Below are 72,089 nucleotides of genomic sequence, written 5' to 3'. Positions count from 1 at the left end.
CCCACTCTTTTCAGGCACAAATTGCATTCAAATGTTGCTGTTTTTTGTGCAAATGCTATTGTAATGAATGCTGCCTGAAATAAATGGAAAAAAAAAAAAAGAATTATCCAAATGGCCGGCATTTTCTTTACCATAATGTGTAAAACTAAACTAGATCTCAAGGCTAATCCAATGTCAGGCAATCTGATCCCTTAGTAATTACTTAATGGGGATTAATCATTCCTGGTAGGGGTCAGTCCATGTATGGTTTTAATAATTTATTGCACACCATCTGGCTACTTTTCATTTGAACTATACATGGCAGCAATCAACGAGTTTTGTATTAAAAAAATGTGTGAATGATTTTAATTTACATGAGCACATCTCACCCAAAATGAAACTGTGTTGCGTGAAGGATCAGCCTGTTAATTTGATGGCTTTTGAAAGTCTGGAATTTAAAATCAGAATATTAACTTCATAAAAGAAACTCAATTTTAGTGATTATGAATCAGGCGTATTCATATTGGTGTATTCATATTCACATCTTATTTCAGATTAGTGCCTGTTATTGCACAGAGGTACTCTTCTTTTCTTACCCGGTTCCTCTCAAGAGACATTTTTCTGAATTTATTCAATATACCATTTTAAGTATAATTTATTTCCACTTCTGTCTCACATCACAAAATCAAATTAAATTGCTTAAGTCTGAGGGAAGTATATGTGGTGTGTGTGTGCAAATGTGTGGTATGGAGTCAAAGAAAACCATATATTACACACTGGATGTATTTTCAGCTTTCTCCGTGTGCAGTGCACTGAATAAATGGACCAGACAAATACACTGTGGGATGTTTCAGTATGAATACACCTGTAAGGTCTGCATCCTGTGCCTTTCACTACAGGGCCCCTGCAGGGTCTGGAAAGTAGGAAAACTCCAGAAACATAAAACTATATCTTGTACTTTGGATAATGGTCAGCAGCTGAACAACAACATTTTTCAAGACCTAATGCAAGATGTTATTAGGTTGTATATTTGCAGCTTTGGAAAGTGACAAAACTGGAGTGAAAAATCTAGGCAATCTTAAGTGTTGATCAATATTACGTTTTAACTATCATTAATTGCATTTTTGCAGTAAATTGATCTGTTAGGGCTTTATTTTATGGGTCTTTTATTTCCTCATAAAGGATACAACTTGGTGATAGCAAGAAAAAGAGAAAGTTCATAGACGTAGAAGTCTTAGTTAGAGATTTGTTAGGTGTGTTGACTTCAAATTGTTGAGGAAGTTTTATCAAATTGGTCAGTGTTGTATTTTACCTATAATTGTTGCTAAATCACATAGGTCCTTCAACACAACTTCCTCTGCAAAAGCTTTTAAAAATTATTAGAATATTACAAAGGTGATTGTGTACGCAGCATATGGCACCATGTATTTACGTTTGTTGTGAGGCAGCGACCTATCGTGGCTGTAGTTATGGCGGGGGGTATACTAGAAAGTAAGGGTACGTAGTTATAAGAGCCCCAACATGCATGTAGTGTAGATGGAAACAACCACTCTTGGAACAGCATTTTTCTGCTTTGATAGGATTTCTTCTCCTTTTCCTGACAGTAGTCACCCCGGTCAAACTCTAAACCTGATGGTCTGCAAGGCGGATTGTCCTTTTTCAAAGGTAACGTTAGCAATCTGTACAAAGTGTAGCTCCACATTGTGCTGGCACAATTTGGAAATGCGCAAAAATTAGCCACTATTTTTTATAAAAAATCCTTTAGGTAACACAAAGCTATGCTTCACAACAAACTCCCCAGCACTCCTCCCACTTGAGTACCACAACAATAATTAAAATGCGGATGGGTTGTGCAAGCTTGCCCCGTGTATTTTGTACTTTCTCTCATAGTATTCACTCTGGTATGTATCTGTATGAGGGCACACCTCGTGCCAAATCCTGCTTAATATACTACGTTATTGAATATTGTTTGGATGGAGGCAGTACTATCTAAGATCCACAAAGTGGGATGTATTGAGATATCAAAAAAGCTTAAACCCTCAGGAGGTATGAGTTTCTTGCCCTGCCCTACTTGTTTCATGGTCGTTATGTCCTTGGGCAAGACACTTCACCCACCTTTCCTCGTGTGAATGTGTATGAATGTTGTATGTTTGAGGAGGTGGTCGGAGGGGCTGTAGGTGCTGAATAGCAACCACGCTTGTATCAGTCTGCCCAAGGGCAGCTGTGACTACTATCCTAGTTTACCACCACCATTTATGTCTGTGAGAATGATTGGAACCTGGACTCTGTAAAGCGCAAAGTACTGAGAAAAGGCCCTTTTATAAATCCAATCCATTATTATTCAAACAGGAAGTTGTACCATGCTGTACCCATGTATAATACAGTGGCAGAATATAAGCTCTGCCAAGCATCATTTCAAATCTACTTCCTCAATGTGTCTTTTTCAAATGAATCGACTGGGGCAGCAAGGCTTTAACGCCACACAAAAGTGGCGATGGCCTCTAAGTACTTGTTAAGAATTATTGCAACTCATGCAGCTCTATCTCTGTCAGATCTAAAAATAGTATCTCCTGACAAATTGAGGTTGCCCTTATCAGAAAATTGAGATTTCACAGCTTTGAGGGTGAGATGTGAAGTGACACATCAAAGGGCTTTTGGACTGGGTTGAGTGGGGCGGGGGGCTGATGGCAAAAGAGGAAGAACATCTCACTAAGAAAAGGGAGAGCAGATGAACATCGAGCACGGATGCACTGCTCACCGTCAGTTGGTGACAAGTGATGATAGAAGAAATGAGAAACTGTCAAGAGGGTGGGGCAAGAGTGGGAAAGATTCATCTTAGAGCATAAATTACAGTACATTAATGTTACCAGATGGAAGGCAAGTCAGATATTTTATCCGCTACCACTGGAGTTATAAACTATAAATGAGCCTGATTATCTGTTTGTATAAGTTCCTTGTATAACTTGGAATTAAGATATTTTCCTTAGAGCTATGGCTAACAATACTTATTATCCAGTACATTTTGTCTGAGAGTTTTGTGATGCATGCATAGAACAATGTTTCCACAAAAGTCTTTTGTAATATGCATAATACCTATTATCTTCTGTTCCATTTGACTTAGACAGATAAGACCTGGAATTCTATACCTGTGTCAACAAAGGTCCAGCGTATCTCTGCTATGCTCTATTCACAGTGGCCAGTGGCTATAGCCTCTCTCCCCTGATAGTGGAACAATCTTCAGTCTTCATCTCTCTCCAGCTCCATTTGCCAATCTACCAACTGTATTAAAAAAAACACTGCCATAGCAAAATATCAACCAAGGAAGCAGTTGTCAGTAGCCTTGAGCATACGAGATGTGAGTTTGTACCAGCATGTACAGCACACATATCTGAACAGTTTGAGTTCCACAGAATAAAGATCAAACTGTTCCATATCTCTTATGTGTTGCACTGAATTATGTATGAAGTTAAGTCCAACTGTACCGTCACTGATAACATGCATGCACAGAGATACCACAAGGCATGTGTCATCCAGCTAATACTTTTGAATTTGTTGAGTGAGCTAACTACAACGTTGAAATTAGATCCCTTTGGATGGTTAACTCCTAATGACAAATGAGAACACACAGCTAAAGGCAAGACAAGCTTTCTGTGTGTTCTTATAACTGCACATGGGTTTGCAATCAAAGGCTTCACGTGCTGAATTCTCCGGCAACACTACCCCCCTATACCTGACCCTAACCGTAACCTCTAGCCCTAACAAAATGCTGAATTAAATCAGCGAAGGCATAGGCTTATGCGACCAGGGAACATAGGACCCTTTTGGGGAAAAAAGGGTTACAAGATAGGCTAACATAGGCTAGTTCCTGCTCGTCAAGCTGATCCAACGTGGAGAACTGACTGGACCATGTGATTGTGTTACTTTTAAACTAGACTGCTTATAAACTTGAGCGGGGAACATAGGACTAATATAGGCTAATATAGGCTAGTTCCTGCTCCTCATGCTGATCCAACGTGGAGAACTGACTGGACCATGTGATTGTGTTACTTTTAAACTAGACTGCTTATAAACTTGGGCAGGGAACATAGGACTAACATAGGCTAATATAGGCTAGTTCCTGCTCCTCATGCTGATCCAACGTGGAGAACTGACTGGACCATGTGATTGTGTTACTTTTAAACTAGACTGCTTATAAACTTGGGCAGGGAACATAGGACTAACATAGGCTAATATAGGCTAGTTCCTGCTCCTCATGCTGATCCAACGTGGAGAACTGACTGGACCATGTGATTGTGTTACTTTTAAACTAGACTGCTTATAAACTTAAAACATGGATGTAAATTTGAGCAATATTATTCTTCTGTGTGAGAGAGAAGAGTGTTAGAAGAGTTCAAATCCTCTGAACTTTCACTTTTAGTTGGACTTTGAATTGAACTTTTTTGAATATAAGGATACATCGGTGTATAATGATCTTTTCTTTCATCCAAACCGCAGTGCTGTCACAGCTATATTTCCCCTGTCGGAAGTCTTTGTAAGACGCATGCATGCATGCACAAAGCCAAACAGAAATCCTGTTATACATATACATGACCAAGTCTGCTTTCTCCAGGACCCATCAAGGTGGGGAAATGTCTCCAACCCTGTGTCCCAATTACCCAAACCATGTTTCTTGTTTGCAATAGAGAAATCACTTTGTGCAAAAAGCAGATTGTTTTACCTAAGTGCATGTAAACAGTAACTGTTTGTAGACCTTGCTCCAAAGCCTCTCATACATCTCAAGCTAATAATGTGTTGGAGTATATTGTTGCTATGCAGTCAACTCTGTGATGTAATCGTAAAATATTGACAGTGTTTTTTTTAGAATCCACACCTTGAAGAATTTAGAATTATGCTTGAGGTAAAAGTGGGTCCCAGTCATTTATTACTGGTATTCCCAATAACACTGAGTACAGATCAAACATGAGAGCTCCAAACATCAGATGGGCTTGCACACATACACACAAACGCATACACTTTTGTGTCATTACCATTGCTCTCAGGCACGACTGCTGTAACATTGGGATCGGCTGCAATTCAGACATTAAAATGCATAGAGTCACTGAATGAACAGCATCATTGGCGGGGTAGATAATGTGGTGTAGAGTCATTGATGCTCAGTGCAATCAAAGATAAATGGACTCAAGCCAGACAGGCAGGCAGCTAATGCTGATCAGAATCTGCTTAGACCTTGTTGAAATGGACAGATTAATAATTGCAGGATAAAATGGTCTGGCACTACTCTATAAAAGAACTGAATATTTAAACAGAGGTAGCAAAATATTCTTTGTCTGCCCTTCTGCGCAACTCCAAACTAGTGTCAGCCTCATAGCTGGCTTCATTAGCAGCTGCCGAAAAGCAACATTAGCACTGCCCCTTCCCTTTTGACACTAATAAATATTCACCACATCTGGATTAACAGTTCTTTCCCTGCCCTTATCATTATCTTACAGTATTTTATATCATTTTCCGAAGCCTCAAAGAGGGTCATGCTGTCTAGTTCCCATGAATGGCCATTTTACGGCCACCTCGCATTAATAGAAACAGTGGTGTTGCCGTAAACTCACAGCCATATTCATCATTGTTATGATTCTGTGACAGGGTCGTCTCCCTTCCCTGAGATGCAGGGCTTGTAAAGACTGCCTTGCTGCCAGCAGGCCTCCTTTTATGGAGCCTGTAATTGGCTGATTGGTGGTGAGGAGAATGTGCCGCTGTCTTGTGAATGGATGACCAATAAGACGCAAGTGTGGTCCCTAGGGCAGGCAGGTACCTACCTATTAAGGGCTCTTTTCCAGTTCGACACCTCATTGTCATTGTTATACACATCAAACTTTTACACACTATTATTTTTTTTCCCTCTGAGTCCCTTAGCCTCTGCCATAGACTAGTAAACTATAACTTCTAAATTCTCAGTTGTTCTAAGAAAGTACATCCTGGCCCAGTTTTCTCTGCTGTGGGGTGTTTGATTGCACAACTTGGCTATATCGCTTTCATTGTGAATGGTTAGACAATGGTCCTCGGAATTGCCTGTGTACTTTTTAAAAACAATACTGTTGAACAGTGGTAATTAAATTTCAGACTGTCTCTGCAGTGGATAATTCACCTCACCATTCATTGTGTCCATACACATCACCTCGTTCCACACAGACTGTACTTGGCAGCGGGTGTTTGGCACCCTGAAGTACAATAGCTCCAAGACCCTTAAACGGAATTGTATGTAATATTTACAAAGGTTGGTATTTTCAATCATTCTTTATACACCGCACAAGCTTTTCCCTCCATTACCATGCAGAATGCAGTGCAGAGGTAGAGGGTAAGGAGGGTAAATACTCTGTCTTCATGTCAAGATTATCTATGCACCTTTTAGGCAGCGCTGGAAGCTGCTTTTGTTTAATAAAGGGCTGATTAATGAACAGAGCAACAGAGGGAGATAGGAGGATAGAGACTGAGAGAAAGAAAGAGAAACTTGCTAGAGCCTGAGCCAAATCAAGCCCCTGCACACACATGGATATACAGTATGTAAAGTCCTTGTCTGCTTTTTCAATTCAAGCCTGTTTTTTCCAATACGTTTTTTTTTCTGACAGGAGCACGAACAGCTCAACATTGCATCATTCAGCCACGCCTAAAGGTTTTTTTTTTTTTCTCTTTCTTCTAAAAAGCATCAAAGGAACCTGGAGGATTGAGGAAGGCTTTTTAATCAGAGGAACATGTGAATGGAGCTCGGTATGGGTCCAGTCATCTGGATCCATCCAACATGTTTTATACCCATCAGATCAAAGTGGAGTATTCACTGCAAGACAAAAAGCCTGTCTTAGACACTCCTAAGTTTTCTTCAAGTTCACTAATTAATAACACACTAACTGTCCATATCTGTGAGTTCTGAAGAGCATGTGAGAATCACTGCACTCAAAGAATAACTTTAACTGTGACTTTTCACCCACTGTCTTCAAAGCTTGTCTGAGTTGGCCTAAAGGCTGGGAGCCATATTAACTGAATTTCCTAATCAGATTTTTGTATTCATTTTCTGTGGTTTATATCCCCAAATCCTCTATCTTATGCAACTGTAATAAATTAAGCATGTTCGTGTTACTGTACCAATACACTACTATACGCATGATTATGTACACATGCAGGAAGCTGGTGGATTCGGCTAAATCTTGATTTAATAAGACCCTAAAAAAATGACAGATAGCTGTGCCCGGTTTACATCCTGGTTTACTTTGCAGTTAAACAGCCAATAATTTCATACACTGTATTCTGCTGCCTGCTAATTACCCTGTAATTATGAAAATATGGGTTTTGTGATTAAAATGCTTACCAACATATCAGGTTGGTGCTGATGGTACTGTGAGTCCAGGCCATTACCATTGTTTCCCACAGCTAATGATGCATGTCCAGCAGACAAAACAAGGCAGTACAAAGAATATACATCTTCTTACATCTGTGATATAAAAGAGGTTGTATGGCATGCCCCTCACCAGAGGAAAGACTGTGTGTGTGTGTATGTGTCCGTGTGTGTCCAGGTTAGAAGGAAGGGGGACCTATAAGTTAAACAATTAAAGGTTGCCCATGTGGAGGCAGCGTATAGAGACTGATAGGTCGGGGCAAATTAGACAGCCTTATCACAGACTGTGTGTGTGTGTGAGATGGAGAAAGTGAGAGAAAGTAGTGCTTTACTGGTTGTCCTGGCAACCTCTTCCTTCCCTCACCCGAAAGCCTGAAATCAATTATTCATTACATTGTGTTATTGCATATAATCCGACTGCCGTCTGCCCTTTGCATATACACTACAGTATAAACGCATGGCTAGATTGTTCATGAGTAAAACCTGAGTTTCTATGGGAACTCATTAGATCTTCAGTGATCAATCTCACCAGACCATCATGCTAATTAGTAAGGCTTTATGGGACTGTTAAATTGGCTCTGACAGCTTATTCGAAGAGTCATGAAAAATGTATGAATGGTATATACAAATGTGAGATTAATGATTTATATATTTGATGTGTGCATGTTTTTTTTTTTTACATTTCCCATGTGTTGCGTGCGGTGTGTGAGTAGCACATACATGAGGAATGAAAGAGTGGGAGCAAGTACAAAGATTTTGAAACTGAGACTCAGTACAGGACTTTGTAGTGTTTTTGAAGGCAGTCATGATCCTTATGATACGTATGTCCTTATCCTGGTTATATATGCCTTATCCTGGAGTACATGCATCCTCTCTAACTTGCTTGACTTTTGCAGTGCACATAATCGTGCGTTTGTGAAGATGCCTTCTCACCATGAACAATTAACATAACATTTAAGAGCAAACAAATAGCAATTTGATTCCTCAGAGAGTGGATCGCGCTCTATCTTTCGCTCAAACAGTTTGCGACCCTGCAGTTACATGACTGTCTTTGCTCCCCTGAAGAGTAATTAATTTATTTACAAAATATGCCATCAACTATCATGTTTTTTACGGTCCGTGTTCTTCAGCTGTACAGCTGAGATAAAGGGATAAGAACCAGAGTTTATCTTGCTCTCAAGTCAGCCGGCATAAAGATCCATTGACTGTTGGACAGCTATTATTCATCAGGGCTCTTACGTTCTTAAATTCACTCAATGCGGCCTCTTAGTCTTTGTAGTCCAGTAGATTACAAAACCTTTTATACCTGGCTTGAGTTGATGCAGTCACTTGTAAAGTGCTTAGTGATTGCATAACCTTGATGATGAGACAGTCGTGGTTTTTAAATGAAGTAGGTGTAAACAAGATATTTCGTACTAAAGACAAGGACCCCAAGTAATTATTACTATCAAATGAAGCACTAGGTCTGGAAATGTGACTGTTTTTTAAAACACATTACATAAGGTCTATTTGGTAGCTCCTCTGGTACATTTGATCTAATTTTATTAATTGCAAGATCAAGAATTTTGCCCATTATGGAAATATCCATTTATATATATATATATATATATATATATATATATATATATATATATATATATATATATATATATATATATATATATAAAAATTTCTGCTGTGAAGTTGGGCATTTTAACATAGGGATCTATAGGGATTGACTCCCTTTTGGAGCCAGCCTCAAGGGGCCACTCAAACTGTGTTTTTTTTCGGCACTTCCACATTAGCTTTCATTTTCCAGCCTGGAGGTTACAACTTGACTCAACTTTGTGGTCTAATGTTTGAAACAATCTAAGATAGATAGTCTAACGACCCATATTGTAATTAACAGTAAGAAAAGTTTTAAAGTGGTGATGGCCGGTGGCTCAGTGGTTAGAGCAGGCCCCCTATATACAGACGCTAAAAGTCCTCGATGCAGTGGCCCCAGGTTACTGTGGCCCTTTGCTGTGTGTCCTCCCGCCCCCGATTTTCCCGTCAACCTCCAGCTGTTCTATCCGAATAAAGGGATGAAAAAGACCCAAAAAAGGACAGTTGTAAAGTGGAGTAATAGATGTAGTTAAAAGTCCCAGTGATGTTGTAAATCAGCACTCATGGAATGTCATAATATTAAGAATTGGCTATTTAAAGAAATCAATCTAATTGATTACATGCTTTATGATTAATTAATCTAAATTAATGGCATATTTTTAGCCGTTAGCTGTCCGCAGTCTGTTTTTTGTGCACATCTTGATACCATTTGCAAAATTTGCGTGAAAATATCGGACGAATTATATGGCTCACTGTGCGTTGAATTGTACTAACAAACTCTTCAAGAAGTCTGCGCTCCAGATTGATCAGTGAGTGATATTCTAGTATTTTATTTATGTTAGCATTATTATATCTCAGCAGTTAACTTATTATATTTGAGATAATAATCTTGCTCAGTGCTGTTAATAATAGCCAGTAACGCTGCATAAATATCAGTCCTCTGCACCTTACTTTCAGGGTCAAACCATAAATATGCACACAGTTTTCAAAAGCCATGTGGGTAATAATTGTCTTTGGGGCCCTTTAGATTCAATCAAAGAAAAGTTTGTGCTTCCAGCTTTGGGGCAACAGTTTTGGGAAGAAATGTTTAACACTCACCTAATAGGTGTTAAGTGTTTTGTGTCCACATACTTATGACCAGCCACCTACCAGGACTGGGCATTATTATACTGTTAACATGCTTTATATAGATGTGTACATATTATTTCATCAAATGAGCACATGCATGTTTTTTCCCTCAAAAAAAGTTTCCAAAGCTCTTTATGATTATTTGACTGATTCCTTAAATTATTATCTAATTGTGTTAACCCTACTGAGGAAATTTTCATCAGCACAAAAGGAAGCATACATATTTAAAAACTCATTGAAAATGCAAATAACAAATGAATGCTAAATACCTTTACTATTGGTACATCACAAAGAAACAATGTAGCAATGAACGATGCATTTGGCACTTGGGTTAAGTTAAGAAATCATAGAATGGAAAGTCTACTGCCTGTGCTGTAATACCTGGCCAGCAATCAGCGTAATGCACCAGACAGTGTGTTCTTCACAATTTAGCCCTTGGGACATTCAGTCTGAACTTAAAGTAAAGTCAGGTTCTTTGACCCTGTGATCTTATGCGGGTGAACAGGACCAGAGGGAAATCTGAGAGCGACTCTACTTGCTGAGCTAAAGCACAGAGGAGGGTCGAGGGAAGGTCACATACACCTTCGAGAGCCGACAAGACAATGCCCTGTCCATGTTTGACTTGAGTAAACAACAGCAGATGAACATAAACAAGATGGATGTCAATATGTTTCCGACTCCCCAGGAGGGGCAGGTCTGCAGGCCAACCTAAACTAAAGAAACCCAAACAGACCGTTTTATCAGCTGCTTCTCTGAGGTCTCTCATTTGATTTGTTCACCCACGCCTCCCCGCCACTGCCTTACCCCGAGCCTCCTCCTGTTCACTTGCTGGGTTTGCTTCCCACTGTGCCGTCAGGATGTCGCTCATAGAAAGAGACAGAGTAATTCCTGGGCGACTGGTGTGAAAATAGGGAGTTTAACCAGAGGGGGTTGCAGAAAATGGCTTGTTCTGTCCTGTCTCGTTTGCTCTGGCTGAGGCGGGCACTCGGCCACACTTGGCCTCTCTGGCCTGACCGATCACATAAATACACACACAAAGAGCTTGCCATTGCTTGGGAGGAGGCCTTCTGCCTGTTGTCATTCTCTGGTAGAGTCAATTGCTACCCATGGATGGTCACACATCACGATGCAGCCTAATGTGGGGGATTGTTTGTGTATCACAGAGCCAGAAAGAAAACAGTCCAGTGCACATTTGAGAGATAGCTCCAGCAGGAGGTGTCCAACATAAACCTGAAGAAGGCTAAACATTATGGGGAAAATGATATTGGGACACACTAAAACTTATTAAAGACACCATTAAACTGATACTTTAACTTCCTGGAGAACTACATTTTATCATTGGCTAGCTCAATAGCACTTTAGCTTTTGCAAATGATCCTTGCCTGCACATTTTCAGCCCGTCTCTCTTTTTTGTAGCGTCTTTAGGACTTACCTAGAAACATATGAAACCATATCACAAATTATATACAATTATTAGAAATATATACACTACAGGTAACAAATGTAGGGCTATGGGCGCTGGCTCAACTTTGACTTTAATGCTAAGTTTCATACTAGTTTAACACGGCTGCAGGCTGATACGTCAGGTTTGTAAAAAGGGAAAGTGAATGCGAGAATGAGGGAGATGATATGCTCCACAAGACCTTTGGCTAGGAGGGACTGACAGGTGAGGGGAAGCCAGAGAGTTTAGAGTCTGCAAAGTTAGTTAACTGGCAGACGGAGAAGATGGCACAGATATGAAGGTTGGAAGCCTGAGGGTGAACAGTGTCAAAAGGGGGAAGCACAAACCTACTGAGCACCAGGGGCCATTAGACACTCAGATCTAATCAGAGCATCTGTCTTGCAAGTCTATAAAACTTTATGCAAGCATTTCTAATTTCAGTGATGCATTCATTATTACAAGAACCAAAGAAGGTACACTCTGTAGAGGAAAGATAAAATATCTGCCCATGGAGATGGATGCATGAGGGAGACTGCTCTGATGTTGATATTGAACAACTACATTGAACATTGACATTTCTGAGCTTTCAATGCTCTTTACACTATACTATAGATATTTCTACTTTATAGGACAATATACAGTGGAGATCAAAATCAGAGAACAAAGAATTCACTCTTGATTTATTCTGAAATACTGGTATTTTTTATTGTTCATAGTTTAAAAGCACACCATCTGAAGCTATACCACTGCAATCATGTTTTTTAACCATGGCACTAGAGCATGTTTTAAGGATATTTGCCGTTTGTGTAACGTGAATTTACAGATAAAAGGCACAATTTCAGGTGCCCGGTCCATATTCCAACAGAAGGATCCAAGAGATAAAAGCATTAGCGAGTGGCTTGCTGACACCCTGACCTGTAGATAGCAGGTCAACAGTAGATGCCAAAAACATTCTCACATCCTCCTGAACCTGAAGATAAATTTGAGATGCACGCAGCTTTTACTAGTCATAAATCTGTCACGAACATTTTGTTTTGTTTCGGCTTCTATTCAAATTCTGAAAGAATTATGTTGAGTTGATACCACTTGGTACACAGATTTGAGCCTACATTCATTAATCCCACCAAAGTACCACATGAAGACACTCAGACCTTGAGGAAACTGCTTAGAAACCCTGTTAGTGTCACTATACATATGAAAGGCGTACGTCTCTTTTGAATACCCTAGGTATCTAGTTTGTGGTTGTAAAGTGTCAGGAGGCAGTGCTGTAAAGTTTTAAAAAAAATAATTTAATTACAATGAAATGGTTGCTATGGTTACTTACGTCATCGCACATGAATTACGTAAGAGTCTCAGCTTTTTAGTCATATCCAAATTATACAAATCTAAGACTGTTTAAGGACCCCAGTGTGCAGAAATATTCAAATACACTATTTTAGAATAGGTGAAAATAACACATTTATATTGCATGTTTATGCCCCATACTGCATAGCATTATCATAAAGTGAGCATGTCTGTAAAGGGTAATCGTATTTCAGGGGTGGACACACCCCTGGCTCAGCTGAAATAATCTGTTGTATAATTCAATGCAAATGTATCCACAGGAAATCGGTTGGGAGAATTATATACCTACAACAAGATGGCATAACATTATATGAATTATGAACATTATGCTTAAGATGACAGTAGCCGATCACAAGCTGGGTGAGGCACATCACAAGATGAAAGGTCCCAGTATGTGGGATTGCTGCACCTCAGTTAGCTAAAATCCACACCAGGTAATTGTAGCAGCATGAGTGTGAATGTAATTCAATTAGTTCAGTCTGGTGCAATTTCCTCTCTTTTATGGCTTACCGCCTCTCTCTCTCTCTCTCTCTCTCTCTCTCTCTCTCTCTCTCTCTCTCTCTCTCTCTGTCTCTCTCTGCCTCTCTCTCTCTGTCTCTCTCTCTCTGTCTCACTCACACAAATGCTCATTCCAAACTTATCTCCACACTCCAATGAGCACACACTAATTCACTTAAGGCTGACAAATCTTACAGCCATATGCTGTGCAAACAGTCAGCTCAGCTCAGCTCTTCTGACCACTGCTGTGTCATTTCCCCACGAGTTCATCAGTTCACCACTCCAAGGGGACCAAACCTCCCCCGTGCATTATGCATGTCCTCATAGACCTAATTGAAACTGAAAATGTTATGTTCCACTCTGGCGCTCTCCTAATAGGCTGGCTCTCAGTAACCAGGCTTGTGAGGCAATTACAAACCAGAGCCATGAGTCTATAGATGAATCTTAAAGTAGGGGCTGGTCACAGTATGTGAGTGACTGGGTGTGTTTATACCGGGCGTCCCGGCCAGCTGAGCTGGAGAGGGGTGAAGCCTAACTGACTAACTAATTATAGCTGTATTTTTTGGCTTTGCCTTTATGTTTCACACTGTTCTGTTTGGATGAGGGAACAGAGCCCTGGCAGATCAAACGTGATGCTCCGCTTCGTTGGCTTCGCTTTAAGCCCTCCAATCAGAAACAACTGGGCGCCAAGTGAGAGCAGCCAAGGTGGCATCCTTATCCAACAGTTTAAGGGGATGAAATTTGGTCAGCTCATGCTGACAGTTTCGACTATGGGAGAGGTTTCCCTAAAACACTGATTAATATAATAGCTCTTTCTGGAAATCAAAAGCACGAGTTCGGCTCCAGTTGAGCTGCAGTATAATAAATGTGCAGTCAGTCCAATTATAATGCTGAAATCATGTCTGCATTTAATAAGCAAACTACAAGTATCCCAACACTGCTGTCTTGTTCCCAGTTATTCTTTAATGTCTTTATTCGAAGACCTTTCTGAAGTCAAACTGTAGCTTAGTAAAAGTTTTAAGCTCTCTTTTTATTTTTTTTATTATCCACACAACTACTTCTGTCAATTCTCGTGTGTACATAGGAGACATGGTTGGACACTGCTTTGTACTAACTAGTTATTCCAAAACACAGAGTCTAGTGTTAATGCTGGGTCCACCTGTCCAAATTTGGTAACAATCTAATTTCAACAGTGGTACACAGCTGCCCTTTATTGACTAAAGGACCCATGCAAACCACTAGATAAGAACAGTAGTGAAGAAGTCAGAAAGCTGACTAAGGTTAAATGAAGGGGTGGCATTTGAACTCTGGACTAAAACAAACCTACTGTAAAAATGGACTTACCTTGAGCTTCTGACTTACTATAGCATACTTTCCTCCATCCCTGTGACCTGGAATAGTTCTTTTTTGTATAGGTGAACATCTATTACTGTCTCCTGTAGCCAGGAACAAGAGAGCAGAGTTTGGCCTTCCCCCGCAGGAGCGTGAAGCTCCACAGAGGATTAATTAGAAAAGAAAGAAAAGGTGGGTGACGAAGAGCACAGGGTATGGGTCTGTATTCCGCTTCATAGCTGTTAGCGCAGCTGAAAGTGGTGCACAAGTTCAAACCAACATTTTACAAGTTCACAAAGTTCATACCTACTTCCTTTCTTTGCCAAAGGATCATTTCAGTGTTGACAGCAGCGCAGATGCTCATGTTCATAAGTCGAGAAGCCACAAAGACGTGGCATAATGTGGATTTTTAAAATGACTTGTGAATCTCATTAACGTAGCAGTGAGGTATACACACACAATAAACTGTGCCTTAGTATCTCTCCTCTGTTTGAAAGGAATGTGGCTGTGAAAAGTTAGAGGAAAGATGACATTTGTGAGCAGGCGATGGAGAGCAACCTTGTGATCTTGAGTTTGAATTTAGAAAGTGAAAGCTATTTTAGCTGCATCGCTACATTAGCACTGATGACCTCTAGATATTACTTTTTGTCTAGGGGTTTTCCAGAACCTTCTCAATGATTGGAAGCTCCCACACACTCAGTACTGCATTTGTCCTATATTATAAAAATGAGGCTTAGCTAACTAGCAATAGTCTGTCTTTGTCTCTCTCTCTACATCTGTCCATCTTTTCTCTCTTCTTTTCTCCCGCCCCAACTGCTCAAGACAGATGGCCGTCCTCCATAGAGGTCTGTCCGACGTTCCTGCCTGTTAAAGGGAAGGTTTTCGTGGCCACCGTACTCAATGAAGGGATTGTTGGGTCTATGTAAATCATAAATACGTCATAGAGTGTGATCTATATCTACTCTGTAAAGTTTCCTGAGATTACTTTTGTTATGATTTGGCACTATAAATAAAATTGAATTGAACTGAATTAGCTGCCCTTTTTAATGGGTCAAGTTCTGCAGTTGGTATAAGAACAAGATGTCAAAACTAATAGCAATGTGTAGTTATGTGATATTAGTACTTGATACAATAAATTGTGATTTAAATCATGACACATAGAAGACTAAGTCACAGGGTGACAAAGAGCTTAAATAAATTGCACATGGGGCTAAGCGACAGCTAACTTTGTCACCCCCCATCTGGTTAACTGCCTGTATCAAAGTGATATTGCAAATTGTTTTTTAGTTCACACAGATATTGCTCCAATTGAATTACCAGTAGACCTTGCAATTAGCAAGCAAACATTCAAACCCCAGAGGAACACTAATGTAGGAGCACTATCACTGCAGTAAAATCTTTGTTTTGATGTGTGTAGGCTACTTATATGGTCAAAATTGTAATGACTAAACACTTAATAAACACTAAATAATTAATGTTTTTGCAAGTTAATAATGTAGTCTTAAATGTAAAGTAAATGGGTGCTGTGAGTACTGATTTAATAGAGAATTAATTGACTGTTTGTTATTTTCAGATGGCAAATAATATTGTACTAATTCATAATGAGGCAATGTGAGAGCATCGACATAAGGGTAACTTAATCGGCAAGGTCATTTGGAAAGTAGGATTTGGCACACCACCTCTCAAGAGAACCTATTATTAACAAAGTATGGCAATTTGACCTTAAAGTGGATTTCCTCCTTTCATTAGAATAATTAATGCCTAAATCTAGCGATGAGTGCAACTTATTGTCAGCTGCCTAAAACAGCACTGTGGATAATCTTCCCCATACTTTTCTTCTTTAATGTTTCCATTAACATATAAGGCTTAATGGGAATGGCTGCAAATTGCACTGCTGATTAATAGAAAAGACACAAAGCGGCACATTTACTGAGAACAGTGCCTAGAGGTTAAAATTAACAATCTGTGTTTCTAGAGATATCCAGTGTTATTAAGATCTTTCTATCAATCTACCTCTATATCCATCCATACATTTGCTTTTTTTTAATGTTGTTAACGGCTCTCCGATTTCTGTCCAAATTATGCACATTAAGTACTGTTGACTGTTTGGATGTGAGCAAAATAATAGAGAGTCTTACAATAGACAGCATTGTTAAGAATATCATTACTTGATTGCGGAAGGATGCACCCTGAAGGAGCTGGATAAGAAGTGTCAAACCGAAGGCTGCATAGTGCTTGGAACCAAAAATGCATCAAAAAGAAAAGACACAAGCCTACCATCCTACCACACCAAGTACTGTAACTGCTAAGCTAATCTCCCCTCCTCCTTAGTATACTCCTCTACTTCCTCCTTATCTTCTGCTACAATTACCCACACAAATCTGGATATATTTCTGCAGAGAGAATCCAGGGGAGAAATTAAGATGATAAAGGGTGGATGGATAGAAACAGGAAGACTGGTGGTTAAGAGAAGGGGTAATGGTAAAGGAGTACTGAAAGTATAAAATATTGCATGCACATACACTCATGCATGCTTGCACTCATGCACGCCACCACACCGGGAGCTAATAAAAAGGCAGTCTATTCACAGCTAGCCCAAGCAGCCTATAGGAATGAAAACTAGACAGAGAGGGAGAGAGGGACAGAAAAAGAGAACAAGAGGTTCTGGATATTGGATTGGGGCAAAAGAGGACAACTCTGACAAGATGTGCAGAGGGTGCTGATATGTAAAATTGTATTTCCTTCCTCCTCCTGCAGCTCTCTCTGTCAGAACTGGACTCGTCTGTGAGGAGGGGAAGGAGGGGAGACCAGTGAGGGAGACATTAGCCCTCCAGCGCTCACCAGAAGCCACTGACACTCATCAGTCTAAGAGCCCTCCAGCTATGGCATGGCATCAGCTTAGCTATGACCTTGATTGATTGGTGCCAAAGACCTCGCATACTTTCCAAACAAGCCCTAATGAGTTTTAATGAATGGCTTTTAATAGATATGTTCTAACTGGCGTGAATATTGCCATACTGGGTCGTTTTTTCAATTAATTTATTGGTTTAAGACTTGATAAAGTGGTATTAAGTCATCTGTGACCTCTATAGAACCAGGAGAAATTGCTACAAGAACTCTAGAGTGTATCACTCACTTTGGTTTCACGTCAGTCTTACTACTCTCATCCTCAGAACTTTGGTGGCCTGTAAGATAGATGAACTGCCATGGGACATTGCGCAGATCAAGGTCATTGTTTTTTGTAATAAACGTTTCTTCCCTGTCTTTTCTTCGGGGCTTTGCCTACCTTTTGAGTTTGGGCACTTCAAACAATAAGTGGTCAATCCGTCCAATACTTTGGTCCGGACAGAAATATCTCAACAATTGTTGATGGATATTGTCCAGAGAAGATGACGCCTACTTTCTTTTATGACTGACATTTTTGATTTCTTGTGGGTTGAAGGGATTGCTATCTTCTTTTGAGCGCCTTCATTAGGTCAAAATTAAAAAAAATTCAATAATGGTTTCAGGCTGTTCTCATTCACTGTTTGCACATATATAACAAGGACAAGCAGCTATCATTTGTATGTAATCCCCAGCTTAAATTTTTGCAAGGAGGCGGGTTGGGTTGAACCTTCTTTTGGGGGATTGGAATCGGATACAGCCGTGTTATTGCCAAATAACTGCATGGTGAATGTGATAACCATGGTAACCACGGATATCACTTGTATTATGACTATATAAGTCTTATTTAAACTTTTCTAGCGGCCTCTTTGGCGGTGAGATGTAATATAATAATATATGTATATAATAGCAAGATAGGAACTTCTTCCTGTACCCCAAATGATTGGGGATCCAGGACACTTACTCACCTTACGTGATAGTTTGGCCTTGCATGCTGTTCAAGGTTTTTCCTTGTCTTGGGACCACCACACCGCTGCAGTCTAGTATCAGCTTTTGCCAAGGAGACCAGAGAGCTGTTAAAAAACAACAACAAAATAACAAGTATAGCCAAGAGAGTTCTGAATGTCAGAATTTTTTGCCACTGCTATCATCCTGTACTGCACACCTGAAGATATTACTGTCATTTTGTGAAACGGGGCAGTGAAAACCCTCCGTGTTTCACCTTTTAAATGTCACAGGGTCGGGTTCAGCACTGACAATCATAGGTCCACTTGGCTCAAATATGAAGTGTTGATCGGAAGCAGCTCCTTGTGATGCCAGTGCTTTTGACGTAGTGATATTTAGTGACATTTGAATTCTACAGGTTCCTCTTCTCTGATATGTATTTGATTCCTTCAGGCACTGCAACATAATGTTGCTACGTATATTGCTTGATATGATGGTTGCCCACAGTTAGTAATTAACATTGGTGTGGCAACTAAGCTCACCTATTCATGCATGTCATGAAATATATATCTCTGTTATTCAGCAGAGCTGCCAAAGACAGAGCTGATGAGAGAATGCATGATGAAAAAGGTTATTTTTCATTTTTCATCTGACTGACAGGTAGAGTGAAAAACAAGAACTGGCCCCTGTGACAAATTGGTTCTACGGTATGATTCATATCTTTTCTGGTACTGATCATAGCAGCTATGTCCTGACATCCAGAAGTGTCCATCATATTGTACATTCTGGTCAGATTTGTGGGGATAAAGCATGTTTCCCCCCCACATTACTGCTGGAGAATACTACATCCTGTGAAATCCTGGATCTTTATAATATTTTTCAGTGAAATGTTACCCTATGGTTGAGTGAACAAAATGTCAAAGGGGCTTAGCTGTAAGCCAACAACGCAGCTCTTTATATGATTCTGTGAACCAAGTTATATATCTTCACCACAAGCATGTCAATAGATCATAGCTGCTGTCAGCCACAGCTATGATTTATCGACTGTTACTGGTTGTAGCGCTATTACTTATTCTCCTACATCTATTACCACTATATAGAAGGTATAAAAGAAAACTTTAAAATAATTAAAAACATATGGGGACAAAATATTCAGCAATGAAGTCTGCGTTACAATCCAAGCACTCATCATCCAATTAGACAGAAAGCAGCAGATGGCCGTGTGGCAAGGACAGCTGGTTTTGAGGTTTTGACTGTTTGTCCATCCATCAGTGTGTCAATCATGTGCCGCTCTTCCCGAAGCTCTCACAAGTTTGAGGCTGAGACTGTCAGAACTGTCAGGAATATGTCATGAGCAACCAGCACCCAGATGGGGAGTGAGGCTGTGGGTATGTGATGAAGCAAGAGCTCCACCCAGTGTTAGAAGATGTTGTGCAAACCAGCGTTTAGTGCTTCTGGCCCAAAGGCTTCCTTAAAACTTTTAGATGGATGATCACAGTGTGATGTTTTACACTCTGTTCTCAATCTTTCCACCAGACTGCACACAGCAAATCCGTTGGTGCAGTAAAGATCTGGATGTTTACTAAATGAACCCAGTATGTTGGAATGGACTTCACTCTTAAATAAGGACTCACAGTCCACTTTCTTACTATATCGTGACTAAAATGATTTTTTTTATTGGAGTACTGTGAAATATAGTCTGTGCTTTAGTATTTAACCTAAATTTTGACATATGATGGAAATCAGTTTGGATTTGGGTTTATGATGAGGTAAATGAAGATTAAAGGAAAATGTCTGAATTACCATCTGGTTAACAATAATTCTGTGAATCCAAGATTCACAGCAGATGACTTTGCTTTCAATAATTGTAAATGCATCAAGGAACACCAACATACAATGTAATCTAAACATCTTTATTATTATATAGTTAGTTTTACATTCACTTGGTAGATATTCATTAAAAAAAAACAAATCTTCCCCCACACCCCCCTGAATTAATTGACCCAGCCATTATTGGGCAAATGACACTTTGATAGTATAATCCAACAACACCTATCCATCCCTTTAAAATACAGGCAATTTAGAGATTTGGACAGTGCCATTTTGATATTTATGTTTTTTTGCATTGTCTAAACCAGAAACTTGCTGCAGCCTGCTCATTATAAGTCCAACTCATTGTCCAGTGAAATCAACACAAGCCATTATGGAGGACGGAAAAAAGAAACACACTGAACTTCCAGGTCTTATCAGCTCAACACAGTGGGAGTTCTGTTTTGCAGCTAGACCACTGCATACATATGCTTATCTGAGCCTCACAAACACATAAATATACACTCACTATCCACCGCACCCCCAACACACACTCGCTGTTTGTTTCAAAATCAGGCTCCTAACTGCAGCAGCCTCATATGATTTGCCAACGAGGGAGAAAAAACAGAGCTTGTGGGGAGATGGGTTTGGTCTGTGAAGCGTTAGGAATCAATGCATCCGGGCTGCCTTTGAACACTCACTGTGTTAGATCCTGCAATTTAGAAGTGACGATGAAGACAGGATAAACAGGTTAACTGAAACACTAAGCGAAGGCATCGATAGACAGGAAATTGAATAACCTAAGTTCAGTGCTGTTTATGGCAAAATATTTAGTAAAAGATTTCTCATTGACAAAGGTGAGATTAAAGAAAAAAGTATTTTTTGTAGAGCAGGTGACTGTGCTCTGCTGTTAGTGTGTTTTTGGAAAGGGTTGCTTGCAGAGCTAAACTCTAAATACATTTGTTCAAATCAGGGTCAACCAGGGCATTTCATAGCTTACTTGACAAAGTGTCTATCAGCCCGCCTTCAACCCAAAATCCAATTCAAAATAGTTTCTTAAAAGATTTTTGGTGACACACAGGAATATGTGTCCACGAGCCTTTAGATGTCCTTCACCATGCTGAGCTCCATTTGTCCCCCCACAGCTCCCACTCTGTTCCAGCTATCAAAAGGCTGTCTACTATCTTTACCCATGAATTTACAGACGGAAGGGAACGGGGAAATGGAAGATCTGTACCTTTGATCATCACTTCACTCCCAGTACAGACTGGAGAAGATTACAGAGGAAAAAAGAAAATGGGTTAGCCCGGCTCCTCAAATGAGAATGAGTTCCATCTCTGTCTGCTGTAAATTAATAGGAATACGACTGCAGGTCAGCGATGATTAAGAGCGTAATGAGTCCAGAGAGTAGGATGAGGATGAGGGCGTAAGATCCTATGATCTTGGCGCGGTATTTTGCAGTCGTGTTGTGTTAATCTTATTTTTTTCTTTGTCTGGACTTTTTGTTAAAATGTATCAAGCGGTATTGTGTACGTTTATTTCAATATCGGAAACAATGGAGGAAGAACAACAGCTGCTAATAATAACTCAACTAATAGTGTTATCACTTTGATTTATGATGGCACAGCTTATCGTGTGATCTGGTGTCATTAGCGTTATTAGCTTTGAGTTAAATACCTCAGTAACATCGATTTACAGTAGCAGCACACGAATGAAAACACAGGTATGCTTGTGCCTGGATGAAAGGGATGACCTTTTCATTACTGGTTCGCGACATGGACAGATAATAACACCCTTTACATTACTCAAAATAATAGAACAAAATGTTAGTAACACTACATAACAATCTTACTTTGACAGTTAAAAGGTCAACTTGTGTGTTTCTGTATCTGCTCCCTCCAGCCGAAGCCACTGAACATCACACACTGTAAATCTGACATTAAACTAGAAATGCCTAATATATGAATATGAATAGTATTTTTCTTGCCAGTGACCTTGATGTTGAGAATTTAAGTCATGGAGACAGTCTGACAGTTGAGCTGAGGCACAGCTTTCTGTTGACACCCCACTGGTGAGTCATAATTCGCCGTTGGATATTTCAAATTACAGACTTCAATAATTCTCATCTTGGGGACTGATTGCCTTGCTTATTTTTTTCCATAGGTATTATGAATTTACTGCCAAGCCACCCAGAATACTCCAAACTGCCGTTAAAGTTATGAACTTATTTATGACAGTCACAAAGACAAAATGTTGAGAGTTGAGATCATTTGAACAGATGAGCTACTTTGGAAAATTGAAATTTGGGTAAATGTAATTTAGAGCTGAGTGATATTTGTGGACGTGTCCAACTTATATAACTCGGTTTTTTTTTGCAGCCTGAAGAAGGTGCAGTAAGTATTTTGTAAAATTATAGTTTTTATGAACTATTATTTCCTTCACATAACATGCATCGCTCACATTGTTTTGGACTCCTCTGGCTAATGGTGCTAGATGCTGAACAGGCATACAGTATGTACACCGTGTGTGTGGGGAAACATGGTGGTGTGTACACACGCTGAGACACAAACTCATACATATTCCTCTGCTTGACTTCCACCCCTTCTTCATATTTGCAGGAATGAGGGTGTTTTGTATAAAGGAAGAGGGGGAGACAGTATTTATTATAACCTACTGGAGCCCCAGGGGCTCACCACCTCATATTTCATCTTAATGTATCTTCACTCACAGCCTCTTATTTTTTCCTGTCTCGCCACAGCCAGGAAAACTTCAGAGAAGAGAAACAACAATGGCAAAGCAGGTGACTCGGTGTTCACAGTCAGTCTCACCTTGGCCTTATCTGGGGCTTCCATATCTCAACAGATTAAACTGCCTGAATTAGAATGTGTTCTCGCTGGACACAGCAAGACGTCCCCGGGGAGCCGGATAGAAACGATGGGATTTTTCTGGAGCGGGGAGTGTGGCAATAGGCCATGTTGGGCAGGCCATTATATGCCCTGCCATGCCGGTTGGGTGGGCCCCACTGTGCCGCTCTGCATCTATGGTTTCTGCTCCATGATGAGGCCTATAGAGCCCTTCCTGACAGAGTTTCTCACAGGACCGTACAAGAACCTCACCACCGAGCAGGTGAGGTACTGAGCTATGAAATGAGATATGTGACCGCTGTGGAGCGGTGAAAGCCTTAGTATATTAGATTTGCTCAATGTTTGTTTAAATATACATCACGTGAAAAAATGTAAATGAATGTAAACAAATGTATGAATATAAAGTATGGATCACAACAATGGGTGTCCAAGTATACTCAGAAATACAGTTGCTTTAATGCAGTATGTTTCAAATGACAGAAATACTATTTAAAAAATGTAAATAGTAAATATACAAAATACAAGAATATGCCATTATCCATGTCATTAAGAAATAGTGATACTATCTTAATTACTTCAGGGTCATTCAGATGGCTATGAAACAAATGTCTCCATTAGCAGCCCCTAGTTGCTGCAGTGTTCATTCCCTGCCACAACAGAAACAAATCACAAACTGGCGGATGGCTATTCTTGAACAATAAAAGTAAATATTCTGCTTCTTCGTTCTGAGACATTCGTTTGGCTGTGTCATCTTGATAAAAAGCTTTATAACGGCGCTCCCTCTCCTCATTCACTTTCTAGCTCTTTCTCTCGCTCATGACACTCATCCAGCTTTTGTCCAAAACTCTGCCAGTTCGTAACTGAAATAACCAGCAGACTTTTCTACGTCCTAATGTTAACTGTTAAAACAGATGACTGTTCTTTTGTTCTAAAACCAGCATCTACCGACTTGACAAGTCCCAGGCAACACAATCAGCTGGCTTTAGTTAAGCAAAGATTGGCCAGTTCACACTGCTGCAATGTTTACCTGTAATGTTCCAAAGCAGTTTTGCCTCATCGCAAAAACTTGCGTCTGAATTACAGGTGCCCGGTCCATATTCCAACAGAAGGATCTAAGAAAAAAGTGTTAGCAAGCGGCTTGCTCGATAACTGCGCTGATCTCATCCAAGGAAGCCGCCATGGTGTTTACACTGAACAGTAGCTTCTCGTGGTGTCACACTTCAACCTGCCTCAAAACCAACGCTGATTGTTTCGGTCGCTGGTCAAAGTTCTCGAAATTTTCTCAGCCGTACGTTACCAATGGAGCTCGCAGGATGGTCTCGAGAGGCTACTTTTAGCTACTCGTTTGGTCTACCCCGGCTGTATAAATCCATGTTTTCGAGAATGGCATTGCTACACTGCCGTTTTAAGGCATAAATGTGCAGGCATGGCGCTGACTGCTTATTTTGCTCGTAAATCGTGTAGCATATAAAAACACAACATAGACAAGTTAAACACTTGACTTTCATTGGATGCGGTCTTTAACATTTAACTTAGAAAGGGCATTCTTATTGTAATATGTATTACTTCTTTTCGTTATTTACCAACATGTTATTTTCTCTCCATACATGAAAGAAATATGCACAGCTGTCCTGTTTACATGAGTGAATTCAAAGCTTCTGGTGCAGACAGAACAGGAAAGCCTCCGAAGTATCACACCTCACATGGTGACATTAAGAAAAAACTAAATGGGGTCCTTCACACCTCTGCAATGACAATCACTTTGTGAAGGCAGAATGGGAGCCATTTTGTTCACACAAATTATAGCAGGTACACTCAAGGTGTACTCATTTCATGCTCAACCATGTATGATGCAAATTACCATTTCAACTTGTGGTCCTGAGTGGCTTTTGAGATTTCATTTGAAGTTGTAGAAAGTGCAGTCTTTTCAGAAAAGGCTACTACCTACCTGATATATTCCTGTTTTGACTTAATTAGCCTGAGGTCTTCGAGTCCATTTTGAGCAATAATTAAATAAATCATTAAAATTTCCCAGGTATGGTGGACCGATAAAAATCTACTATATACAGCACAGAGCATAATATTTCAAAATGGGGTATGGTTGTGAAAATCTCAAAAAATGTAACATTAAAAGTTGAATATGGAGAAAGAATACCACCATCTAATGTCTCAAGACCGTAAGTCGCAACAACAATTTAACAAAACAACAACAAAAACAAATTATTCCAGCAGAGTGTGTCAAGCGATCAGCCTGCACCATGTCAAGTGATGAATCATACAGGATAATGACTGATTTCGACTAATCAATACAAACAGTATTTAGCATTAGCCATTCTTCAACTGGAAGTCTTTCTTTGAGTGCTGTGTAATCGATTAACTAGCTCTTAACTCAAAATGATTCCTTGTTTCTGTAGCAACAACAGAAAACCCTGGCAACCAGCAACACCCAACGCTATTGGCTGCTACAATGGAAACAGAACGTGACAGAAAGTCATTGTCAAACCTGTCAAAAAACATTTTAATTGTAAATTCAGACAAAATATATATTTTTATGGAAAAGCAACACTTTCATTTATATATAGCTTTTAATAAAGATTCTAAATATTCAACCTCTAAACCGAATCTAGAGAACAGAGCACATCAAGTAATAGTACACATTTGGATCACCAACAACTGGCTGCTGTCACCCACATACATTGTTTTGTTATTAGAGATATTATTTGCAGGTTGAAATCATTTCACTGCCACAAAATCCCATCCTTGAAAATTATTTTGGATAACGCCAGAGTGGAAAAGACAAAACAACGTAAAATGGGAACAGAAACAGGAGAAATTTTGGCTTTCAAGCAAGAGCCATTGCCTTTATTTGCATAATATTAAAAATGTATCAACTTGTCACATCATGAGCCTCAGTCGTTCTGCTTCCTGTTCCTACATGCTCAAGTAATTTTTCATTGACAATGACTAGAGATGGAACAGCTGGTGCTCTGCTGTCATCGTGAGATATTTTTGCAGTCAGCAGTTAGAAATCATTTTCTAAAAAATAATTAGGTCTTTTCTCTGCCTTCCTCCATATCCAGGTGACAAGACAGGTGTATCCTGTGTGGACTTACTCCAGCCTGATTCTCCTCATCCCAGTCCTCCTGGTGACAGACTACCTCAGGTACAAGCCTGTAATCATCCTCCAGGGACTCAGCTATGTCACAGCATTTCTGCTGGTACTAGTTGGCTCGGGGGTCCACTCGGCTCAGTTGGCCCTCTTCAGCTACAGCATTGCTATGGCAGCAGATGTGGCCTATTTCTCCTACATTTACAGTGTGGTACAGCCCAGCTACTATCAGAGAGTGACCAGTTATGTCAAAGGGGCTGTACTGTTAGGTTATGCTGTGGGCGCTCTGCTGGGTCAGCTGCTTGTGTCTTTGTTTGGGGTGTCCTTGTATTGCTTAGCTTTTGTAACTCTCATCTCTGTCTCCATAGCACTAATAACCTCCTTTTTCCTGCCCATGCCTAAGACTAGTTTATTCTTTAAGGAAACACATTCTGCACAACAGGAAAGCTCGGGTGAAGATAGACAAGACTCTGAAAGCCAGGACTTCATGTGGGCGAAGAGCGTGACTGCTGCCAAGCATACTTGGAGAATGTTTAGAAGGCTTGCATTGGACTGTAAGAAATGTTATTCCTCTGTGGCTATGCTCTTCTTCTGCATATGGTCAGCTACAGGGAGATGCGGCTTTTATCAGGTTACAGGGTACGTCCAGATCCTCTGGTTGTACATGCAGCCCCACAACTTCACAGCCTACAATGGAGGTGTTGACGGCATCAGTACATTGTCAGGTAACTAACGCACCGTTAAGCATCTACATCATCAAAATTCATCTTACATGGTAATGCATCAGTAATAATAATGATCCAGTAACACAATAATTAACAATAACAGACTCTTGTGGTTGCTTGGCAACCTGATTGTGATGACAAGACTGAAGGAAGTTACTGCTCCTTAACAAGAAATAGCTCTCAGTAACATAATGCTTTGCCTCTTCGTGCTGTGCTTATTGAACAAATGAGAGATAATCTGTTAATTATTAAGCTGTAGAGGTGCTTGTAGTTGGATTGTGTTTGTCCAAACATTTTCATTAAAGCCATACACATTCCGCTGCATAAAATAATTGAATAGACATACAGAAAGAAAACACAATCCCTTTGTATTATCAGTATTTCACAACGCCTAAAGTAAGGCCGACAATAGAAACAGCATTAATTAGACTATTTAATTGCCTGCTCTCATCCCCAGATGGGTATAGCAGCTGCTGCCATCCAGCCAGTATACTTTTATTGATTACAGTACTGATACATTCCTGTATTCCCCTGAAGCCAAAGGCAATTACTCTGTGTAAACCATATCCAGCTGTATGCCTTTCACTTGTAAATGGTTCTGCCCAACATGCAGTCAAGCTGTAGGGCCCTATGTCTGATATTTCCCCAAAGATCCTGTTGTATTCTCCTCTGTTTCTCCGTGCTCAAAAAACCTCCCTGAGGAAAAAACCTGGTGGAAACTGATACGGAAAATATGAATATGGATTACTAGCATGATAATATATGGCAGAAAAACACAACATAATTTACTATTTTCATATTCAGCTTATTAATAACTATATGTCCCTGAGGTTGAAAACAGCATTGTAGCTCATCGGGATAAAGATAAAACAAATTGTGTATGCAGAACAATGAGCTATGTTCAGTTAGATTGTTTTGCACAGAATGATTTTCAAGGAGGAGTTATAGGGCACAGCTATCGCCACCATCTATTTATCTATGGTCTCAAGTAGTGATTACATATCATTTACACTTCAAACATATATTTGAATCAGTGGATAATGTATTCAGAGCATTGTTTCAGTCTGGACATTGCCGTCTCCAGGTCAGGTATATCCAATGTTTTGTATTTAATTTTGCATCAAACTTCGTGCAGAATATATTTCTGTTTGGATCCAGGCCACACACTCAGAGCATGCAAATTCCAAATGTACTCCCCCACATACAACACACATACAGTACGATGTTATGTATTCAGCATTAAAAGCAAAACACAGCGTGAGGTCACATATTTTTCCTCATCTATGCCACACACTTTACAAAATGGTTCATAAGCAGTGTGACCTAGCTTCATGCAGCTTGCATTTGAGCATTCAAGAATGCAATCACAGACAAACTGATGATGTCACAGTGAAACTAAAGATGTTATTACAATTTGGCCTTGAAGACTATACATTTTTAACAGAATGCCTATATTACAAACTGGCATGGAGTTTGAAAAATATGGGCATTTAGCCAAAGTCTTTTGAAAGACGGTTTTATCCAGATGGCATCCCTAGTTTTGCAAAAACTCTCACAAGACTCATTGGCGGATGACCTATCCTAACCTTAACCATTTAAGGTCAATGACCTCAACGATCTTGCGAGATATCTAAATGTCAGGATATCCTCCTCATCAGTTTGAACCAATCTTCTTTTAACCATACTAGCAGGCTTTAACGTGACTCACCAGATGGTTTGTTACACAGAACCATCTGAGGAGCAGTCTCCAAGCAGCAGCAGCAGCAACAGTTTAAAAAGGCAAGCACTTCCAAAACATACCTGGCAGACGATTGGTTGAACCATCTGTCTATCCAAATCTTTGCCAAAGTCAGTCAGCGGAAGAGTAAAAAACATATTTTCCACTGGGGAAAATCCCTTAGTGGCGTTGTTTGCTCTACTTTCAATGGAGAAAAACTCTCCAGTTCTGAAATAAATTGAATAATCGGATTATTGAAGTTCCCCTCATATACATGAAAGGGGGTTGAATGGGAAAATGACGGAAGTAACTCAAACTCCAGTCCAGTAGGTGGCGCTCCGCCAATATACAGCTGATCGGAATGCAGCTTTTTTGTCTGATTTCCCTCTGGGAAAATGACAAGCAGGGGGAAAATGGACCACTTTTTAGCAGAATTACAACAGTAAGGGGTCTTCTTGGTAGTGATGTTACTTGCCGTGGCGAAGTCCTCCCTCGGTTTAAAGGTAACGCTCTATTTTTCACGTTGTTTTCGACGCAGTTGCTTCCTGGTTTTCAGGGAGGGGGAGTTACAAACCTGATTAAGTTGTGCTTACATGCTATTGCAGCATCTATGCCAACCCCAATTGTTTTTTGAACAAACAATCGCCTCTCCATGTGGTTGTCAATCCTTGCAACCCCCCCCCCCCCACACACACACACACACACACACACACACACCCACCCACCCACCCCTCAACTGCCAGTAGCCCGGCGAGATGGTTTTTTTAATGTGACCCAATGATTCTCCCGTTATCTGGTGATATTGCATTACGGCTACCGTGCAAGGTAACGCATGCTGGGCATGTCGGTCAGTCTGTGCCCTTCTTTGGCCCAATTAATACAGCTATTTCTGGGTTGCTATGAAATTTGATACTGATATTAACTTTTACCCAGTGGTGAATCCTAATGACATCGGTGAATCTCGAACTCTTTAAATTTCTCTCGCTGTCGCATATAAAATGGGTTGGAGTATAAAATGAAAACAAACGCTTATCAAATTAAACTGAGAGTACCAGTTTGGTATATACCATGAATCCATGCTGCTTGAACATACTGTAAAGCCAAGCTGCATTATCGATCCCTCTCCATGAAGCGGTACAGTTGACTCCTGCTGACCCTACTATAAGCCTCCATTTGACACTACGGGGGAAACTGGTCTAATTGTTCAGTCTTTATTTGACCCCCTCTGCTAATCAGAGCCAGGGGAATAAATTAAATACATCTTAAATACACACAGGCCCATGTTGGACTATTGCCACTGATTGACCTGAAATGGACAAGGACTCTGAGGAAATGTACACATTTAAATGAGTGAAGCAATTATACTCAGCTTCTCTATATTCTAGTGGATAAAGAGCTCTGGGTGAATAGATCAATGTCTCTGGGGACTCAGGGTTTCCCCTATTTACACTCACCTCACTGAACTGTACTCAGGTTTATTTTTTTCTGTTTAAAATTCAGTAATTACCACAACAGTTTGACATGGTAGTGGTAGATACAAGTATAGAACATGCAAAGAATATCTAGCAAGCAAATTCAAGTAAGGAGATGGAGAGTGACAGGACTAAATCAGAGAGAAATTCAAAGGATAAAAACTGAAAGAAAAAACAGGGGACACAACGTGAGTCTCAGTGAACTCCTTCACATGTGGTGGAGAGACGTGTGATGTATAAGGGCTGCACTGTGCCACCCTGTGGCTAAAATGCGAAACACCACTATCCAAAATGATTGTTACCTGCTGCTCAGTTAATCTAGTTTAATGTTGGACATGAGTATCAGAGAGGAATTATATCTATAATATGGTTCCTGCGTTAAGATTGGCAACGTTTTGTGTAGAGATAGAGAGACTATGTGATTGATTGAAGAAAAAGTTGCTGATTATATTGGTATGAGTGATGATTATATTGGTATGAGTGATGACCTGTGAAACATTTTTTCAGTGATGAAGTGATTCATTTTACAGTAAAAGCTCTTCTTTTTATCATTTAAAAAAAATAAAGCTTGATATGTGCTACATATAACATAACCTTAAAATATATTAAGGTATATAACGATCGTATGAGGGGCATTTGTCGGTCTTCCTGGGCTAGTTTTACAAATATATGTTAGACTGGTCTTTAGTTTTGGGCCTTATAGTAGGTTTGATGTTAGATTATTCTGGACATTGTACGTCTAAAAAGTTCGTCATAATGCCCCAGGCTGTGGACTACCCATGTTATTCTGATAAAGTTAGCTGACTAGCTGATATATCTAAGCCAAAGTCAAACCTGTCATTGTGAAACCAGCTACCTAAATCACTTCATATAGTCTATGTGTCTAACACCACAGCTCTTTCTCATTGTCTCATTGTTTCCTCTGTTGCTGGTCCATGTTGAACCATTTATCCATAGTGTTACGGCACCTTTTCTGTATTTTCCAGTACATTCAAGTTCGAACCATTTGACAAAGTAATGCACTGACTCAGGGTTCTCTTTTAGGAGCTGCAGCCACTGTTGCTGTAGGGCACATGTCTCTGGAGTGGTCTGTGTGGGGGGAATTGGTCCTGGGAGTTTTCACGTTCCTGATTGCTGGGGCTATATTCCTCATGGATCTGACTCACAACATCTGGATCAGCTACACATGCTACTTCGTCTTCAAAACAGTTTACATGCAGCTCAGCACCATCTGCACGTAAGAGTACATCACAGATGTGTCAGCAGCACAACACTCCACAAATAATTTGTATCAGTTTGAACAAATGCATGAATCTACTGTGCAGCAGAATCAAAATATATGAAGCCACAAGATTTGTTTTTTTTTAAAAGAGTCTAGATGTGCATGGGGAGTCATTATGGACGTTCAGTTGTGTGTTGAGTGGAGAATATTCAAAACCCCAAAACACCTCCTAACCATATTTAAAGTTGTTGTAGCACAGTTATGGCACAATTGCTTTACTGGCCCATTGTGCAGGCTTATATTTGCACTTTCTCTGGTAATGTGGGCCCCAACCGTGCTTCGTGTCAAGTTTTCCACCCTGAGCACGAAATAAATAAATTACATCCACCACTTACACCACAAGTTAAAAATGAATTATTCGTGTTGTTTTCAACCTGAGTCATTTCACGGAATTGTTATTGTTGGGACTCGTGTGTCTATCTTGCCCATGCTGCCAGGGACTAAATGGAGAATCTACAGTCAAATAATTTTATCTAGTGCCTCGTTTGCAATTGGTCTTTCCACCATATTTTTCAAAACTGAAATCTCAACAATTATTGTTATCACGGTTCTCGAAGGATGGATCCTGCTACCTTTATAGTGAATCCCTCTTTAACTTTTTGATAGATTGCCTTGAAATTTGATACAAATATCCATATTGGCAGAGGATAAAGGCCTTTGGTGATCCACTGACTTTTTGCCTTGTACCAACAAAAGGTCAGAATTTTTACTCATCCAGTGATATCTCAACATCTAATAGATTGATTGGTATCAAATCTTAACACTGGTGGCCGCAGATGATGATTAACTAATGTTCTTATGACTGCTGTGATCCCCTGACTTTAGCTGTAGTGCCTCCCTGAAGTTGAAATTTGAGATTTTGAGTGAAATGTCTATTTTGGATAGATTGACAGGAAATAAAGCAGGGGTCATCGGGTTAATAAGGTAAAATATTTGATTCATATTATATTTTCGTCTCGACCTGCAAAACTTTTAAAATTCTCATCAGCCTCAGCTGTACTTTGTTATGTTTAATGCTAATGAATGAATATCTCCAATAGGAACAAACTTATGCGCGTGTCATACAATGGCCTCCCAACGGCCAACCCCTCAGATCTAAAAAACAAAGCCATAACAACCCATTTTTCATACATCTTCCATCTGGCATTGATTCAGATCCTGCAGGTCCTCCATCATCTTAATATACGTAATAATTTAATTAATCTTCGTGTGTTAGCACTTTCATTAACATCTCATGCATGTTTATTTCAGTTTTCAGATAGCCAAGACACTGAACAGGGAGCGCTTTGCACTGGTATTCGGCGTGAACAGTTTTGTGGGCACAGTCTTCCAGAGCGTCCTAACTGCCATTGTTATCAATACCAAGTCCCTACAGCTCACCATCACCTCACAGGTACTGCACCATACTCACATATAACACACTGAGTTAAGGAGATGATTTGAGCTTATAAAAAGGTCCATGTTTCTAGAAGATTGAGCAATACCAACTAAAATAAGTTAGAAATGGGAGAAAATAACTACAGAGAAGAAACTGCATTAAATAAATCATAAAATAGACTACAAAGAGTGCAGATAAAGGACAAAAGTGTTCTGTTTGAGGGGTATTTAATAGACATACAGAATGAGAAAGACCACCAAAGACAAAAGGAAATGATTAGAAAAATAAATTCATTCATTTTATGAGTCATCACCACCAGTGCAAATAATCCTCTCATTTCTTTTCAGTTCCTTATCTACGCCTCATATTTTGTGGCCATTTCCCTGCTGTTGACGGTAAGAGGTGTGTATACTGTGCTCCACGTGAATCGTCCCGCTGGAGACGACCAGGCAGAGAGAGCCAACAACCTGCCAGAGGCCTGACGACTGTGAAAACCCTCAAAAGTTAATTTGTTCTAGCAGCAGCAATGGAAGCAAACCATTTGGAGATGCTTACATACTGTACATGTACATCAATATTAAATCCATTAAAAACTGACAGGCTGAGATATTCATCAGTGTGTCATCAGCATGATTTAATTTACTGGTTGTACAGACGTGCCGTGACTGAAATATTTAAAGTGTCATCCCTAAATGTGGCCACTAGAGTGCACTACCTACACAATATAGAACAAGAATAACAGCAGCTCAGAGCTGGGTTTCATCTGAACACAGAAATCCTATAAGTGCCAAGTAAAATGGTAAAATAGTATTGCAGAATAAGTTAGCTTTTGGACATTGAAAGCTCTAAACTATGGAGTTTTTCCAGTCCTGATGCTGACATGCATCTATAGTGTGCAATATCTTTATGCATATATGTATGCTATACCTTCACCCTGAGGGTAAAGGTGTGTATTGATGCCTTAGAGAGTGCAGTGGATCTGCTATGATCTTGAGATTTGGTTCTATGAAGCAAATTCAACAGAGTTCACACTCAAACTGGTAAACTAACATGTTCCAGGGCATCCTGAACGATGTTATATATATATAGATATAGATATATATCTATATATATATCTATATATAGCTGTGGAAGAGTGGGTCGTCCTCTGTTCGAGAGATTGGTGGTTCGATCCCCATCTCCCCCCGGTCCACGTGTCCTTGGGCAAGACACTGAACCCCAAATTGCTCCCCGTGCTGTGCATGGGTGTGTAAATGTGGTGTGAATGGTTAGATTAGATGGTATGTAGATGTCCACTGCCATCAGTGTGAATGTCTGTGTGAATGGGTGAATGTGACAAACACTGTGAAGCGCCTTGAATAGTCAGATGACTAGAAAGGCGCTATATAAGTACAAGTCCATTTACCATTTACCATATATATATATATATATATATATATATATATATATATATATATAAAACCAGACAAATGACAGAGCTTAGCCCTGACGGTTTAGTTTAAAGTATAAATAAAGAGTTCATGATATTATATAATTATTATGACCTCTTTGGTGTAAATATGGAAATATTATACATATAAATAATATATTTCTCGAATAGGATTATTTTGCTGGTTGTATAGATATCGCTATACTTTCAAACAAGCTGTTTTGAACCGTCAGGCACCGTTAAAGATTTAAAAAAAGTTATTTTCTTACGTTTTTCTTATCATTCATAGTAAACAATGAACTTATCCTAATGGACGTTAGCAGTTATTAATCATTCTATCAAAGTTGCCATGCACAAAATATTGATACATGCCATTACTAAGTATAACGGTGTGGCTGTAGTCCAGTTTCCAACCACATAATAAAAGTAAATAATGCTTCAGTTGTGAATAACGACTCTTCATAATTTTAGCTGTAATTCCTGAAGGAAGTGAAACTAGTCTAATGTACCTATGTTTCTGATTAGACTATATATACATTTCCTAACTTGTGTATCCTTTCGCTGGACACACACACACACACACACACACACTCCTGATTGTCATTTGAGTAGATCACAGCATGGTCATTTACATGTGACAAACGTATTCAGTCCTAGGCGCAGGGGGGGCGGACACTTTCTCAACTTAGACTGCGAGTTTACAGCAATGCCTGGCAGTAAACTGAGCTGACTGAAACTTCCAGTTGACTGGGATTTACACAACAATTACACACACATACACATCCAGTGAAAATCCCACTTTTTATGCAGTGCAGCTGAAAATCGCCCGGGCAACAATTAGGGGTTCAGTGTCTTATCCAAGGACAATTCGACATGCAGACCTCTGAGCCACAGCTAATGGGTGGCAGTAGGTCTGTATTGTATTAGCGCCCATTGAAAAGCCTTTTAGAGCCACATCATCTGCAAATGCTTTCATTGTACAATTGTCCTAATGGCTCAGTCATCATTATACAATGTGAACAGCAAAGATGAGAGAAGAGAACCTCCGCGGATGTATACTGTTGCCTCTCAGTAAGGAAGTTGTATTCCCATCTTAAACTGATACTGATCAGGCTCGTATGATAAATTATGTAAGCTCTGTTATAAATGCTGCACAGCCTTGACAGCACAGGCAGCCTGCTCCCATTATATTCAGTGAGTATTATTAGAACACTTTCTTTTCTCGCTGTATGTCATCCTTACAGCCTCTCAGATGGCTGTTGATGTTTTTAATCAACAATAATCTAGGGGTAAAACTGGCGCTAACAACCGGTTTTTACCTGGTATCAACATGCGTTCTGAGTGATCAGATTACAAGTGGACGGATCTCAGTCTGTCTGTCCATACCTGGCAGCTGCATGCGTCTCCACGTGCGTCTTTGGTGACCACTTGTGATCTGATTCCACTTCCCTGCTCTGTATTTAATGATGTACACGTTTCTTTACATACAGAGCGGGGAGCAATAGGGAGCAGATCTTGACTTATTAGTTGCAATAGGGAGCATATCTTGTTGTAACATGCTGTTGGCAGGTAATAAACTAATTTGTGTTTTAGGCTTATAAGTGCTTAGTGCAAAAAGGTGTGATTAAAGCTTCTGTAGATACTGATGTATTTCTGTAACCACTGTTATTTAATATATGGATGGGAATGCTTGCATACATGTTTGTTTTCACAAAGTAAGACTAAAGCAGGAGGTCTAAACATGTGCTGTAATCCATTGACCTTGTTAAAATCCGTTCCGTGCTGTGATTCTCAGCGGGTGGTGCGTAAACATGATGCTCCACAGTATGTTTATGATATGAGCTTATAAAATTATAATAAATAAATGTAAAAAAGTCCATATTCATTCATAAACACCATACAGCAGTGAGGACAGACAGAAAATGTAAATGATGTGGTCAAATGATGCATGTGTAGTCATGTCTGACCTAGTATTCATAATTATAGCAGTAAAATAATTAAGGCTCCAAGATGGATAATGGGGCAGTGATTAGCTGGAATGAGCTGGCATATTGCAAGCATCGCCCACACTAATTGATCATATCTTGATGATGACATGCCTCTTGGTTTTGTCTGACGTTGTCATTAAGAATCTTATTAGATGTATAGTGAACAGCTTCTTTGCCACTCAAAACAAGGGCCGGGAAATTAAAAATATCGAATTGAAATATTACCAGGTGTGTTAAGGTAATTTCAGCTTAATGGTTTTATGTAGTCAATAAATACGGCGGTCAACTTCATTTTCCCTGCTTGTGTTATTGCAGGTCATCTGTGCATTAAATGAAAGTGAAGCAGTAATCACATATCAGTATCTATTTTGTTTCTTCAATGTGAAATAACTTATAGTGCCCGTACTAACCTGAGCAAATTGCAGGTAACACGTTCAGGGGAGACTGGCGTCTTCGTGGTGCCTTGCGGTGAGGCTGTGGGATTTATTTTCAGTAATGCTATAGTGGCACGGCTCTACGGCAATATCGGTCAGTCGGTCAGTCGGTCTGTCTGTCTCAGTCTGTCCACTACTTTACTCAAAACTTAAACCACTGGATGTATTGCTATGAAAAATTGTACATACAGTACATTTGAATAATTGCAATCACTTTGATCCCTTTTTTTTCATGTACCGCTGCCATTATGTCTTCTTAGGATTTCGTTTCTGTCTTTACTTTTTCTTGTCACTAATTCCAAGTGTCAAACAATATCAATGAATCAATTCATTAGTAAGGGGGTGAACTGGCCCTTTAACACTTCTCATATGAACAGGGGAAAGACGGACATTTTGACGTAGTGGGAAAAGCTACTATGTGTAACTCTGAGCAAGCACACTACAAGACCTTGAACCTGAAACAGCGAAAGGAAATTCATCCATCATTAATTTCATTATTTACACTTGTGCTATTCCTGCTGATGTCTTCTGTGAAAAAGTCCTATTGGGATAATGTGTCTCCCTGTGAGATTCAATTCCTGGAACTGATTCAAAGTCGAGTTAACAGGAATTTACAAAAAAAAAAAACTGCCGGTACTGTCAGACAGGGAGTAGGATGAGAATTGATAAACAATGACGATTAAGAACTTCGAGGAATCAGTTCATGCTTCTTCAAGAACTTCGAGGAATGGTTATTCATGTGAATTCAGGTTTTCACCTAAACCTTCAAAAGGATGTGTATCACATATTCAGTCTTTACGTTATTGCCCACACACTACACAGAGAAAATAAAATGGGTTCATAATCATCCACCTGCTATCACACTATCAGCTGTTTAGCAAATAAATGGCAGCTTCACACCTTATTGCAGTTCGCTTAGGTCAAACATACCCTCTAAAGAAATCAACCTGCAGTTCACATGGGATGGGTTTATTGAAGGCAGAAGTTCAAAAGATAGACGCAATTAATTACCATTATGGTCTATCTTTATAATAATCTTAATGACCTTGCACATGTTAAAATCCACCTATGAACCACACAGGGTATACACAATGTGATTATGGTTTTTATATCTGGTATAACTGAAACATGATGCATTTTTTTCCCACATAACTATGTGTGCATGAGTCATCAGAGCTTTACAGTGTATTTCCTCTTTTAGTCACACGTCTAACAACAGTATATCAAGGTTTGGGGAAAAGGCATAGTCAACGAAAACAACAAAAAAATCAAGCAACACAGAGATGCCTTTATATAAAAAATAATGCATAAGAGCAAGCTTTTACTAAACTTACACTTGAGGTGACTTCATTGTAACTCTTTGAGTGATAGCCAGCATCAAACATTCCCTCTCATTTAGTGAGCTTTGCTTTTTTACTTTTTCAAATGTTTACAACACTCACGCCCCTCCCCCTCTACCACTTAGCTCCTCCTCTCTCTCCAATGAAGTGATCGTCAGTGCGCGTACACCAGATTCCTGTGAATGCGCCCTTTTTTTCCCTCATCAATAAACAGCATGGAGTACACGCTATATGGAGATCGGCTGGCTAACTTACTCATAGATAGCAACTGCTAATGCCATTTAGCTTATGCCTAGCTTGAGGTGTGTGCCTGTGATATTGTAACATGCGCAAGCCGGGAGGGAGGATGACGAGCGTGTGCACAAACTGTGCCTGCGGGTCAGCTCTCACACATTGTAACTCTTTAAATGATAGCCAGCATCAAACATTCCCTCTCATTAAGTGAGCTTTGCTTTATGGCTTTCACCTAAATTATGAATTATACAACTATCTTTCATCTTTGGAAGCACTGTTTCCGTTCTGTAACCGTGTGATAACAGGTTTGTGTGGGAGGTACAACAGAAAATTCTACAAACTGATTTCTCCCACACGACTACAACTAAGACCCAATTATACAGCCAACATTTTTGCAGCCCTGATGCCTCTTCTTCACACTTGTTAGATACCAGTAGGAATATTTCACTTTATTTAGTCATTTAAAATAACAGACTTAAACAATTATGCTGTTAATTTCCCAACTAGTAATTTGTAAAACTCCCACGGAGGTCTGTCACAGTTTATTCAGCGCTGCTTCTGCAAAGGGTCATTCCAGAAGTTCAGGCAACTTCCCACTCTGTGTATTTACAGTTGCATATACGGTTAGTGATGACAGTTGGGGCATTTCCCTTAATAGAGTCCTTATTGTAACTCTACAGGTGTTAGATTTTACTGTTGAGGCCCTTTGCAAATTACTCCCACTGAGCAGTGAAGAAAAAACTGTCGTCCAACATATCTGTCTTTGATCGATCAGTTAAGGATATGGCACATAAAAATCACATTTAATGTCACACATAGATTCCACAAAATGTCTAGCAGCAGTTTGGAAGTACTATGGATAAAAACCACAGTAGAAATGCAGCCCATTCAATTCATAATGGGCTGCATTTCTACTGTGCTTTCTATACAAAGTACTTCACAATCTCACACATTGATGTAGAAAGCTTCCACGCAACGTCATACTGTCGCTCAAGGACATTTCGACATGTGGAAAGGAGGAGCTGGTACTGCCGTACCTGTGATTGGAGGACAATCTGCTGATTTTTTCTTTTTTTTACCTCCTTCACAGAACTTGGAATAGGTTCAGTGGGGCCTTTGCCACTCTGCCTTTATCATCGTCACTTACCAATCTCTGCTGTGTTAAGGGTGGCGTGATGAGGTAACCTCTCCACGTATACTGCATTAAATTGATTTCAAGAAAAATGGTCGACTAAAATGGAGAAACAAATGATTAATATACTGACAGCCTGCTGTTGCTGTAGGGGGTAGCCCAGCAGTCCTCTCACCTCTTGATCAAACAGTGATCAAACACTGTGTGGGCACGTTCACTGGCATTACTCAAGTAATGATTGATGCATCACATTGACACGTGGGTCTTCCATCTTCTAAATATATATTGTCACATGACACATAATGCCCTTAATCCAGGTTGCTGGAGTTGTACAGCCTTCCATGAAAGGCCAAATTGGGGAGGTAGCTTGTCAATATCACATGGAACAGGAACGTGGGTTGACATTCATCGGTATGTGAAAACCGAAGGAGGAATAGAGCTGTGAAACTGTTGTTTCTGCTAAACATATGATCCATCTGGGCTAGACCTCCATCCAAACTAATAACTAATATGGCAGGATTTGAAACACTTCTCTTTCACCACTTTCACATTGCAGGATCACATGCGCCGAATGTCAGGTCCCTTCTGCTATCTCCACTATCTGTTTTGCAACGACTACATGGTTCAGTTCAGTTATGTCTGGCCCTCTGTTGATGCCATCCTTTAATTTGGAGCTGCACAGATCTTTCCACACAATTGCCACCACAGCTGCACCATCAGATCTTGAAACATTGCAAAATTTCAAAATGTATCTATCTATCTATCTATCCATCTATCCATCCATCCATCCATCCATCCCAGCAAATAGCAGAACTTTTGTGTCAAGAGCAGTAGTTCAGCTGTGCTGCAACTAAAATGTGTCCCCCTGCACCTAAAAACCCAAATGAAAGCATGCAGCTACACTGAATAAACACCGGCCTGTGACTGTTTTTGTAAAGACTATAAGCCTGACTGTACCAAACGTGATATTTTAAAGTAAATCACATTCAAAGCAACCTTGAACAGAGGGGATACATTTAATAGCAGACTGAAAATTGCAGATAATACTGTCTGAAAAAAAAAATCTGTCCCCTATAAATTCTAGTAGGAAAAAAAACTTCTCAATATTAACTTTATTAGTTATAATCTGAAATATGTGCAAATCCTTTTGACAACTTTTTTTTTTGTCAAAAGGGACTAATGACAAATCTAGCAACTTTTTCGGTGTTATTGGAGACTTTTCCAAATCCAGACTGCAAAAAAATCATACATGAGCTTGGCTGCCACTGATCCCGCCCTGGCTTACAGAGAGGGCTGTGAATAAGAGCAATTCCCTCCCACATAACAGTCTTTTCATTAACTTTGATATTCTAACATGTAACAATACAGGACCAAATATATTTATATAATGTGGGTCCAGAAAAAGCATTAAAGTTATTTTAAAGCTGCGGTCAGCAAGTCTGTCAGATCGAGTTGAGTCAAATTTCAAATGTTTACAACTCTCACCCCCACCCCCCCCCCCCCACCCCCGAGCTCCTCCTCTCTGTCCAATGAAATGTTTGTCAGTGCGCGCACACCAGATTCCTATGAACGCACCCTTTTTTTCCCTCATCAATAAACAGCATGGATATACACACTACATGGAGATCAGCTGGCTAACTTACTCATAGATAGCAGTTGCTAATGTCATTTAGCGTATGCCTAGCTTGAGGTGTGTGCCTGTGATATTGTAACATACGCAAGATGGGAGGGAGGATGTGCAGCGTGTGCACAAACTGTGCCTGAGGGTCAGCTCTCTCACACAGCCCTGAGATGAGTGGACAGGATGATACCGTCACTTTGGACTTTTGCAAAACAAACAACAGACTCTATGCGCACATAGAGGTGTGTTTTTTTTTCTGAAACAGGATGATTTATGTTGTTCTATGAAATAATATGATCAAACAAATGTTGCCGACTGCACATTTAAGAAGTGATGGCCTATTTCAATGGCAAAATAAAAAAAAACAACAACCAAGAATTGGTTGATTCTGGATTTGGCCAGTTCTCTAGTTCAGTCAGATATACTTGTTGACCTGTAGACCTGTTAGCGCTCCAGCTTTAAAGCTATGTAGGCTTTATCAAATTTGACTGGCTGTGTCTCAGAGGTAGAGTGGGTCGTCTATCCATTTGAGAGATCTGCGGTTCGTTCCCCGGCTCTTCCGGTCCGTGGAACTTTCCTTGGGCAAAACACAGAACCCTGAATATCTCCTTGTGCTGCGCGTGCTGTGTGGATGTGGTGTGAATGGTTGGATTAGATTAGGTGGTATGTAGCTGTCCACTGCCATCAGTGTGAATATCTGTGTGAATGTGACAAGTAGTGTAGAAGCGACTTGAGTGGTCAGAAGACTAGAAAGGCGCTATATAAGTACAAGTCCATTTACCATTTACAATGTGAGTGAAGGTGAGAAAGATTAATGTAGAAACCAAGAAATTGAATCTGATGGCATAAGATAATCACAGAGGCAGACACAACAACAGTGACTAACAGGGTAAATATATTTAGACCTGCGACAACCATTTTAGAACTTGAAGGTGTTCCCGTAGTATTATTACCCCTGAGCCTATTTGAGCAGTTCTGTAAGCCTCCTCCTTGTGTAAGTCATAATGGCTTTGTTGTGTCAGCCATAATAATAAAGATGAGGGGGACATTGATGCAGGGGTTCAACACCAAAATTAGAATCCTATTAACCTACCAGACCGTACTCTGTGTGACGGTGGAAATGTCGTTAAAAAAGCCATAATTAGCAAAAAAGAAATTAAAAAAAGAAGAAGAAGTCGGTTTCATTTTGGATGAATGACAGTTTTTATATATTTGACATCTCAGGGATTGCAGATGGATAAAGTATATGGAACAGTAATATCACATTGATTTGAATTAATGTGTACTTTCCTTGTTAGATGAATGATGATCATTTTTAACTTGTACAAGAGCACTGAGGATGAGGGGAGAGTCCTTAAAGCCTGTAGTTAATTTTCTCAATCCATATTTGAAGCTGATACGATCCATTAAGAAAAGACTCCTCTTGCATGCTGCCAGTTCAGTGTGTGTATTGCCTTGTGTAAGATGTAATATATACAGATATCTACAAATACAGATTCCTAATTGAACAAATTGGATATATGTTCAGTCAAATTATGTCCGTTGCTGAGTTTCATTACAAATAGTATTCACAGTGATGGTAGTCTTGCCAATCCTTCCAAAGAAGGAGAGGTAACATCAAGTTACACCTAAGTAGTAAGTGAGTAGGTTTTGGAGGGGTTGATCAACCTGAAGCAAGGAATTTTAAGATGTTCCTTCTGAGGAGTCTAGGCTTCAGGTATTTTAGAAATGTGTAAAATGCCAATCAAAGTTAGGAGATGAAGTGAGGATGTGTGAAATGTTTTGCTTCCGGTAGATTTCTGATTAGTCATTCGGAGAGACTGAGAGAGACAAGCACGCTGTCTGACTGGGAAACCTGCGCTCAAAGCAGCTGCAGCGTCATGAAGGTCAATCATCTTTGGTCAACTATGTGGGCGAACATTTTTCATTATTCTCCCTTTGAGGCCTGCTTCCTCCTGTTTGAAAAGGGCTTTGAATTACGCATAGTTCGAGTTTCACTGCTGGATGAGTGAATGAGAGTGAGCACAATTCCTCAGCTACCAAGGATCATGATGAAGACCTTTGCTTCTTGTACATTGTTAATGCCATAATGGGTGATTCAGGAGGTTTGTCATAATAATTGCCAGGTGGGACTGCAAGAGAGGACTGTAGAGACCCCCCAGCTTTGTTAGTCCTTACCGGAAGTACACCGAAGTGCACTGAGGTTACAACCATTTTCTTAATTTTCCTAATGTTGAAATCAGGTATTAACTACTAGCTAATGCCTGAATGTCATCCATTCACAAGATCTTTGCTTGGCGGTTAGGTCCTGTAAAGCTAATTTCTTGATACGGAGTGTAATCGCCTCTCTTGAATCCTGTCAAAAAGTGACTGCAAGGGGTCCAACACTTCAAAATTGTTCCATATTCGATATAAGCGTTCAACACTTTACGCTCAAGGACAGGTCGTTAAAAAACTGAACTAGCGAATGAAACATTCCTAAGCTGAAACAAAAAAGTTTAAACTCGGCCAATTCACCTACATACTGCAAGCAGGGATTAAAGCAAAACACAATCTTCTGACTGATTTTGTTTTAGGGCCAAGTTGTAAGATCCACATTCCCACAAAAAAGGTTCCTCACTAGTACAGTTTGCTGCAAAAAATTAATTAAAGTCATAGCGAGGGGGGGTTTGTGTAGTATTATTCTTTTTCTCTGACCAAATATCAATGAACAAACACTAAAGATCTGAAATCAACTAAACCCTTTTTGTGTTTTACTATCCACACAGTACTACGTTACGTAGTGCAAGCATTAGGTTTCTGGATGGGTCTTGTCGTCCCTTAAACTGTCATTCAGTAGAACGTTTCAACATTATTCAATACTTAAGTATTCGCTTTTCTCTGTCTTTTCTTAAACAATATAGTACTAACAATAATATAACTAATAATAGTAAGGTGATTAAACCTCCACAGAAAGGGGATAGATGTCTATATTTCTTTAAATATCTAACAGCCAGAAGTGAATGAAGGAGTCAGACAGAGTGGCGCTCACTGGAAAACACAAGCACTTTCTTTTGACTGGTTAAAAAGTGAGATTGTTGACCCGCTACTGTGTATTCAAACTCAAAATGAACACTTTTTGAGTAGTCCTAATGTTCTGTGTGTTTATGGCCAGGCAAATCAGCCTATGTATTATTATTTTTTCACAAAGTGGAGGCGCATCAGTCGGCCTCCGCTGTCTACTTCTCCCATCCAAGTGAAGAAGCTGTACTTAGAAAAGTGGGGCTTTGATCGAAGCTGACATTAGCTTACATCAATGTACATTTGAAAATAAATCAGACAATACATAGACAGTTTAGCGATGTGCCCTTGAGGATGGTCTTGAATAGGCTACAACAACAACAACAAGATGCTAATAACACAACATGCAAGCTAGCTGCAGGCTAGCAGCCAGATGGAGTCATATGACAGCTGGTCATCATATCGGGACCAATTTTATGAACACAAGAACACCAAATCCAATCGTTTCTAAAAGTCTATCCACACGTTAACTTGAAAGCTCCAGAATAGATTGAATAAATTGGAAAATACATTATTGCTCACCCATCCATCCGTTGGAAACCGTAGTCTGCTGTACTGCATCAAGTCCATGCTAAACTTTCAAAGCCGTAAAGATCCAAACTTTTCAACACTCCTTCTTCTGATGGTCTCTAAACTGTGCAAGTTATGTGGCATAATTGACCCACTGTTGTTAAACGATGACCAAATTAGCAGAAAAGATTGTTGATGGAAACAAAACAAACAGCCTCTTCATTGTCACATGTGGCAAGCAGGCACTTGCTGAGCCGCAGTGTTAACAAGCTTTCCATTAATAAAGTTGGTCTATTGATTAATATACAATGTAGCGTTCCTTATGGTGGTGTGTCATACATTCAGTGTTATTCTTGCTACGCCTCAGACAAAAAAAACTCAAGAATATTTCAAATATAAATATGTCCCACAGGAAACTTTTAGGCCAATAGAGGGAAATCTGAGCGACTGAGAACTTCAATCCCTGTGTATGTAGCAGTTACCTGGATGTAAGTCCAGTTCTATGACTACATGTAGAGCAGAGCATTTTCAATATAAAGTAGCATGCTTTATCTTCATTGCTCTAACTGTAAAATCCCCCCCACTTAAAACCCTTTAAGTGTATGTGCATATCTGAAACTAAGGAGGGAGACAGAAGGATAAAGATTTAGAGCATGTGTGTGTGTGTAGGCAGTGCTTTACCATGGGTGTGTGTGTGTGATTTTATGTAACACTTTGTCTATTCAGTGGCAGGAATTATCTGTCCTCTGCCAAGCCGCCTCCTCCACACTCTCAACTCCTTGCAGATCTTATCTTCCTCTTCAGATTGCAATAAGATAAATGTTCTGCACTCTCTTATCTTCGTTCTATGAGCTCTTCCATATGTTTGTGGGTAGTGTGCTTTGTGTGCATGCATTATTTACTAAATGACATCATCAACACTGATGATTCAGATTCAGATCAACTTTATTGTCCCATACCTGAAAATGAGACACCTTCAGACACCAATTCACATTAAATAACAGAAACAAAAGACAACAACATAGTCATAATAAAACAAATCTAATCTCAAATAAAGAGATACAATCAATAAAACAGTCAACAGTAGATTAAAATAGTAACATTTAGATTAAATGATAGTGCAGAAGTGCATGTAATGAGAGATGTTTTGAGATAAACCGATTGCTTGCTGTTGCATACATTTTATTATTCTGTATTTCCACGGTACCTTCTGTGTGCTAGTTTGCAAGTGAATGCTTTAGATGCTGATGTTGCGTAACATCTCTATGCACAGACAAATCCATGGTAGTGAATCATTTTTGCTTTTTGCTTCTAGAGAACAAAATACATAATATTGAGCTATAAAGTTTTGCCTTTTTTTAGTCTTCACCCCAATCATTCTTCCTTTTGTCCATTTATTTTGCATGTTCTAACAATGATTTACGTAATCTAATACATGTGTCATTACACTCAGACTGAATAGTGAAGTTAATATCTCAAAACACTGGAAAATTACCATAAAGTTCTGAGAGCCATGTTTTCATTTTCGAACAGTACGCTTTGCCCACAAATTTTTTCAAATAACACATTTGCTTGTCTTTTGTGGAAACAAAATAAAACGTGCTTCGTCGAGGTTTGGAGGTAGAATCTCTTCCCAGAATTCAATCCTTCGACAGCCTTATTCCACATTTCTACGTCCACCCCCAGCTCCACTCCTGAGCTACACATTTCCATCTCTTCAACCACAACATCACTGAAATGCGCTGCTCCTCTTCACAGATGTGCTTGGGTTGTCCTTGGAGATTTCCCTGTGCAAACAAAGCTCTCTTCCCCCTCCATCACTCTCTGATTCCACCCCCTCTGCCTCTCCCTCCGTCTCAGCTGCTCTCTCCCCCCACAATTTCACACCAATGAGCATGCCGCGTGTAGCTCCCACTCGCTGGCATCAGAAACACTAGATATCTTCGGTTCCGAGCTGTACAGATTTATACAATTACACACCAGCACTGGCTAGACGGAGGCTGCATTCTGCCAAAACACACGTTGGGGCTAGGCAGTCATAAATAAGAAGGGGAGAAAGAGTCCAGCGTCTCTCGCGCACAGCAGACTCAAGGTAAAGGAACCATATCAATTTATTGGATGACAGTGTTATGTAATTCTGCTATGGACACAGAGGTCTAGGTATTATGTAGGTCTTTGTCTTTCTGAATGGCTCACAGGGCTGATTAGTATGTGAGTATGTTGAATGGAGGCTTATTGTTACATCAGTGAAACACTGCTGATGAAGTGATTTGACATCTATGTGGCTCATATATATAAACATAAACAGTAATCAAACTATTGCGGGAGAGCATAAAAGCTGCATACAGAAGTGTTCTCCTATTAACCAGCTTAATTTATGGGTGTTTATGGACACTGTGCATCTACAAATTTCTACCCAAGTGGTTGCTTATTCACGCATGCATGTTTTCAGTACCATGTGAGCACTATTGGAAATCAGTTCACACCCTCCCACCTTCCTGCCTTGAGGCTGAAAGCTTGGAGGGCTTTTCAGTGCAGTAAATGTCACTCATCATCAGAGCATTCAAAGATGAAATAGGGCTTTGAAGCCCACACAAGAGCCACCTCAAGTCAAAGTGCATGCCAATCTCAGAACCTGTTAACAGCCAATGTTTCGGGGGATGCAGTGCAGCCGGTGGAGATCCGTAAGATAGTTTGGCTAAATCAGACGATAACCGATGGGTTCAGAGATTGCATTTTGGCCTTTCCGCCTCTTTTGCCCTCCACAGTGACTGTTTACCTGCCTGGAGCCAATGCATGTTCAAACCTGGTCAATACTGCTTGGACTACAAACAGAAACCATAATGATACAGATACCAAAATCTTGTTCAGTTACAGATTCTGCATTCATGCGCAGATATCTTTTCATAGAGAGTAGATGTATCCAAACTTTTCCATGATATTTATATGCTTCACTTTTGAACCCCTTCTACTGCTACTTAGCCTACCATTGTATGTCATTGGAGCCTGTTGTCATTCCCAGGAGGTCAAATACTGCCTTTTTTTCACAGCCCTCTGCATTTGGCAAATGCACCGGGCTTTCAACTGTTAACCAGTCCCTGGTGATATAAGACACTCAGAGCAAGTGCTCCAGGATTAAGAGCACCAAACTCTGTGTATGGAGGCAGGTTGGGGTGGTGGATTAGTCAAACAAACACTGGACTTTCACCCAGGAGGCTGCTGTCATGTCCCGTGTGTCCCGTGTAGTTACGATACAAACACCCTTATTTTAACCTGACTCATAACCTTTTCCTAACCCTTACCAAGTGCTTTCGTTTCCTAAACCCTATCCACAGCTCACAATGTAAACAACATGTTGATGATGTGCAGGGCTACCCAGTGCGGTCATGGTGCTTCATGCCCTACCCAGGGAATTGAACAGTGATGCCAAAGGGTCCTGACAAAACGGCAGTATGTGAGAGTTGGGATCAGAGCTGGTTTGTCATTGATCAGGACTTTTACTAAAAGGGTCAAACATTATTTGATGCCTAGGCATGGACATTTGTGCTCACGCTGGTCAAACAAACTAGACTTTAGCCGCGATTCGTGCTCAGGCACGCAATGAATGGATAGTGTGAGTAGGCCCTAGGACACATGTGCTCAGTCTGAAGCACTGAGCAGTTAAAGCTGAAAGGAACAAAGCCAGCAAAGTATATTATATCATAACTATGTTATTATATTATACAGTATATGTAGCACCTTTGACACCAGTGACAAATATGCATGCTTAGATTAAAAACTGTATCGCAGCCGCATCTCATCACATCACCACATGATGGTGAGGTGACTGGTTGGGTTTGCTAATCCACTGCCACTCAAACATCTGCATGTATATTTCTTCTCCAGCCTATACGTGTGCACAAGTGACATTTTCTGCACAAACTAATGCAAGTCAGTGGTGCGCCCATATCATCCCGAACACCCATGGCACGCATGTGCTTTTATAGTCCTGTCCGGCCACTGACAAGAAGATTTACATGAGCGTAATCCGACATCGCTCTGAGACAAACGCTCGGCCAAAAATTGGGACGCACTCCCTTTTCCTCAAAACTGATTGAGGGTGTTTAGAGCTTCAAGCAATGTCAGTTTTGACATTTGTCTGAGGCAAATATACAAAACAGGTTGTTGTTGTTTTTTTAATACAGAGATTCCAAGAGGCATGCTATATCAGGACAGTAGAGTAGAGTCTCTGACGCAGTGTCAATAACTGCTCATGAACTACGACCAAACTGTCCAACTAGGCAGTGCTGATCAGATATGAAGATTATGTTAGTGTATTGCCTATTTCTAGTCCATTTCGTTTGCATGTTCTAACAATTATTTACATAATCTAGTACAGCCGCTCATAACATTTCAGATTAAATAGTGAAAGCTATATCTCAGATCTCAGAAAAGCATGTTTTTCTAATCACAGTAAAAAATAAATAGGTGAATAAGTCTGATTCACATTAGGTGAATTACGACGCTGAGCTAAAACATAGCATCATGGTCAGTGTAGGACTCAAGCAGAAATATCGTCAACAGCAGAACACCTGCAGGCAGGAGAGTAGCATTAATCCAAATGAACAGTGTGTACCTCAGTGTAAAGAGGATACAATTATAATCATAGTGATACTTGTAGAGCAGATGGGCAATCTTTTTTTTTGGTTGCCAACTAGCTGCAGAGACATATAAAGGGCCATGTCCTTGTAAGGCTTGCAAAGTGCATGTGTTCTATTCTCCTGGAGATTAAATTATAAGCTGTTGAAGCTTGTGAATCCGACACAGATTAATTTGATACAAAATAAATAGATAGAGGGCCTGCACGCCAGGACCAGGCATTATTCTAAGCGTACATGAGTGTACCTCTCAGAGTAGAAAATAGATGAAAATAGTATCAGGGTGTCTTGTGCTGAAAAGCCTCTGCAGGTTTATCTCAGGCTGACCTATCAGACTGTTGAAATTAGTTATGTGCCCAGGTGTCATCACAGGAGTTGAGGGACTACACAGTTCAATGAAGCATAATGCATAGAACATATCCAAAGTTTAAATTATGTAGCCTATTGTTTTCAAATATTTTGGCCCCTTCATGGACATTGTTATTGGATGTGGACATAATACTACAAACACCTGCAGGCTGTGTACTCAGACATAACAAGAGCTCATTACTTTTGTTTTGTTTTTTAAAGCATACTTATTTTAAATATAACAAAAACCAGTCAATACTAAACATAACTTCCTTTTTTCAGCTCCCAGAGCATTATGGGATGTGAAGTCCTTTAACTACAACATGAGGCATATAATGTAGTTTTTTTATTTATCCTTTGTACCATGCAGATTTGATATTCAAATTAAATATACAGTCTTCTTGTAACGCAATACTTCCCACATTAACTCTTCATATGAATTAAATAACTTATTAACAACCCATGAATATATATCAGTTTGATCAAAATTAAGTCACATTGGTTTCTAATTGTTTTCAGGTTCACAAACAAAGCTGCACGTGTGAACATTACTCACAGGTGTGGCTATATATGACACCTTTCATTAATTCATCACATGTACCTATGAGTCATATCATTAATATTAAATATCAAAAAGATCATCAATGATTCAGTTTGAAGCTGTTGTCAACAGATTTGAGAAAGTGCTTCACAAGAGAAATCAAAACAAAGAAAAAATGATGCCTCTAATGTAAATGTAAAGATTGATAAAATGCACCACATTTTTTATATTATTATTAAATGAATGATTGTGTAGACTGCAAAAATGAATAGATTACCTGCACTTTTATTTGTAAACATCAGTTTACGTGTGGGAAACCCATTTTTTACTTTACACTGTGTATTCCCAGAAGCATTATCTGAGCTGGCCTTGACACAACAGGACACCGCTTCCTGAAAAACAGCAGTGTCCTTAGAAGCAGAGAAAATACACATATTCAATACATTCAAACTAATCTTCTACCTATAAAAAGTATACCTATAGTGTTTTCCCTCTTACCAGTATTCCCTATAAAGACTGTAAAAAACAATAGATGTAGTTTCCAGGCCAATGCTGTGTCTTAAACCTGCATTATTTCTAATGTCCAGCAGGAGGCGACTCCATTGGCTCCAAAGAGAAGTCTGTTTGTAAACAAAAAAAGCCTACTTTTCACTTTCCCTTCAATGTCCTAATGAGTTAATGGTCTTAAGTGCTAGTTTCAAGTCTTATACAACACAGCATGTTCAGTTTGTAAACAATGGTCCCATTTAGAGTAGAATAGATGATAAAGCAGGGCATTCTTTAGGGCTACACAGTCACAATAGAGGTTTGGTAATGACACTGTGTACATTACAGTAGTCATGAACTTGCCTTTGGGTGTAGTCAGTGTTAGTGCTATAGGACCTTGACCCTCTTGAGTTGATTGAAATGTTTTGTTCGCCTAAAAGTGTTTGGTTGTTGCACATTGCTAAACAAGCTAGGTAGCTAGCGCTAGCATTAGGTAACTAAGGGAAACTGCTGATTACAGTGCCAAGAGATCCTCACTCACCTGACAGTAAAAGTTCACCTGAGGATTTGTGTCTGCCAAATGAAAGTCGATGAAAGTTTCCCCGTTTAGCATTCAGCTTAGTGCAGCATCACTGAAACATCACTAGCCTCCCTTGGCTCCACCCACTTTTCCAAATACTTCTGGCTCCAAAATACCACTATGGTGATGGCCAAATGCCAATCTCCTGGCTTCAAAATGGTAGTCCATAAACCAATGGGTGCCATCACAATAGCTTCGTCCATTATTTTTCACAGTCCATGATTCGCTATCAGGTTTTGCCCTTGTATGTGTTTCCATCAAGACAACAATAACACATGGGCACCAGGGGCCTGTTCCACAAAGCAGGTTCAAAAAACTCTGAGTCTAACCCGGAACTCTGAGTTGATCTACTCTGAGATAGGAAACTCTGAGTTTTCGGTTCCAGAACAGCAGATTTGCGTTAGTTTTATCAACTCAGAGTAGTTTGACCTGGAGTTAAGCGCGTGCACCACAAGTAAAAAAAGACAGCATCAATGGAGCCCTGATTCGAGGAGTCACCATGGCAACGGGGAAGCGAAGGGCTACGCTACAACTGGAAATGGAAATATTAATGCGCTCATACGGTGAGTTTGAGCAGGTTTACACCGCTGCAGCAGCAAAAGAGAGGGAGACGGTGCTGGAGGACATTGCGGCTCGGGTCAGTGCATAAGTTTAAATGTAGTCCAGTTGCAATCACAGTAATATCACAGGGGGAACTGCTTGAGTGGGAGCCTATTAATTTATTTCATTTAAGTGCAACCCCACGGGGGAGAAGCGCAGCTTAAGATGAAACATAAAAACATTTTTCAAACAGGTAAAACCTCAGCACAGTCTCATGGTGACGCCTCATTTTGAGCAGGTTTTACATCGTAAAGTAAATATTACCGTAAGTGGCTGTTTTTTATACAACATATCAATGTTGTATAAAAAACTCCCATTTGCAAAAAAAAACGCAGCGCAACACACAATATCTGCTGTGATATGAAAGCATGTCTGGTTGTTAATGTTGGAAATGTAAGGAGGGGTGAGATGGACTGTGACATGAAACGGTGTTATGCCGTATTCAGCCCCCTCGCATTATGGGCGATATTCTGGATCAGAAGGCTGTTGTTTCCACCTATAGGAGTAGTTTATATACCGGTAACCCAACTAAAAGCACACACTTTTGAACCTATGAATTGCAAGAAAAGCTGGAATTATATTTAGAAACGCTGAGTCAAATACATTCAACTTGCTCAAAAGATCCATTTCATTCATTTTGTAATTATGGCTGCAGTATATTAAGGACGTCTATGCGCGGTCTGATAATCATCTCCCGACCAATATTTAATTCTCTTTGCGAAATGCGTCACCTTCATTCACGGGATCGTTATCAAAATGACATGCCATGGTAGTGTAAATATTCACCACCTAATATAACTTCTATTGTAGGCCTACTGAATGACTTTTATACGTTGTATACAAAAACTCCCGTTTGCAAAAAACCGCAGCGCAACACAGAATATCTGCTGTGATATGAAACGGTACCGCTCAAACAGAGAATTGCCTGGAAATGCAAGAACATCTATAATCAATAGTCTGATAATCATCTCCCGACGAATATTTAACTATCTGCGCAGTAATGCTGCAGCTTCATCCACGGGATTGTTATCAGAAGGACACGCCATGGTAGTGAAATAGTCGCCACCTAATATAACTTCTAATGACTGATATTTGCAGTGATTTTCTGAAAAAACAGACGGAACTATAGCAGAACTATACTTCGCCAAAACTCGCCCGCTGACTGAATGAATGAGGAAATGAAACACCGTGTGTGGCTGAAAGAGGGCGGAGACAGAGAGAAACTCAAGGTTTTCTGAGAAAAACCTGGTCCCGACCAGGTTAGTTTCAGAGAGCATGTTACCATGGTAACTGACCGAGAGTTTAAGTTACCTCCCTTTGTGAAACAGGCTAGAGTTACCCCTCTGTCTCTGGTTTGAGTTACCTCCCTTTGTGAAACGGAAAACTCAGAGTTTCCCTCATTTCAGGGTTAACATACTCAGAGTTTTCACTAAACCTGCTTTGTGAAACAGGCCCCAGGAGTCAAGCCAGTGAGAAGATATGGTGTTTATAGCAGTTATTTCTGGATCAGAGTAGCAGCTAGCAATTACTCAAGGCAGAATGTATTGTGGCCTGAAACCTACCTGAGCACCGCCAAGCTCAACAAATGTCCAGAAGGACAGAAATAAACCCCAAATGAGTCCATCTTCTGTTGTTTGTTATAGTGGCAGCACATCAGATGGGCAGCACATCAGATGGGCTGACACATACTTCTGCGGGCAGTCTGGCTTCCGCTCTCAGGGCAGTGTTCACACAAATACACACTTGCAAACACACAATTACAAAACCACAGTGAGTCAAGTCCCCAATCTTACAGCTTGGCTGCAGAGAGGAAAGGGACATGCCTAGACTTGCCAAGACTGACAACTTGTCTTCTGAGTCACAATGACTGTATCTTGATCAGCTTGTAATGAGCTAAAACTGTGTCCTGAAAGGAAGAGACAGTGAAGACCAGATGATTAATGAGACTGATTACGCCAACATTTGAGAGACGGCCAGTACTTTGCAGATTTAAACTTCCCCGTCTGTTGCTTGCTCAGCATTAACCTCAGAGCCAATGCTTTTCTCTTACTATCTCAATAAACAAACTGTATTTTTATGCACATTTTGAAGTATCCCATTAGAAAATCTGTATGAAAAAGGTCAAATGTGACAAAACTCCTACAGATGTGCAAAAACGTTTTGTTCACTTGCTTGAGGTGGTTTTTGTCTTTGTTGAAAAAGAATGGATGCGCTAAATCGGATATGGAAACGACTTTGCCAAATAATTAACTGACATGAATAATCAGCTGTTTCCACTGTTGGCATCTTCCCGTGTATTCCCATTTCTTCATCTCTGGGCAGCAGAACACATGGCCAATGCTAGCTGACATTTACGAACAATAAAAACTTGCCCAATTGAAAGACATTTCTGAAGACCTCTCTCCATTTCTCTCTGGTAGATGGGTTAGATTGTGACTTTCTGGGTAGCAACCTCCTCTTCTTTTACTCTGTTTACTGATGGATTACATGTAGCATAGCCTAAAACTCCCATTTCTGACCAAACAATGCTGCAGCCTGGTTTATTTGCTCCAAAATAGTTGATGGAAATGCACCTAGTATTTGAAAAAGTATTGCAAAATGACAATTGAATGGATACATGATTTATGTAGCTCAAAATTCAACCTATAACTTGAAAGCCTTACTTTTATTTAGGCCTACTGTATCACTGACCTACTCACAGACTTACTGGGGAAAATATAATATGTGTAATGATACATTTCACCTTTTTCGCCTCTGATTAGCCCTGAAGAACTGTTATGCTGTTCCTGAAGAACAGCATAACAAGGCCACACAGTGTCACAGAAGCAAAACACACAGCTCAGTGGTTCTGCAGAGATAAGACAAGCAACTGATCCTGTTTTATGTGTGAAAAAGCGGAGAGGGGGCAGAGAGGCTGAGTGAACAGTGACTGACAAATTAATGAACAAGTTTGTGAATAAATGTTAATACATGGATATGTGAGAGACAGCTACTAATAAGGGAGGATATGAGAAAGTAGGACAGACCCATTGATATTGTGCTGGACTGATTGGACATATTAGACATTAAACAAAGGAATACTTTGACATTTTTTAAAATGATTTGAGTTAAATGGGAAGATTAAAGTGAAATTCTTGCGTAAAATCATCCCAGGGTCTTATTTCAGCAAATACACTCAAATCAAATAAGCTATCGAGATGTTTTTCTTTTGTGTAACAACTATGAACGGAGTTTTCATGTAACAACTATACTATTGCTAACAGTCGCTAACAGCTGAATGCGGATTACACTGATTAGCTCGGGGCAGCACGGTGAAGGCATTAAAATGTCTTTTTTAACCACTAATGCTGCTCAAAATAACACCAAACCTCTGCAGTAGCATGAGAAGTGTCCTTACACATTAACCGAAGCGCCAAAAATGTACTTAATGAACCCAGAGTTTATTATAAGAATGTTTTGGAAGACTTACCTAGTGGCCCCTGTACCAGCTCCTCTCATAGTAAAGTCCATTCTAGTCCATTACCAAAGTCACTCCAAAAGGAAGGAGCCCATTGGTGCTTTGTTTTATGTGTAGTAGGGAATCTTCTCATGCAACTGCAGAGGTTTGAGCAGTATTAGTGGTTTAAAAAGATGTTTTAATGCCTTCACCGTGCTGCCCCGAGCTTATCAGTGTTAGCCGCATTCAGCTGTTAGCGACTCTTAGCAAATGTCCGGGATTTCTCAGTTAATAGTTGTTACACAAAAAAAATGTTTCGGGGGCTTATTTGCTGAAAAGGACCCTGGGATGATTTTAAGCAGGAATTTCACTTTAATACCCCTCTGATGTCAAGGTTCTTTACTGTCCCACTAGGGGAAATTTATCGGCCAGCCTGCTATTCAGAAATAATAGAATGCAAAATGTAAATAACCAATCAGAATAATTACACAAACATGTAAAAAAGGATGTTATGAGCACCATGTAAACAGAATACAGTGCTATATAAAAAAACAGCATGATGTATTTTAGGAGATCGTCCCAGATTTAACACAAAAACGTGATCTGCTATAGTTGGGCTCAACTAAGAGTCCAAGAATGCCGCTTGACAAGTTGCTATTTTTACTTGCACTCAGCAGGAATGAGAGCAGGGATGTGACCTGTCCTGAAGATGTTCTTCTTTCAGCTTGAGGGATGAAATGAGACGCACGTGGTCTTTAACGTCAATGCTAACGTCAGTGCAGAGATGTTGAGCACTCATGCATACCTGATCATTCTCTGTATAGGATTGTAGAGTACACATCTGTGAATCATTGCTGTCCACCTATTGACATTTGCTGCGATATTTAAGCAGAAGTATAGCGTCTTAATTGGAATTTTCTCTGTGCAGTTAAATTTAATCTACTCAATATTATACAAACCCTTTTTCATAATCACTTTTCAGCAGGTCACTTAATAGCTATAGAACTGTCTTGTGAAGCACCCAGAAATGTGGAAGGAAAATCTTAAAACCTGCATTGCACCAAGTTAGGTAACATCAAAGAAGATGTTCATACACAAAGACACAGACACAACTTCCATGATTTAGATGTTTTCTTCATAACCCACCAACCCCCAACAGGCATCTCAAACACTGGAGGTCTAGCGGACATTGCTTGTACTTTTAAATTTAAAAGGCATAAATGTGAATAGCTGAAACGTTAGAGCGCTGTTGCTGTTTTTAGTCTCCTTCCTCCAGGAGCTGGCCTTGCTGCATGGCTGAATAGAACATGCTCTGCTTCCTCCTGACTACATGGATTTGTCAGGGATTTTTATAAATAGCTCAGCAGCAGCACGTGTCTGCACCATACAGCAGGCTAAAGAGCGCCGCTCACAACAGTCAGAGAGATACAGTCAAGAGAGACGAGGAGAGAGGGATTAACAGTAGGAGGGAGAGGTCTGTCATATTATTGACAGTTTGGCACACACCAAACAGACCCATCAATATGTCCACATCTCTCCTCATCAACTTCACTCAATGACCTCTGCTGAAAAAGGCACATGCTGACACATGCAAATACGACCATAATGAATTGTTGAAGACTTTCCATAATAATGTTGGAAAGCTATTCGAATTTTCATGTTTTTCATGTCACATGATGATGTAGAGTGAAAAACAAAGCACTACAAAGCAGTTCCACAATGTGTTGATACATATACAATCGAAAAATCATATTTTGACTTATTATGTCTCTGTATCTAATTATCAAATCCATGAAAAGGTTTTGAAGGAAGAGAAACATTAAAAGCATAACTCAGTGGTGGCATTTGATTTAACTAAGATGTAAACATTAACAAGGGCATGGTTAGACAAGCAGTAAGGCAAGTAGAAATGATTTGAATTGGGCATAAAAAGGCATTAAGGGACGATTTGAAAGCAAAAAAACACGGAGAAACATAAAAAGACACGTCTTAAGCTAAAAGCTAAAAGATTCAAATAGGCGGGGATTGAATAACACCGATCAAACGGAAAATTAGATACGCACATTATATTGCAGTCAAGTTATTGAACGGCACTGGAAAATGTCTAAAGCACTGATTTTAAAGGATCTGTAAGTAAAATCAATAAACAAACAAACAAACAAGGAAACAATGAAATGAAGTCAAAATGTTGTGGTGCGGAAATCGAAACACCTAATGCTTTTTAAAATAATGAGACGTTGTATGTCTGTATTAGTCGAGGGAGTTGGCATTCCTGCCGTCATTGTGTGAGAAAACCATTCTAATAGCATTCTTTAATAACCTCCCGCAACTATTTTGGGAAATCCCACGTAAAACGTAACCTTTGCTGGTGAACTATAAATGTCTCATCTATAGTCTGCTACACCAGAAATATCTCAGCTCATATTTTCTCTCCTCTCTGAAAATAACTATGCATTAACAAATGAAGTACACCTTGAGATTGTGACTCACACGGATGACACGCAAACTACCTTTCCAGTGCGTCTGTTTTATATATAACGCCTGATGCATAACATGCTTGTATCTGGGGCAGACAGCTTCATATCTACAGTGCTTCTGAAAACCAGCTGCAAAAATGTTTTTATTTCTTCAGAAAGAAAAGAAAGAAAAGTTTCTGACAGTGTTAACCATTAACTCCCCACTCGGACCAAAACAAATGCTCCCTGGAGAGTAGACACTTGGGAGATGGTGACTTGCACTTGAGTCGACTTAAGTCATAAGGTGTTTTTATCCAGGAAAGCTGTTCTATTGGCGGCCGGGCAAAGGCATCAATTTGACATCCTGTCTTTGTGAAATCGAGGCGTAATATTCCTCTTTTCCCAAAAGCCGGTCTCGACTTGAAGTAAGGCACACAGTCGCGGTCCAGTTATTTTGGTCACTGACCCCATTGAACTTTTTCTCAAGTTCTTTAATTTGTGTTGTGGGAATTTGGGATATTTGTAATTCACAATCATAGTTTTGTCAGGTCAGACGCAGTTCAGTGTCTCCTCTGTCTCACCTTCTTAATGGATAACGCAAATAACTGGGCTTAGCGCGTTCTGTCTCTTCCCCTAAAAGACTGGGCACAATTTGGCTCGGTGTCATTCCTGCTCGACTCTAGGTTTTGTGAGGACGCAGGGGTGAACGTATTTTTGTCTGCAGAGGAAAATGCTTTGGCAAAATAAACCACGGAGACAAAGCTGATCCTGGTTGTTGATCTTTATTGAAGAATCCATTTCCACAACATTTGCTGATCACTTGTTTCTGTTTTCTCCTGACGTGACGTGAACATGTGTGTGATGACTTGCTGCTGCTCGTGTCTGTGATCAGATGTTCCAGCATGCCTCAAAACTCTATTTACATGGAAATCAAGCCACCTAGTTTTTTTGTGGGGTCCGAGCCGGCACATTTGGGCACTAAATCAGGCCGGCAGTATGCCGCGATTTGTCTAAATACAGGTTCGGCAAAAACTCCATATTGCCGGCTTGCTGTTTTGTTGACTTGCAGCTTTACTTTACAGATGAAACTGAGACTCAACACAGAAGTTAAAGACTTGTGACCTCATTTGAGACATGATGATTCAAATTACTTGTCTGTTTTCATTTTATGTTTAATTTTAAATATGAAATGTAAAATATTCCAAATGTTCAACGTTTCCTGATAACCATTGACATCACTTATAAAGCCAGAATAAAATGTTTGCATTTCAATTGAGAAGAAATTCAGAAATAAAGTAATAAAAAAGCTTTATATTTGTTTGATAACATATTTAACTGATTATCGATAATTATAATACAAATTCAGTTTATCGTCTTACATGTTTGATAAATTGGAGGCTAAAATTACCAGAGTACTTACCTTGTCTTTTCTTTTGAAGACTAGATGTAAGTGAGTTGACTTGCATCATTCTTGAGACACATGTCTGCTCAAGAGTGTAGCAGCTGTCACTGATGTGTTTGTTTGCTTGATTTAAATGTTCTCCAAGAAAACACTCATATATTTACCTCTCTAGTACTCACAGTGGATGAAAGCAGGCCTTTTATTTAAAAGCAATATCAGAAACCTGATATATTAGTCCAACCAAAACAAAGTGTCTTTAACGCACACACACACGCACACACGCACACACACAATATAGAGGTTTAGGTTATTTGAGGTATTATATATAGTAGATAGAGAACACAAGGTGGAATTGCAAAGGGTCTTGAATTCATGCGGAGGATGAAGTCTCATTAATTCCAGTAAATGGCTTTCGGGTGGCTAATAAACAGTACATTTCATGCAATGTTCCCAATTCAAGGTCCAAGAATCAAAACAATCCACTGTTCCAGCTCTACTGCACTGATACCATCTCTGAGACAGGAATAATTAAGGTGACTGGACAAACTATGAATGAAAGGATGGATGCGTGAAAAGAACAGATAGACATTGTTCTAGTTGAGCTTGTCATCACCCAGTCGATAATTCTAACATAACATAACAATGGGTTTCTTATATTGGAATGAGGTATGTGTGTGCCTTGATGACAGGAGAATAATTGTACAGTTAACCATCATGTTTGGGATTGACTATGGAAATACACTATTGGGCGACTGTGGCTCAGTGAAGGAGTGGGTTGTCCTCCATTCGAGAGATTGGCGGTTCAATCCCCAGCTCCCCAGGTCCATATGTCAAGTGTCCTTGGGCAAGACACTGAACCCCAAATTACTCCTTGTGCTGCGCATGGGTGTGTAAATGCTGTGTGAATGGTTAGATTAGATTGAATGGGTGAATGTGACAAACACTGTTAAAGTGCCTTGAGTAGTCAGAGTATTACAAGTCCATTTACCACTTAATTATCATGCTGTCACTCGACCTTAAAACTACCTTATGCAGTTGTTTATTGCGCCTTGCATTTCAATCAAGGAGATAAATATCATCTTCATCACTGTGTACAACCAGAGAACGACATTCTGTCATTTTGTTTTTAATAATCTCTGACAAAAGCTGCCTCAGTACATCACTTCTCTTCTTATATTTTGGAGCCGCTGAAAACATAACTCAGGACTGTTTAACTCCAGTTACCCGTTGTCTGTATGCATATTCTCCTTATCTATCATGTTCTTATGTTTGTTGTATGTATTTGTCTTTGTTTTGGCTAGCTATGTTTGTTTTTCTTCCACTCTGCTGAACGGTCGCTCAAAAGAGATCTTGATCGGAATGAGATTGACTGAATGAATAAATAAATATATTGTGTGTGTGCGTGTGTGTGTGTGTGTGTGTGTGTGTGTGTGTGTGTAAAAGATCATCATGTAAATGTACAATCTAAATACAAATATGCTACAAAGTGAGCTAAGTTTATTAATTTATTCATTTGTTGTGTGGTCCTTGATTTCCTCTGCCTTGGTCTGCTTGTCCATCCAATGGTTTCCATTAATGTTTCCAAAGAAATACACATCTTTTACACAAATATTTGGCCTTTGATGTAGCATCTTTTCGACCGTGCCCCATCTGGAGTGACCCATGTGTCCCGGAGGGAGAACATTGACAAACATTACGTGACAGCAGCAGTGTACAAATAAGATGGGGCAGACTGTGATGAGAGATGGGGCTATATGAGAAATGGAATGGCCATCTTAAATCAACAAAAATGCAATTGTCTCCTTACCATAGCCAACAAAGATGAACCCGACTCTTATTTTCATTAGTCATTCTGTTTGATCAATCTTGCTGTTTGTGGGATAATAAATAGCTTGATAGTAAAGTATCCTCAAAGAATATTGTGAGTTAATACTAGCTGGATCATGTAGGTGAGATTATGAGTGACTGCCTCCATCACTCAGCCTCTGTAGAACTCAGTCGCATTCATGAATTGTTAAGTAGGAGGTTTTATTAAACAATGCAAACTACACTCAAACATGAAACCTTATCAGGATGGGAATTTGTTTGAAACTCCCTCCTGAATGAGGCAGAGCCATGCTGAATCAACCTTTTGCATATGGAGTTGCACCTGTTGTCTACATCCAGTCCAGTTCTGTCCAGCCAGTCAGCCTTATCTCCCTCCATCTTATTTCTTATAATTGTTTTATTTATTAGGTCTCCCAACAACATTTAAGAACTTATACATAGGCAAAATATCTAAAGGTGCAGCCCAACTGCATGAAGCTAAAACAAACTGTATGATAAGCCACCTTAGCAACAGTTAAAATATGACGGCAATGTTATTGACGGTACTGAGCTTCCATCCATCCATTCATTTCCACTCGTCTGGTGCTGGGTCACATGGACAGCAGGCTAAGCTGAGAGGGGGACCCTGAAGTGTTCCCAGGCCAGATGAGATATATAATCTCTCCAGTTAGTGGCATCTGGAAAACCTTGAACGGGAGGCACCTGGGAGGCATCCCGATGAGATGCCAAAACTATCTCAACAGGCCCCCTTCCATTTTACCCTCACTCGTACACAAGATCCTGAGATACTTGAACTCCTTGGCCAGGGTCAGTAACTCACCTGCAGGGAGCAATCCACCATTTCCCGGCAGAGAACCATGACTTCAGACTTGGAGGTGCTGACTCTCATCCCAACCACCCAAGTACATGTTGGATGTTGTGTTCTAATGAAGCTAAGAGAACCACATCATCTGCAAAGAGCAGAACTTACAGTTTAAATGCATTTAAAAGTTGTAAAATTACAAGCACTATAATTAGAATTATAATTAACCAAATTTCCAAGAAAAATGACTGAATATAGTTGCAATTTGTGCTTTTGGTTCACATTTTTGCAGCTCCACACGATACAACAGCTTCTCTCTGATGGTCCCGGCTCTGTATTGTTGCACTTTCCACATCTGTATATTTTGAAATGCTTCTTGGTTTTAAGAACCTACAATTAATTGTTCACAACACTACAAGTTTGTGTAGCAACAAACATACCCATGATGTTAATCTGCATACACTGCATACATGGAAGGTATGCTATCTTTGTCTAAGAGTTTTAGTTGTATGCGGAGAAATAAAGCCTGAAGAAACATCAAGTATTCTGTGTTATTTTTTCAGCAGAATCAGCACCATGAAGACCAGACTAGGCTGCCTGTCCAACAAATCTGACTCCTACAACGACTTCTCCGAGTTCCTGCCTCCTGTCCATGAAACCACTGCCAGGTGTCTGAAGTGAGTCTACCAAAACAAAAGAACCCAGGCTTCTGTTGTGTTAAATAACCCTCTAGATGCCACATTTGACCCTTAAAGTTTGAATATGTTATGAAATGACTTTCGAAATGTTCAAACTCTTTAAGATGCTGTCAACTGCAGTCTAGTTTCAGATATTATATGTAATGCGTAGCACTCCTAATAGGCAAATACACTCATCAAATAAGCCATTGAGACAATTTTTTTTGGTGTAACAACTATTAACGGAGAAATCCCGGACAGTCGCTAACAGTCGCTAACATCTGAATGCGGCTAAAACACTGATTAGCTCGGGGAAGCACAGTCATGGAATTAAAACGTCTTTCTTAAACCACTAATACTGCTCATGATAACACCAAACCTCTGCAGTAGCACGATAAGAGTCCTTACTAGAGATGAGCTGGCTGAAACAAGTATCCGATATGGATAAAGCACTTTTGCAGAGTACGAGTATAATACGAGTAATACACATCAATATCCGTGCTCAGATTGAATGAAAATCCTCATTAGCTCTGGACTAGGACTGTGTCTTCCTTCTGTGATAGGCTTGTCACAGCACCACTTCCGCTACACACACACACACACAGCCGCTCACTCACACAGTCACTCACTCCTTTATCTTTTAAGTTTCTTCAGTTTCAGGTTTGTTTTTACTTCGGTTTGTACTCACTTATTAAAAGCAGACGTGCTGCTTGGTAGAATGGGACTCGTGTTGCGTCTCTGCCTGTCAGAGATTTGTTTTCTTCTTCTTTTTTATAACCGAGTGTCTGACACTATCTTGCTGTATTGTATCAAAAATAAAGGTAGTAGTGTTATAAATATTACAAATGAATTAAGCTGCACACACACACACTCTCCCTGCCACACACACACACACACACACACACACACACACACACACACTCCCTCTCTCTGCCAGTCGTCTCATTTTTTTTTAAACCGTTAACTGTCAACACACACACACACACACAACCACACACAAACTTGTGTCTGGGATGATTTTACACAGGAATTTCACTTTCACAGGCCATTGTAAATATACTGTATGCCAATTGTGAAATATTTTTCCCAGTGGGATTAAATTGCTGCCCATTCATAATATTAAGCACGACCATATGTCCGAATCATGTCAGGCATTGGGCTTACTAATGCCTTGATTTGCAAATATTTCTATATACTATATTTCTCTTTCATACTATGCATAACATTGGTAAATTAAAGTACTTTTAAGAAAATGTGTTTTGTCCTCCATCAGGGCAACCATTTCTATGTAACGTACCCCAGCAAGGCGCTCAAACACAAAAACACATCATACACTTTATATAGAGGCTCGGGTTTCAATGTGTTTCGTAAAAACCCTAATGTTCCGCAAAGGTGGAGGGGTGCAATTTTGTTTAGGTTATCCCTTAATCTCTAAGATTGTGGTATTGCATCATGTTTTGCGTTGCGTATGTTTATAAAAGAACCTTAAAATGTCCAAAAATACGTCATTTGTTCTTCTTCTCTCTCCTCTCCTTCCCCTGGTCATCATACTGTGAATGGAACCAGATATTACAATGACTTTAAAGCATTGAGTGGAAGAACTGATGTGAACAGAGGATAAATCATACATCGAATTCGGTTGCCCTTCAATAAAATATACAGTATCATCTTGTGTTAAAAATGCACAGTGGTTGGTTTGCATATTACTCAGGCAGTTTCCTTTGTCTTTCCTCCATCAGGATATCAACAGATGAGGTTGTTCGATGGTCAGAATCGTTTGATTATCTCCTCTCTCACAAATGTAAGTGGACATTTTCAATTTTTTTTTCAACAGTCCCAGCAACACATACTGCATCAAGAAGTGAAAAACACTTTAATGTAGTGGTCTCCTAGAGGACTCCTTAACACATAATGAGTCACACACTTGTCTATGACCTTCCCCGTGGACTAAACCCACACTGTCACAGACTCACTCACACACATCCGTCTGCACATCCAGGGCATTTGTTTATTTTCAAACTGCTAACAAGCTTTGTGACGTGGAATCAGTAAAAATACATTCACTGAGCTGGCAGATGAAAGAAAACACAAGTGGATTTAGAGCGTACTTTCTTAAATCAACAGAAACACTCAGCACACATGCTTCATCCATCCATCCATCCATCTTCAACCGCTTGTCCCTATCGGGGTCGCGGGGGGGCTGGAGCCGATCCCAGCTGACATCGGGCATGAGTCGGGACACCAGTCTATCACAGGGCACGTAGAGACAAACAGAGACAGATAACCATTCACACCTACGGGCAATTTAGACTCATCAATTAACACGTGCATGTCTTTGGACTGTGGGAGGAAACCGGAGAACTCGGAGAAAACCCACGCAGACACGGGAAGAACATGCAAACTCCACACAGAAGGGCCCCAGCCGGGATTCGCACCAGGAACCCTCTCGCTGTGAGGCGACAGTGCTAACCACCACCCATGCTTCTGTGACTCAAATCCTCATTTGCCTGGTGTGAAAACTACTTTTTGCCTATCAAGATGCTTGATGCAAGATGTGTTTTACTGAGCGTCAGAATGGTAGAAAAATAATGTGCAACCTTTGTTCTCAAATTCCTCCTGTGCTTTTGGATTAGTATACCCGTAAAGAAAACGATTTATTCTAAAACAAGGAGACTCAGATGTGTTTCTCTTTTAATGGTATCTGGTCTGATTAATGATGAAACTCCAATAGCCTGAAGTAAATTCAATTAAATTAATGTCTGGTTTAAATTAGCAGTGATGGAAGCCATGGCTCAACAGGTGCCACAAGCAGAAACTAAGGGGAAGCATATCCAGATACAGTACACTATTTCACTGAAAGGTGCTGAGAAACTTAGAGAGGCACATTGGAATTATACTCTTAACACATTTTTTACCTTTTGGCTCAAATGAAGAACTGAATTTGTCACGTATTGTCAAATCTGTCACATGTAATGGATGCGGTTCTGGTACTTCTTGTTTTTTGTACATCTCGTATTTGTAACTTCATGATAAATTGGTGTCCTTTGGTTCCTGAAGTGATTGTGGTGCATGGGGTGTGGCATTTTAACATTGCCAATGGCAACTCCCACTTGTGAGCTCACCAACCAATCGTGTTCAACCAATTATCCAATGAAGATTGCTCACCTAATGTAGGATGACTAAATATAAGTTTGCCTGGTCTTTGTTCTGTTCTGACAGCGATGAAGAAACATTAGCGTCCAAGCATCTGTTTGGAAAATGAAAAGCTGCACATGAATCAGCGTGTTCTAATCCTTAAACTATCTCTCGAAACAAAGAACAATATGTAAATGTATGTGGTGTTTATAGATTTAATTACTCTACAGATGTGGGATTAGACAAAGTGGATCCAAGCCAGTTTGCTTCTGATAACTGGGAAATAAAATCATGGTGTGCATAGTTGACACTATTCAGCTTACAGTGGAACGCAAAGGGCGTTAATGCAAACCCGAAGTGCCTGCATGCATGATCAGTGGTGGTTGGTGGTAACATGCCAATAAAGCACAAAAGCCATAGCAGAAAAAGACTCCAAGCAAATGTTTTGTTTAGAAAAGATGTGTTCTCAGAAAAAACATGAAACCATACACTAAACTTGGGTAGTTGAAGGGAACAGTATTAAAAATATAGACTAAAAATTTCCACTTTGAAGACACTGTAGAGATGACGGGGGACTGTTGAAAGATGGAAACTCCTCCAGCCATAATTAATTATTTAATATATTAATTGACTATTAAATGTCAGAAAATAGAGGAAAATGCCCCGTACGATTTCCCAGAGCTCAGTGTTACATCTTGAGATGTTTTGCGTTGTCTGACCAACAGTCCAAAACTCAAAAAATGAATTTATATTCATATAAAACAGAGGTATGTTCAAATTAGAGCAGCTGGTACCAGTGGATGTTTGGTGTCTTTGCCTCATCAAATTAATCAAAATCAAATTAATCAAATTATTAATTAAAATGATCTTAAACGATAAATTAATTGTCAAAATTAATTTTCTGCTGAACAGATTCATCAAAAAGAAAAGTCGGCAGGATTCTTTTCAGGATTTGAATCATTTGTCTATTGATACCATTTTTCCAGTCTTTTTAATTTTTCTTTAGTGGAAATGAGTCAATCATTGTCACAGATGTGGGAGATGTGTCTGCAAAGTCCTTGGGTCCCAGTTGTCTTTTAATACAAAATTACTTTTAATGGATATTGGATTCTTGATTATGTTTATTCTTGTGGGATGAGTTGTTCTCAACACAACTCGTTCCTGACTGCCAAAACGAAAACTTTGTGTGTTTCCTGTAGTTTTTTCGTGAATCCTGGTGTGTCGGTCATTTTCCCACCCTATGCCCTTATGCAGAAAACCCCCGGTTGCGTTCTCTATATGCGGTAACATTTCAAAGCTTTGGTCTGAGCTTGCAAAACCAGGATGCACCACTTTTCACACAGGTCAAAGCGATAAGATAGTGATCCTATTAAACAGACACAGCTTGGACAGACACAAAGCTGTAAACACATTTCACCCCGATTAACGTTATCTGTTTTGTTTCGATCAAGGTTGTGACATAACATCTTTGTTTGACACATAACTAATGGAGCGCTAATGTCCCCCGTGGAAAACATAAAGTTTGTCACAGAGCCAAGAGTAGAGCCCACCCCAGGCTCAGAGAGCGTGATACACCTGCGTATCCTGTTTCAATTGACCAAGCATTAGAGAGGTGAACTACAACATGTACATGAAAACACACACACACACACACACACACACACATTACATAAGTAATGACAAAGCAATAGGAACACAATGTTCCCTTGATAGGATGTTGCATTCACCTAGGCCTTAATTTCATTTGAAAGGAGGGATAGTGTATTGCAATTAGACCTGACTGCATTCTACTGTCATTTTTCAGTGTGTAAAGCAGATTATGTGCTGGGGACCTGACCTGTGCACACTGTTGGCTGTCTTGTTAGTACAAGAACATTGTGTGCAGTTGACAAGCAGCAGTGATGTGCTTTCTACCAGAGCTTTTTTTGTTCTTTATCTGAGTGTTATCCAAACAATAAAACCAAAATATCAGCATCTCAAGGACTAAGCATAGCAGGAGTGATTTTAAACTTAGCAACAATGTTGTTGTTTTTAGTGATATCTTTGCTGGTCCCAGTGTGCCACATGAGTCTTCAGTGATAGTGTCAGCCCCAGCTGATTACTCTCAGCTGCTCCTAATTGTTCCAGTGTATTTACCAGAGTCTCTGGACTCCTGTCATTTTATTAAGTTATCTTGCTTCTCAACTTGGGTTTCTGCTTAGATTAATTTCACTCTTCCTATGCAGTGTTTTTAGTCTGTCTGCCTTTTGTTTACATCACCTGATTTCCTCCTTTGCTCCGTACAGTAATGAATAAGTAGATTACGTAAGGTACACATTAAAGTGCCTTCACTTTTGAATATATATGTAAAAACAGAATGAGGACAGGCTTTTTGACTGTGTACTTTGATTTGAACATATTTGTGATAAGGATAACGGATTCCAGGACAAAATACATTTCCCTAAAAAAAAGTATTTGAGAATCCTCTTTTGTTGCTGCCTATGAAATCACAACTCCTATTTTCAGTCATTTTTTCACAACTTACATTTGTGACTACACCTGCACTAAATATTTGACGCTAAATTCTTTAAAAAATAGCATGAATTTTGGGTGCAAGTCCAGTTTTACAGAACACTTCTGAACATTTTACCTGTTACCTGTCATTGCCTTCCATCTAAATTCTGATGCAGCGCTAGAGAAAAAGAGTGTGTTGCTGAGGAAAAAATAATTTCCATGTGCTTTCCAAAACGCTCGAGTAGACAAGAGGGGACACTGTGAAGTTCCCTGTTGCCTGTGATGTCGGCTTTCCATTTGTGTTGCCACGGTTGTCTCGGGACTTCTTCAAACAGCAGCCCATTGTGTTTGTTTGTGTGTAGGCCTGTGCTCATTTAAACCTGCCCGTTGTTGTGTGTGCAGGAATATATGTGTGTGTGTGTGTGTGTGTGTGTCTATGTGAGTAATGTTGAATATGCACAGATGGACGATCCCCTCAGCTCTGCCCAGCTTCATTAGGTAAACAGCAGAAATGAGAAGGGTGAGAATAACATGTCATCGTGACACTAGCCCACACAAAAACATGCCTTTCCTGTGTTATCATCCGTGGGGAGCACATGAATTGATCACTTATCTTGACTGATGAAGAAAGCAAAAAAATAACCCTTTGTGGGAGTATTTCGTTCCGATTTGTTTGTGTTCTAATCGTAAGAGCCATTTCCCGCTTCTGGGGACAAAAGTGTGTACGCACTGGAAAAATATCAACACAGGGTGAAGAGTATTATCACATTATCAAGCTACGCTATGTTGCGGAATAAAAAAAACATCCAGCATCCTGCTTCCCAGAAATAGGTGCTACACTGCAATATCAATCATGTTTTTGAAGTGGTTTTGTTGTTTTTACCTCCTCCCCTTACCGTCTGATTCATTTTTCCCTTCCAGATGGTCTTGCTGCCTTCCGGACATTTCTCAAGACGGAGTTCAGTGACGAGAATATTGAGTTTTGGATGGCCTGCGAGGAGTACAAGAAAATCAAAAGCTCAACCAAGCTCGTGTCAAAAGCAAACAAGATCTTTCAGGAGTTCATTGATATTCAGGCACCAAGAGAGGTGTGCGACTCATATTAATGTGGTCCCTTTACATAATGATGCTTGAGAAAAGTGTTTTTTTTTTGTATATTTTTGTATATGGATCATAATAGAGACCAAGTTCAGATCAAGGTTTGAAACTACATTTTTGTAATTGGAGACACAGGTGATATATTTTTACCTCGAACAGTGACACAGTTTATCAAAAACGTGCTAGCACTGATCAGGAATTGTGAAACATTTGACCCATATGGTCATTGATCGGCTCACGTGGATTAAACCACAAAATAGGTCATTCCCAAATGAACCAAATGTTTTCTGATCTGCCGCTGTTCGGGTTAAAGTTTGAAGGATCATAGTTATGTGATGTAAGTTACCAACCTTTTTAGTCTCAGATACCCCTAGATTCCTGTTTGGTGAACACATGTACCCCTTCATTGATTCCCATGTATATTTCAAATGTGTAAAACCATTAATCATATAAAAGTGAATGTTCCTTTTTTTCATACAATTGGCCTTTTAGTATTAAGGTTGGTTTGGTCAATAATCGTACTACTAGTTCTTGGGGTGAGACTGAATGTTTACAACTATTACTTTAGCTAATTATTTAAACCATTTATCCAATACTTTTAGTGCTCACTGTAAGCTATTTGTTTCTACCATTTATCCAGTACTTTTAGGGAAATAGTAAAACCTTTGAATCCAGTATTTTGAGCTAATCATTTGAACTGTTAAGTCCTGACTGTAAGTTATTTGTTTCTACCATTTATTTATTACGTTTAGCTACCTGTATAAACTTGCTAATTAGGTTTAAGACACTATTAAATTATTAGGGTAGAAGGTTGATTATGTTGTAGGGAATCACTGGTGTAGGGAATTCCTGGTGTAGAGCAAGCAGAACAAATGTTGCCATGTGTGACTATGATAATAAAAAAATGAATATTTGCTCTTCTTATCCTGGCAGGTAAACATTGACTACCGCACCAGAGAAAAGACCAAGCAGAGTTTGGAGGATCCATCCCCAACCAGCCTCAACGAAATCCAAGCTAAAGTCTACAGCCTCATGGAGAAAGACTCCTACCCACGATTCCTCAGGTCCAAGATGTACCAGGATATAGTAAACAGGGCACAAGCTCAAGGGCAGCGGAGGTCCGTTTGACCGAATCTGATGAAAACCACAGACAAAATGAAAACTAGACCTACACTGTCAATCACTTATTAACCCTTTGACATCATCTCTGAATACTGTGAATCTGCAAGGACAGGGCGACATGTTTGACGGTTTCCTTTGTCTAGACCAGCTCCGTGCATGCAATCCCTCTAGAAAAGATGTGTCTTGGTAGACTGCGCTGTACAGTGCAGAGGGGGAGACTTGATAAGCCTATATTGATGATATGTTTGAAATATTATCACAATGAAAAATAACAATAACAATGATATTTATCACGATATACTCAATTTCAGAAGATATCAAACATATGCCATGTCGTTCTAATGTATACAGGTAGAAAAAAAGGCATTTAAAAAGAAACTAACTATATTACTAAATGGAGCAAGCAACGGCTGAAATGCCACACCCATTTCCACCACCCTGTCTCCTAAAAATGTTACAAAACCGCTTTGTCAATTACTACTAGTATTCACAAAACTCCACGTGGGTAAAACAGCACAATGTGCACCGGTCTCTGGAGAATTTTCCTTCAAAACATTCATTGTTTGGTAACATAATTTTTTAGGAGACAGGGTTGCATTTTCTGACCTGCTTTTGGAGCCAGCCTCAAGTGGCCATTTGAGGAAATGCAGTTTCTGGCACTTCGGTGTAAGCTTTATTTTTCAGCCCCGGAGGTCACTGCTCATAGCCTCGTGAGACCATCCTGATCTTGCCAGCTCCATTGTATTTTACTCGCAGATCAGTCTGGTAACCTGCGACAGAGACAATTTGGAGCCATTTGCAAACGAACCAATCAGCATTGGTTTTAAGGCAGGTTTAAGTGTGACGCAACGAGAAGAGACTATTCAGTTTAAGCAACATGGCGGCTACCATGGATTAGATGAGCGCAGCTATCGAGCAAGTTTTATCAGAATTAGAAAGTAGTCCTTCTCTTCTCTTACGTCATATGCTTCGTTGATCTGATTGGTTGATTTGGCCCTTCTATCACCAACATAGGTGGTGATAGACAGATGGTTCATCCAATCAGCAACCAGTATCTTTGCCCCTTCCCAAAAGATCTCCAAACAAGAGTTCCCAGATGGATATGCAGAGCAAATACAAAGGCGGTTTAATTCCATCATCAAAAAAAAAGTATATCAAGATGAATATCATTATCCTTCTATGGCCCAGCACTACCCTTTACTTATCTTCAGTTCTTTGTGAAATAAACACTGTCGTACGCAGGTGACTAGACCTGTTGTGGTAGTTTGTGTTTACGACCAACCTTGAAGTGAGTGAACACTTAATATCTGAAACTGTGCCAAACAACGTTGCACTTGAATATTGATATGGCTACATACTGTACTTTTGTGTATTGTTAGCTCTTGTAAATATAATGAAGGGTTGGGTTCATTCTTGCGTTCAATTCACTCTATACAGGAAGTAGAAATGTGCTATCATCCATTTTGAATTTTTGAACTTGAATCAACCATGTCATTGACCTGAAAAAAGCCTCACTAAATTGATGAACTTTCTTTCCCTACTGATCAACAGTGGATTTAAAATAGGCCATTATTTGCACAACTCCAAGGCGCTGACTAAAAAGTAATTGATATACCTTAATTAAATGGAAATCACACTTTATAACAAAACTAATACAATAAAACACACAGCATTGGTGTTCCATTCAAGTGGAAATTTAACATTGACCTCCTGTTAGTAGTGAATTGAAAGAGACTATCTGACCCTCATAGAATCTGTTCTGCAATGAAACATGTGTTGTGCAAGTTTAATACATTTTCAGCATGATGCAATACTAGAATAACTTTTAAG

General features: G+C 39.8%; 2 protein-coding genes across 2 annotated transcripts; both read left to right on the top strand.

Annotated features, from left to right (window-relative positions):
• Positions 1 to 23,258: 23,258 nt before the first annotated feature.
• LOC310966859 (thiamine transporter 2-like) lies at positions 23,259 to 33,353 on the top strand (the record flags this gene model as incomplete). Its single annotated transcript, XM_083940788.1, has 5 exons — positions 23,259 to 23,450; positions 26,269 to 27,022; positions 31,256 to 31,448; positions 32,745 to 32,886; positions 33,219 to 33,353. The coding sequence occupies 5 exons, from the start codon at positions 23,259 to 23,261 to the stop codon at positions 33,351 to 33,353; spliced, it is 1,416 nt and encodes a 471-aa protein (XP_083796914.1).
• Positions 33,354 to 46,645: 13,292 nt separating this feature from the next.
• LOC310966562 (regulator of G-protein signaling 8-like) lies at positions 46,646 to 70,265 on the top strand (the record flags this gene model as incomplete). The annotated part of the gene is made up of 5 exons (XM_083940325.1): positions 46,646 to 46,711; positions 62,301 to 62,411; positions 64,151 to 64,212; positions 68,961 to 69,127; positions 70,071 to 70,265. Exons 2-5 carry the CDS (start codon positions 62,311 to 62,313, stop codon positions 70,263 to 70,265), a joined length of 525 nt encoding a protein of 174 aa, XP_083796451.1. The 5' UTR covers positions 46,646 to 46,711; positions 62,301 to 62,310.
• Positions 70,266 to 72,089: the final 1,824 nt, after the last annotated feature.

The sequence above is a fragment of the Echiichthys vipera genome (assembly GCF_963691815.1).
Source record: "Echiichthys vipera genome assembly, chromosome: 3".
In the NCBI taxonomy this organism is placed as follows: domain Eukaryota; kingdom Metazoa; phylum Chordata; class Actinopteri; order Perciformes; family Trachinidae; genus Echiichthys; species Echiichthys vipera.
This window is presented reverse-complemented; position numbering and strand designations above follow the sequence as displayed.